Source organism: Dendrobates tinctorius, unplaced genomic scaffold (assembly GCF_039654945.1).
Source record: "Dendrobates tinctorius isolate UK_male_01 unplaced genomic scaffold, ASM3965494v1 ptg000070l, whole genome shotgun sequence".
In the NCBI taxonomy this organism is placed as follows: Eukaryota; Metazoa; Chordata; class Amphibia; order Anura; family Dendrobatidae; genus Dendrobates; species Dendrobates tinctorius.
Window position 1 is genome coordinate 19,854,713 of NW_027361738.1, and position 72,089 is coordinate 19,926,801.

Genomic DNA, 72,089 nt, shown 5'->3' on the forward strand with positions numbered 1-72,089 from the left:
TCCCATTGTCGAAGTGTCCCGCAGCCCCTCCAGCAGTATTTCCACCCCACACTACACAGATTTATGATGTGTTTTGTAATAAAAATGCCCAGTTGGTTTCAAACCTTTATTAAAAAGTTTTTTTAACTTTAAAAAACAGTTTACAAAAAAAATATTTTAAATAAAAGTTAAATTATTGTTTACACTGGTTTTGTCATTTCTTTCTGCGGCAAAATATGTTTAAAAAAAAAGGTTAAATACAGGGTATTTAAAAGGTAAAAAGGTATTCAAAACCAGGTATATAACTGTGGGTAAATTTTAGCTTTTTGCCACAGTTGTGTTCCTGGTTGTGTTTGAAGCAAAGTATTTCACCTAAAAAGTTGTGTTTATTGTTGGTGATTTCCTAACAATGTACACAACTTTTGTTAAAAGGTGAAATACTTTGCATAAAACACAACCAGGTACACACCTGTGGCCTAAAGCTAAAAATAGAGACCATGACAAGATAGCCAACTTTGGTTGGCAAAGGTATATACTGTTGGTACAGAAGGTACACAAGTTTGGTTAGGGCACAAATCTTTCACACTCTGTCATCCTGCCAGTGTACTCTGCCTTGAGGTGACATAAAGTATAGTGCAAAATTGTCCCTCATTACTGAAACCGTCACAGAACTTCTAGTGGTAATGTCATGGTAATCTTGCAAGGTGGTTTCTTCAGAGGTGTCCTCAATGGAAATGGGTTCCTTGCAGATAACAAAATTGTGGAGTACCACGCAAGCTTTGATCACCTCGTCAACAGTTTCTGTCTTGAGGTTGATCGCAGTCAATAGGACCCGCCATTTGGCTGTCAGAATACCAAAGGTACATTCAACCATTCTTCTTGCTCTTGTGAGGCGGTAATTAAAAATGCGTTTTGGTCTTGTCAATCCTCTGCTAGAGTACGGTTTCAAAAGGTGTTCTGACAGCTGGAAGGCTTCATCCCCTACACAGACAAATGGCATAGGTGGACCAGATGTTTGCGGCAGCGGTCTAGGTGGTGGGAACTGGAAGGTGTTTCCATACAGTTTACGCCCCATGGCAGACAGTTTGAAAACTTGAGAGTCATTGGAGCGGCCATAGGCCCCAATATCAACAGCAATAAATTTGTATTCCGCGTCAGCGATGGCCATGAGGACAATTGAAAAATATTTCTTGTAATTGAAATATTCCGATCCGGCTGGCTTTACAATGCGGATATGTTTCCCGTCCACAGCGCCCAAGCAGTTGGGAAACTGACATATCTGTTGAAACTTGTCAGCAATTTCAATCCACCTCTCTGTTGTGGGCTCTGGTAAAAACTCTTCAGCTAAGGAGTCCCACAGTGCACGGCATGTGTACTTCACTATTCCTGATATGGTGGAAATCCCGAGTCTGTACTGGAAATGCAGTGACGAAAGGGATTCTCCAGTTGCAAGAAATCTGTGGGGAATTAAAAAACAATCAATTAGTTTAAAATCACAGCATTACATACCAAAACTCAGCTATAACACTTGGAGATACAAACTACCACCAACAAGATTGCAGTGAAAGTGTGCTCTGATGCGATCACATCCAATAAATGTGGCTTACCTTAAAGTCACCATCAGACGCTCTGCGGGTGAAACAGAGAAGCGGCAATAGGTGTCCGCTTTTCTTATGAGGTGTGCAATGCGCTCCACCAAGTAATCAAAATTCTCCATTTTCATCCGCACATATCCAAAAAATTTATCCGGGTTTCGTCGAAGGTCCATGCAGAGTGTAGAATAGACCCCACGTGTCATTCTCTTGGCTGTGATGGGGTGGATCCACAAACGTCGTCTACGATGCCTGATGCGCTGCTGTCTCGCTCTCTCCTTCTCCAGAACAATCACCCTCAAACGATTCGCCTCCGCTATAAAATCCGCCAAATTCTTCAAAATATTTCCAATCACAACATCCATCTTCGCCAGTAACTTGCTCTTCTCTCCAACCTGCACTTTCTCCTCGACAACCTGTCAAAGAAGTGCTGTAGGAACACTCTATATATAGTTTTCCAGTAGCCAATCCCGTTCGGAAGGCCACAAGGGTCAATTTTAAAAACCGGATCCGGCGTAATCCGTCGAAAAACGGATAGAAAAACGGATGAACCGGATGAGACGGATCCGGTTTTGTCTGTCAAGAACAAGACGGATCCGGCAGAAAACCGGATCCGGAACATCAGGTTTTACAAAACATTTGCCGGATCCGGCGTTCCGGCACGACGCCGGATCGCGCCTGACGCCGAAAACCTGATGTGTGAAAGTAGCCTTAGGAGAATCTTTTTTTCGTCACTATATTCTTAGATGCAACTTTTTTAATTTTTTGTAGAAAGGTGTTTTAGGGCATCAATTTTTTTTGCATTGACGTATCAAGTTATATAAATTTATTTACCTTTTACTACGTTTGCAGCAGAAAATATATTTTACCAACAAATCTTGTATTGGAGGGGGTCATCATATTGTGAGAACTATAACCTTATCTTTGCTTTTTGTAAAGTGATAAAGTGCTGTATAAGGCTTTTTTGTGTCATGTCTTGTACATCTCACTGTTACAGTTTTGGAATGCATGCAACTTTTTGATCACTATTTTTTTTTTTTTGCAAGGTGATATATACATAAAAAGAACATAAAAAGCAATTGTGACTTTTTTTATTTTTGCTTTTGTTATATGAAAAAAGCTATGAAAGTAATTAATAGCGTATAGGAATAAAACATCCAGCAAAGGGAGGAGAGCCATAAAAACTTATAGATTATTGAAAAGTCCACAAATTCATAAAAACCTGTATAAGGTAATGAACCGCAATTAATAGTGAGGGCTGCAGTGATACAAAATACGTGTAGGTTTTTTAAGCGTCTGCTTTTTTCCAAAATAAACCTTTTTTTATTAACAGTATGTGCACACGTTGTCATTTAGATGGCGTTGCACTTGTTGGGTTTCTCGAGGAGAAAGGGCTGGCCGTCATTTTCCAGAAGTGGCTTCAGTTTTGCTATCGTTCTTGTGGTAGCTCTGCCGCATGTGTGTTTTAATCTGTACCTTGATGTATAGGCCAGAAAGCGACAGGTCGCTTCTTCTGAACTCTAAGCCCCTTCACACAAAGCGAGATCGCTAGCGATATCGCTAAAGCGTCACCGATTTTGTGACGCAACAGCGATATCGCTACATGTGACACGTACCTGCAACCCGGCCCCCCGCTGGATATCGCTGATTGCGCGAGAACGTCCAGGCCCATTTTCTTCTCGCTGGCTTCCCGCTGGCATCCCACTGGCGCCGACGAGCGTCGCATGGACGCAGGCGGAAGACGTAATCATCGCTCCGTCAGACAGGTTTGTAACGACCGCCGATGGGCTGCTGCTTCGCTGGTGAGATCTGCCTGTTTGGCAGCTCACTAGCGACCATTTAGCGATGCACCAGCGATAATGACCGGGTCGTATCGTTGTCGGGATCACTGGTGCATCGCTAAATGTAACGGGACCTTTTAGCAGTTAAAGTGAACCTGTCATGTCCAATAGTGCTATTAACTTTCAGTTATAGGGTTAATCTACAGGTTAATAGCCTTATGAAAATGCCTGGTCGCAGGACTGAAAGTGTGCCACCTGTGAGAAAATTAACTTTATTTCTCACGAGAGCCACCGGAAGGCGTTCTGGCACAGAGATATTGCAGTCACCGCTTAGGCCTCTTTCACACTTCCGTTTTTTACAATCAGTCACAATCCGCCAGGTTTTGAAAAAAAACGGATCCTCAAAATTTTTTTGAGGATCCGTTTTTTTCCCATTGACTTGCATTAATGGCGGATTGTGACGGATTGCTGGCCGTTGCATCCGTTTTTTGTGAGGATCCGCCAAAAGTTGCTGTCCGTCACCATCCTCAAAAATTTCAAAACGGAGCTTGTAACGTTTTTTTCTCTGGCGGATCCTGCAAACACTGATTTAACCCGAATTTCTTTCTGGGTGCCGGACAAAAAAAAAAACCTCTCTCTCTCTCTCTCTCTCTCTCTCTCTCTCTCTCTCTCTCTCTCTCTCTCCTCTTCCCGGCCAGCGATTCCTTTAAATTTCTTCATTTTCAGGATCCGTCTAAAAACGGATCCTGTGCCATCCGTTCACATCAGTTGAGAACGGATCCGCTTGTCCGCCTTTTTGGCGGATTATAACTGATGCAAAAAACTGAAGTGTGAAAGAGGCCTTATAGCACTGAAAGCGCTGGCTGTAAGCATGCCCTGGCACTGATTGACGACCAGCTTTGCAGTGCATCAGTGCTGAGCCAGCTGTCAGCCAGTGCCAAGTCTAAGAGTTTCCAGAGGTGCTGAGCACTTGTTGGCTGCATTGCATTTGGTCTGTGATCCAACTCATTCCAAACCATCTCAATTGCATTGTGGTCCAGTGATTGTGCAGGCCATGTGTGAGCTGGAAGTCACTTTTACAATGTAAATCTAGAGCATCAGAATATTGATGTAGGCTTGATCAAATCCTTCTCGTTGATGTTGTAATCATGGCCCTGTGGGGGCCATATCATCACTTCCAGGACTCCTTGTTCTTCTTTGCGTTGCAGATAGTTGTTATGACATTGGCTGTATGTTTGGAGTCGTCCTGCTGCAGAACAAATTTGGAGCTAATCAGACACCTCCCTGAAGGTATTCCATGATGGTTAAGTATCTCCCTGTAATTTCAGCATTGAAGACATCATTAATCCTGACCAAATCCCTATCTCCATTTGCAGGAATGCACCCCCAAACTTATTAGGCTGCATTTAAAAAATGTTATGGCTACCTCCAGATGCAATATTTTAAAGTAGATAGTGACACTTTTAATAAATACCTGATTAATTATAAGTACAAGATAAAAGCAAAAACACATTAGAAATTAGATTCTTATTTTACTGATTGTTTATTTGAACTTCCTTTCTTATGTAATCTATATTATATATAATATGCTAATTCACTTTTCTAGTAATGTAGAAAACCAGTGAACTTGTTAGCCGAGACATTTCCTTGGTTTGGGAAAAAAAAGTGGCTTTCCTAATCTTCTTCTTATGGCATAGAAAAACATTAACTTCTAAAAGGAGAGTTCATTAATATTCTAGAGTTTATAGTACTATTAGAGTAACCTTGGCAGATCTCTCACTACTAAGGCCAGGTGCAGTGGCCAAAAGCCAGGGCCACCCTTCAAGCAAACAGTTTTACACTACACAAGCTACTCTCGTGCATATTTTACTGCTTCATCATGCTGTTTGTCACTCTTTTACTGCTTTATCATCCAGCAACTTTATTTATGCAATCAATTGAATTTACATAATTGGTATTATAACAGAAACTGGAATACCACTTATGTTATATGATACTTCAAGCCTTTAGTAATAGATTAATTTTACTTGACCATAGCAAATATTTTGATAAGGAAATTAAGAGACATTCTGTGATATAGAATAGTTTCAGGCATTCCCTCAAAACACATTTGTTCAGAGCGGCCTATCACATTCACAAATCAAAGTTATTCCATGTGTAAGTGGGCGTGTGTAGCCCATTCACTATCTCCATCCATCCCTCAAAACGGCTGGACCATCATTGTAAATACACTATTGTAAAAACACACCTGTACTTTGTATCTTCCCCACCTCATTGTAGATTGTAAGCTCTCATTAGCAGGGTCGCCTTATTTTGCTTTAATTATTGTATTGTTAACATTGTTGCTTATGACTTGCGTTTTGAAACTGTTAAACTGTCAAGCGCTACAGAATATTTTGGCGCTACATAAATAAAGATCAGTATTATTATTACCACCAGTCAGAGCTCTACAGTTCTCATGCTGTCATACAGCTGACAGTGTGTGAGTCAGAAGCTCTGTCTGGTGGTAAAAAGGTTACCACGGGTCACAGGCGTCGACTGATGAAAGTACTACTCTATTCATCATACACACGATTATAGCAGCGAGATCAGGCACATCTTTTTCACAGTATTCATGATCCAAAGCCTGTGAAATAAATTAATACATTTTTTTTAAAATGGCTTGGGGTCCCTTCTATTTTTGCTAACCAGAGCAGGTAAAACCGACAGCTACGGGCTAAAGCCCTCAGCTGTCGGCGTTATCTTGGCTCGTTATCAAAAATATAAGGGTTCTTACACAATTTTTTAAGTTATTTAAATAAATAATTCTAAAAAATGGTGTAGGGTACCCTCAATTTATGACCACCAGCCAAGCTAAAGCAGACAGCTGAGGGCTGTTGTTAGCAGACTGGTAAAGGGCCATGGATATTGGCCACCCCCAACCTAAGAATAGCAGCCTGCAGCCGCCCCAGAAAAGGCACAATTCTGGTGCCTTGCCTGGCTCTTCCCACTTGTCCTGGTGTGGTAGCAAGTGGGGTAATATTTGTGGGGTTAGTGTCAGTTTGGTAATGTCAATTGACATCAAGCATGCAAGTTAGTAATGAAGAGGCGTCTATAAGATGCCCATATTACTAAACCCATAGTCATATTGTAATAAAGAGGACAGTCCTTTATTTAAAATAAAACACCATTTTTAACCCATTTACTCGTGTGTGGCAAGAACTTCACTATTGTTTGGATGTGTGTAGGGCAACAAATGGAGCCCACATCAAACTGTACTGAATAGGTATGAAATTGGGAGAGTTTTTCTTTTATTTGGAGCAGATTTCACATTTCTATCATCTTTTGTTTCTTTCCAGTGACGGGTCAAAAGTGCACCATGACTTTACGGACACACTGTATTTTAAAAAATAAAAAAAACATATTCCTCACCTGTCTGATGATAATCCATATGCCCCATGATGCGCTCCAACTCCACTACATCTGGATTTCAAGGCTGAGCTGAGCCTAGGTATTCAGCTGCAGCACAGAGCAGTGACGTCAATAACATGAGCGGAGTTCATAATCGATGACCTCAGTGGCATCAGCACTGGCAGAGAGAGAACTTTCTCAAGAGTGCTGACATCAGTGAGGTCACCCCCAGCTGTCTGCTTTACTTTGGTTGATTATCAAAAATGAGTCCATCCATCCCTCTCTCCCTCATCCATCCATCCATCCATGCACATCTATCCCTCCCTCATCTAGCCATCCTTCATCAATTTCACATTTTTTAAAGCAAATTACTTAAAATAACAGAGAAAAAATGAAATAAACAAAAAGGAAAAAATAGAATCATGACGCAGAGCATGAACGTTGTGACAGACTCAGCTCCTGCTGAGCCCATTTTTTGAGTGGACCCTCTGGGTCGTGGCACCCACCCACCGAGGGCGAGCTGACCTTGTGAGAATCCACCCCCTATACAGGGAGTGTCAGGGGCAAGACCAAGGGGGTGAGCCACCACGACTGCTGGGACCAGACGGCCGGCTCAGGGGACACTAGACGAGTGTCTGACGACAAGGACGAGTAGGAAGCAAGATGAGACTAGACGTAGGTGCAAGGTATCTTCATTAGAATAACACAAGATCACATACAGAGAAAACAAGCAAAACGTGCAAGGTGCGCGCGTGGGCACGCCAAGGTCCATAACATGGTACGTGCCAGATGGCACGCCTAGGCACAGGTAATGGCATGATGGCATCGGACTCCGGACTGCTGGCAAACCGACAGGGTCCAGGGATCAGGCTGCGGACGTCAGCTCCGGACATCAGGCCGTAGTCATCTGGTTCCGGACCTCTGGCAACGGTCGGCAGGTTCCGGGCATCCGGCAGGCAAAGAGGCACGACAGATATCCAAGCAGGGTGCATGTGTAGGGGACACGCCAGGGTCCAAGGCTAGGTGCGTGTGTAGGGGACACGCCAAAGGTCCAAGGCTAGGTGCGTGTGTAGGGGACACGCCAAGGTTCGCAAACGAGACAGGGTGCGTGTGTAGCCACGCCAAAGCATAGAATAAGACAGAGTGCATGTAGAGACACGCCAAGCCACAAGACAGAGTGCGTGTAGAGACACGCCAAGGCACAAGACAGAGTGCGTGTAGAGACACGCCAAGGCACAAGACAGAGTGCGTGTAGAGACACGCCAAGGCACAAGACAGAGTGCGTGTAGAGACACGCCAAGGCACAAGACAGAGTGCGTGTAGAGACACGCCAAGGCACAAGACAGAGTGCGTGTAGAGACACGCCAAGGCACAAGACAGAGTGCGTGTAGAGACACGCCAAGGCACAAGACAGAGTGCGTGTAGAGACACGCCAAGGCACAAGACAGAGTGCGTGTAATACGAGCACGGAGCGTGTGCAGAGACGCACTACAGAGCAAAGTGCAAGGGCACAGAATAGAGGGAGCAACCCCACAGACCCAGAGCCTTGCAGGGAAGCAACACAATAATCAGGCCCTGAGCATAGGAAGAGGCGGCCTGATATAGGGCATAGCACCTCCTCCTCCAGGTCAGGACCAGGGGAGAACTTCCGGATTCTAGACATGACGAGATGATAGCAGAACCAGACAGTGCAGGATCTTAGGAAATGTCACATGATCAGGGTTTCAGACATGACGAGATGATCACCGAACCAACCAGTGCAGGATCCTAGGAAGAACACATGATCCGGGATTCTAGACATGACGAGATGATTGCAGAACCAGACAGTGCAGGATCTTAAGAAACATCACATGATCAAGGACTCCAGACATGACGAGAAGATCACAGAAGGCAGAGCAGAAACGCAGGGATCCTGCAGCTCAGACATGAGGTGAGTCTGCACACAGCTCTAGCGAACATGCAGGACAGCAAACAAAACATGCGTATGCACATCGCTCCAGGAGTTCTTGAGACAAACAGACATGGCAGACATGGCGGACGTGACAGTACCCCCCTCTTTAAGCCCCCTCTCACCGGGGCTGGAAAGAAGAAAAAAAAAAATTTTCTTCGGCAGAAACCAGAGTTTAGTACAAACCACTCCAACAATGTTGATCCGACATCTGAAACGGACACCTGCACCGGTCAAGACACAGGAGCCGCTAACGAGACATGAAGATCCAGTGGGGAGGACTGCGGTTAGACAAGCAAGTCTTCTTACTCTGGCTGCCATCATTTCCAAATGAGTCCAGAGGTCAAGGGCCAGGTCTGATTTACATCAGAAGAGTGGCCGGGGTACCGCCATATTCAGGAGAGTCCAGGAGACAGAGCAGATCAGATTCTATAACAGATGGGTCATCAGACGGGTAGCCGAGGTACCAGCGGAGTCCATAGCCTGATTAACTGTGACGGACTCAGCTCCTGCTGAGCCCATTTTTTGAGTGGACCCTCTGGGTCGTGGCACCCACCCACCGAGGGCGAGCTGACCTTGTGAGAATCCACCCCCTATACAGGGAGTGTCAGGGGCAAGACCAAGGGGGTGAGCCACCACGACTGCTGGGACCAGACGGCCGGCTCAGGGGACACTAGACGAGTGTCTGACGACAAGGACGAGTAGGAAGCAAGACGAGACTAGACGTAGGTGCAAGGTATCTTCATTAGAATAACACAAGATCACATACAGAGAAAACAAGCAAAACGTGCAAGGTGCGCGCGTGGGCACGCCAAGGTCCATAACATGGTACGTGCCAGATGGCACGCCTAGGCACAGGTAATGGCATGATGGCATCGGACTCCGGACTGCTGGCAAACCGACAGGGTCCAGGGATCAGGCTGCGGACGTCAGCTCCGGACATCAGGCCGTAGTCATCTGGTTCCGGACCTCTGGCAACGGTCGGCAGGTTCCGGGCATCCGGCAGGCAAAGAGGCACGACAGATATCCAAGCAGGGTGCGTGTGTAGGGGACACGCCAGGGTCCAAGGCTAGGTGCGTGTGTAGGGGACACGCCAAGGGTCCAAGGCTAGGTGCGTGTGTAGGGGACACGCCAAGGTTCGCAAACGAGACAGGGTGCGTGTGTAGCCAAGCCAAAGCATAGAATAAGACAGAGTGCGTGTAGAGACACGCCAAGGCACAAGACAGAGTGCGTGTAGAGACACGCCAAGGCACAAGACAGAGTGCGTGTAGAGACACGCCAAGGCACAAGACAGAGTGCGTGTAGAGACACGCCAAGGCACAAGACAGAGTGCGTGTAGAGACACGCCAAGGCACAAGACAGAGTGCGTGTAGAGACACGCCAAGGCACAAGACAGAGTGCGTGTAGAGACACGCCAAGGCACAAGACAGAGTGCGTGTAATACGAGCACGGAGCGTGTGCAGAGACGCACTACAGAGCAAAGTGCAAGGGCACAGAATAGAGGGAGCAACCCCACAGACCCAGAGCCTTGCAGGGAAGCAACACAATAATCAGGCCCTGAGCATAGGAAGAGGCGGCCTGATATAGGGCATAGCACCTCCTCCTCCAGGTCAGGACCAGGGGAGAACTTCCGGATTCTAGACATGACGAGATGATAGCAGAACCAGACAGTGCAGGATCTTAGGAAATGTCACATGATCAGGGTTTCAGACATGACGAGATGATCACCGAACCAACCAGTGCAGGATCCTAGGAAGAACACATGATCCGGGATTCTAGACATGACGAGATGATTGCAGAACCAGACAGTGCAGGATCTTAAGAAACATCACATGATCAAGGACTCCAGACATGACGAGAAGATCACAGAAGGCAGAGCAGAAACGCAGGGATCCTGCAGCTCAGACATGAGGTGAGTCTGCACACAGCTCTAGCGAACATGCAGGACAGCAGACAAAACATGCGCATGCACATCGCTCCAGGAGTTCTTGAGACAAACAGACATGGCAGACATGGCGGACGTGACAAACGTGGTGTACATGGAGGAACGGGGAGGGGGCCTACACTTTTTTTTATTTAGCCCCTTTCTGACGTTGGGTGTAATAGAACACCCATATCGGACTCCCCCTGTTTGGTGCACTGAGCCCACGCTTTTCCTGGCACATGACAGCTGATCTGTACAGCTAACATGTGCCCGCAACAGCTGCCAATGGAATCGCAATCCACCAGCGGCTGTTAAATCAATCTCTGACAGCGGTATGTACCTCACGTTTACCGGAAGCGTGTCGCTAATCTCGACCGTCACTGACACCGTCACTTGATTGCGGATCACTGATGGGTCAGCATGACAACCAGAGGTCTGCAGCAGACCTCTATGATTGTCCTTGCTAGATTGCTATAAGCGTTGCCCCGCAGACCTCACACATAGCAAGTGAGCTTTTCTGTAACCCACAGGCAATTTGATCATCACCTGTGTGTTGCACAGGCGATCAAAGTATTGCAGCTTCTAGTCTCCCATGGAGACTATTGAGGTTTGCAAAAAGTAAAAAAAATGTTTTTAAAAGTATTAAAAAAAATTTAAAAAAATATAAAAGTTCAAATCACCATCAGTTTCAACCCATTCAAAATAAAATAATACAAAAATCAAATATACACATATTCGGTATCACCACATTCAGAATCAGCCGATCTATCAATATAAAAAAAGAATGAACCCGATCGCTAAACAGCGTAGCAAGAAAAAAAATTCAAAATGCCAGAATTACGTTTATTTGATCGCCGCTACATTACAATAAAATGCAACAATGGGCGATCAAAAGATCATATCTACACCAAAATGGTATAAATGAAAATAGCTTGGCATGTAAAAATTTAGCCTTCACTCAGCCCAAGATCACGAAACATGGAGATACTACAGGTCTCGGAAAATTGCGTCTTTTTTTTAAACCATCTTGGATTTTTTCTCACTACTTAAAAAAAAAAACCTATACATGTTTGCTGTCTGTGAACTTGTAAAGACCTGGAGAATCATATTGGCAGGTCAGTTTTAGCATTTAGTAAACATGGTAAAAAAAAAAACAACTGTGAAATTGCACTTTTTTGCGATTTTACTACCCTTGGAATTTTTTTTCCCATTTTCCAGTACATGATATGTTAAAACCAATGATGTCTTTCAAAAGTACAAGTTGTCCTGCGAAAAACAAGCCCTCATATGGCCATATTGATAAAAAAATAAAAAAGTTATTGCTCTGGGAAGAAGGGGAGCAAAAAACAGAAATGCAAAAACTGAAATACCCCTCGTCGTTAAAAATATAATAATTTAGCAAATGACTTTAAATAACGTAGCCAACAAAAAAATTAACAAAAATAAAACAAATAGATCCATGACACAGAGATCCAAGTGGAGAAGGGGGTGAAGATGGATGTGGTGGTGTTTGTGGAAAAAGGGGAGGAGGCCAACACTTTTTTTTTCTTAAAAAAATTACTTAAAATAACAGAACAAAATAAACTAAAAAAATCACAAAAAATAGAACTATGAGGCAAAGGTTCAAATGGAGAAGGGTAAGGAGGTGGACGTGGAGGTGTAAATGGTGGTGTACAAGGAGGGCCAACATTTTTTTTTCTTGTTTAAATTTTGGGATGCAAAAAATAAAACAAATGCAAAATATAGTGTAACCATGGCTGGGTGCTGCTGGTATAATTGTCTAGTCAGCCAAAGGTACAGTCATGATCTTTGTGATCCACGTCTGTTTCATTTTTAGGAATGCTATGTTCCTATGTTGCCTGAGGACAGGTGGATGCATCTGTCTGTGATGACACCACCTGCGGTGCTAAAGACACGCTCTGACATGACACTTGCTGCAGGGTAGGCCAGCACCTCCAAGGCATACAAGGCAAACTGTGGCCATGTATCCAATTTTGACACCCAATAGTTAAATGGGGCAGACCCATCAGTTAGTACATGGATATGTGTGGACAGATACTTTTCCACCATCTTTTGGAAACGATGCCTCCTGCTAATACGGGCAATGTCACTTGATGGTGCTTTATGTTGAGACGTGCTCATGAAATGTTGACACATTGCAGCCATGCTATCCCTGCCTTTCGAGGTGGTGGCAGTGACAGAGCTGTGTGGGTGACTTTCTTCTCCCCTCTGCCTTGTTCCACGGAGCCACCACTGGTGGAAAGCCAGCTTTAGTGACTGTACCAGTGACTGCTTGTTTTGAGGCAGTTTTAGATCCAATGATGGAAGCAATGATAGTAAGTTGCCTTGTAGTGGGGATCCAATAGGGTGGCCACACAGTAGTCTGCACTGGTGACAATACAGGCATACAGGCAACTCAGCTGTCACTGTGCAGGCACTGCAGCATATATTGGCTAATGTATGCCTGGCTGCCCAGAGGCAACGACAGGCTATCCTTGGTGGGAGGTGTATTATGTGTGGGTACATTACACTATTATGATGACTATGGGGCAATATGGAGAGATGTGGGGGAAGTATGGAGAGACATGAGACAGAATGGGAGGACATGTGGGGTCCAGAATGTAGGATATTATTACTGTAAGGGATAATGAATGGATTTTATTTTTGAGGATACTGTTTACAGTGTGAGGAAGGAGAGGTCCTGTATCTGTGCAGGGCGGCACGGTCACTTTTTGCTTCATCTGGTGTAGTGTAGAGGTTGGAGAAAAATTGGGGAATGTGCTCTAGATAACTCTGTTATTGTCACGATCCATTTTTGGATGTGTGTCAGTTTGGACTGCTCTGATATAAACTTTTTTCCATTCAGGCCATTGGGTGTTAATATCAGTTTTTGCCCCCTTTGGCTACTGGTGTTACTACATGTTTTGTGAGTCTGTTATTGCTGCTGGTGACCACACCCTCCTTCCTATATAAAGTCACCCTGTTATTGCTGCTGGTGACCACACCCTCCTTCCTATATAAAGTCACCTGGTACACCAGTTGACTGTTGGTAATAGTAGGTCCTTTGCAAACCAACCTTTGAGAAGAGAGGAGCTATCTGGAGCAGTGGTTTTTGCAGCCTATCTGGAGCAGTGGTGTTTCTGCTGAAAGCTGAGTTCGGGTGCCTTACTCTGCTGCCTCAGAGCATTGGCAGCAGAGAAAGCTAAATTGTTTGTTTTTTCCTTTCCATTATTTTCTCTTGTGTTGTATTAATGCAGCGGTGGGACCATTGTCCGCACTTACCAATTCCCTACTGAGGAATAGGTGCAGGGTGAGTGAGGGCTGAGGTATCCTGATCGGCGATGGTTTGAAAGAAGCCATATAGGGACATCAGGCTAGTTCAGGGACACAGCCTCAGGAGAGTGCAGGAGGTGTCCCTTTCCCCATTCCCTATTGGAGGGCCCATCGTTGTAATCATGTCCCCCGTGTCCCCTTGTCTGTCTTGGTTGTTTTTGTGACTGACCAATCTTCGGGTCGCGTCACACAGGGCCAAGTCACATTGTGACAGTTATTTTCTGAAGAGAGGAATCCTGGCTGGAAGAAGTGATGTCAGTGTGCGCTGGATGAAGGTGAAAAGCGAAGATGAAGGACTTCAACTAGATGTCACCGGTGAGACAGTGTGTTACCTGTACACTGCCAGTATACACTGTACATTATGTACAGAGCTCCTGTGAATGTCACTGGTTATCCTGTATATTACCTGTACACTGACACTATATACAGAGCTCTTGTGTATAATGTCACCAGAAATCACTGTATTACCTGTACACTGTACACTATATACAGAGCTCCTATATATGTAACTGGTGATCACTGTATTACCTGTACATGGACACTATATACAGAGTTCCAGTGTATGTCACCGGTGATCACTGTATTATGTGTACACTGACATTAAGCACTGTGTACTATATACAAAGCTTCGTGGTTGTAATATGTGGTCCAGCCATGGTGTGGCCATATTTGTCCCTTGCATGTAGTATTATAGGTCACTACATGGTGGTAATATGGGGTCCGGCCACGGTATGGCTGTATTTATGCCTTGCATGTGGTATTATTCGGTCATTATATGGTGGTAATGGTAATATATGGTCTAGTCATGGCGTGACAGTATTTGTCCTGTGTATGTGGTATTATTGTTCATTTTGAAAATTGTTTGTGACACATTCCCTTAGAGAAACATAAATAAAAAATATACCTAAAAAGAGTATTGGATAATATGCTCAATAGGTTAAAGTAGAGTAGGGTCCAGCCAAAAGAGTCTACCTAGTCGTGGTGGCAGCTTGAAAGAAATCTTTTAGCCAAAACAAAAGCTGATGGATATGTATGTGATCTGGTGTTAGATGGGCACTGATAATGTGTGATTGAGGAGGGCGTGGTTCAGATGTGGAGTTTTTATGAGTGGGCGGTGGGACTGTGGAGGGTGGTAGGTGGAGCTGGGATGGAGCCTGGGCAGAGTCTCAAGGGGCCCAAAAATGTTGCTAGTATGGGGTCCCAAAATTACTGGTGGCAACCCTGCATGTCGATATTGAGGAGAAGATGAGATCTAAAAGAGGGAGCACGTGTTGTATATCCATCTAGCACCATCTATTGAGCTGTGTGTCCTAGGGAGACGAAGTTCACCCCAAATAACAGAGGATATCGTCCCTTTCCAGTTCCACCCGCAGGGCAGAAGTTTGCAGGGATGATGTCGACAGTAGCAAGCAGAGCCTATCATGGGAACTGGTATCAGTGATGCAAAAGGAGGGCCCTGCAGAAATCTAGGAGTGGTACCATGCACCGGTTGGAGACTCGCTATCCTCAGCTCATGCAGATGCGGGCCGGGCAGAAGCAACTTTGCAGTGTTACAGTGACCAAGCCCAGATCAGTAAGTCCTGAGCTCAGGCCCACTGCAGGGATCATGGTGCTTGCGTGCATGCGCACACAGTTAGTTTGGCGCTGAACTCAGACAGAACAGGCAGATAATAGCATCAGAGTCCAGCAAGGTGCAGTGCAAAACTAAATCGATAACTGTATTGTGCCTAAGAGGATCCCACTCATCCATGCGTGCCTGCTCCGGTTGAGGAGTGCTTAGGTACCCATGTGGTTGGGAGAACTGAGCTTAGAGTTATTTTGTTAAGTTTGTGAGCTGCTGTGCTGCACCACCAATAGGCCATCCCTGACTTTTTTTTTAATTGTTCCAGAACTCTAGGCAAACATGCAGCGACCATACTAGGCGGTGCCCGATTAGGTAAATTACAGCACCATAATTTGGACTTCCTGGCTACAGAGTTGTGCAGCACAGTGGTCCTATTCAGTCTTAGCTAGGTGTGTGAGTTAACTTTGTTCACTTCTTATCTTTTGCTGGAAAACTAATCGAACCAAATTTGTCAATAAAAGTTCATCTGGCAAGTTTGGTGTTAGTTGCTTTGCTTGTTCATGGCTTCACTGTATACTGGGGAGCCCACCCCAGTACACTCTCTACAGTAGCATTGGCTTTATCTCCTTTTCTCTTTGTATTGTTTTTATTTTTTACATTTTAAAATGTCCCCAGACAGTTCAGTGCTAATATATGAACCCTAACTGCAATCCAGTCTGGTGACATGGATGTAGAGGACACCTACAAATCTATAATAATGTTGTAAATTTAAAGGGGTCTTTCCTTTTCAATTATAATTCATCCCTCTCTGCATTTTGTTTTAAAAAACAGATGCACTCACCTTCCCCAAGTCCATAGGCAAGCATCAGCCTCTGATCCCAGAGTTTGGCCTTGGTTACAATGCTGAGGTCATCTTGACAGTGCAGCAGCCAATCAGTGAGCCCAGCGTCTGTAACCAATAGATTCCAGTGTAAAAGGAATGTGTCACTCAGAGCCGCTGATCTCACTGAATAGCTGCCATTCTGTTGACATGACATCAGCACTGCAGCCATTTCCAGACAGTGGAGAAGAACTGTCGGCAGGCCGAGGGACAGTGAGTACAGTTTGTTTTTTAATAACAAAAATGCAGCAAGGGGTGAATTATATTTAAAAAGGAACGACACCTTTAAAGCCTAAGACCAAGGTTCATATATTTACAGGCTGATATTTCCATATCTTCCAGGCACATCAATGGAGGATGATTGAAAACCAGTAGGGTTTCTGCATTGTCTTGGTAAGACTTATTGACTGATGATACTTTTATGAGATTTCTACTCGACATGTTATAAAGGTTTAATAGTGGGAAAATCTTTTTTTCTTCAGTTGTACTTTTCCAAAAATAAATGATTTTTAACATCAAGGTTTTGAAGTAATAGCTCATCATATAAACAATATTATACTTGTTTACTCGGCAATTAAACAATCAACCCATGTGCGTTCGGCATTGGAGTAAAAGTCAGTAAAGCATTTTCTATGTATATAAAATCATTTCAGCACAGTTCATGGATTTTGAAACATAGCCTTTCACTGTTAGTTTGAAGACTACGACAGGGAAAGGAATTGTGTTACTCAAAGCCCCCCAGGGTCCCAAGTCCTTAGGAATGCATTATTCATCAGGTGTCAAAGTGACAGACTATACAAACAATGCTTTGATTGGAGCTCACCCATATTACTCAACAAAAGTATTGTAGGATACATATGATCACTCCACAGGGATGAAATAAGTCATGAAAAACATGTCTCTCCATGGTCTTTATTTCATCAAATCAAGACTGATTTATTTTACATATAAAATAAAAGCAGAGTGAGGCTGAAGGACAGTCAGATAACTTCCTTGAAATGAAGACGAGATAAATCTGGTTGAAAGTTAAAATCTATTTCTGCCACCTTGTCTATGTGTATGCAGTTGGGTGATGTTCTTTTCCTTAGATCCTCATTGTTAATTGAATTGGATCCTGCCCTGACCCATTCAATACTAGTCTAACATTGTATAAAAGACACTCATTCCCTGGTGTTATACTGCAGAACTCTTAGCATTTCAATAGCTCTCTTGGATTTTCTGGAAATTTGGGAAAAAGCTACCAAAACTGAAGGATACCAAGTCTCTGCAACATTACTCCATTAAGATCAACTGAGAATCCAAGCAATCGCCTCCTTACTGACTGGTATTCATTAGGATATAAGCTGAAATGAAAGATAATTGAACCTTTGAAATTTGAAATTGCCCAGCTGTGCAAATTTTTCCCAAAAATTCTATTTATGTTAAATCTCAAGTTTTCCAATTGCTTTGGAATGATGTATAGAACATTTTGCCATCCCTCAAAAATGGATGATAGTGAGAGAAATATGAAATGTGTGTACTTAAAATAAATGAATCAAAATTGATGTTTGCTCCTATCTCTCTCCCCCTATTAATACAACTAATTAAATATTCTTCAGCACTGGTGCCGATATCTGTTCCTATGTGTAATGAGCTGCGCCCTCCGACCTGTATCCCAATGCTGTAAAAGCATAAGATGCCCCTGCTTAGGCCTGTTTCACACTTTCGTTTTTGACCATCAGTCAAAATCCGCCGTTTTTGAAAAAAAACGGATCCGTTTTTTTCCCCATTGACTTGCATTAGCTGCGGATCTTGACGGATGGCCATCCGTTGGATCCGTTTTTTTGCGGATCCGTCAATTTTTTGTGCGTCTGCCGAGATGCCTGGACGGACCATGTAACATTTTTGTACTGCAGGATCTGCATTTTTATACAGCGCATGCCCGGAGAAATAAAGTCAGGAGGAAATTTAACCCTGAAATCATTTCTGGCGGACAGAAAAATTCTCTCTCTCTCTCCTTCCCGGGCAGCGGTTCCTTTAAAATTCTTCATTCGGCGGATCCGTCAAAAAAACGGTCCGGTGGCATCCGTTCACATCAGTTAACAACGGATCCGCTTTCCGCCATTTTGATGGATTTTAACTGACACAAAACAACGGAAGTGTGAAACAGGCCTTAGCCAGCCCCCTACTGTTAAACTGACTGTAAAGTTCCCCATGACTGGCTGCTCTAGACCATGTGATGTTGTAGTTGCAGGGCATTATGGAGAAGCCCATCTGGTCACACTTATCATTAGCCTGTTCTGTGACACTTCAGCATTGTGTGAAATTGTGCTTATTTTTTTTAATCAACCCACGTAAATCGCATTGCAAATGTGAGAGGACCTATGAGTTTTGGGAAATTTAGCTCGAATTTGATTCGCCGTGGATTGATCTGATCATCTCTAGTTGAAATTGCTCTTTAGTTAGTATAGACTAAATATGAAGACATATGCAAGGGTACATTTAATAGAAGGTCTTGGAAGGGGGAGGAGGCAATCCTGGTTGGCCGCATCTCTTTTTCTTCTAGATGGCGATAACCTATGTCTGTCTCCCTTATGGAGAGGAACTGTATTGCTCCCAAGCAAGGGTGTGGGAAATTAGCCCAAGGATCATGTAAAGGGTACAAGAATCATGCAATAATTTTCTCTCTCAGCCAATGCAACATATTGATGATTTTTTTAATATCAATCAAAACAAAAAAGAGTAATTTAGTTACTGAAAATATTGATGACATTATTTGTATGTGTGTAGAATGTACTGAAATGAAATTTCAACTGGTATTAGCACTGTTCAAAAAAAGGATCTTCTCTATGGATTGCTGTTCAACAAGCTGCTACTAAACAAAGAATAATTGGTTAGAAAGGGTAGATAAATCATCTCTGTCAACCACTCTATCCATCCTCTCTGTTCCATTACTGAATTTGTTCCATTCTCTGTTGTAGCCTCCCACTCTCATCTCGAGGACTGTCGTGCTGCACCATTTTTCTGGAATGCACTACCCTTCCAATAATTCACAATATCCATTATTCTCAATATCCAATTTTGGTTTCAAGAGTGCCCTAGGAGCACATTTCTTTAGATTAGCTTATCATCTCACCTCACTAATCTAACTATTTCCTGTTCTCATTTCTATGCACACAATAGCACTTTGTACCTGTACTTGTACCAATACTGGCTGGTTACTGTTGTTGGCGCTATAGAAACAAAAATTATTATAAATGCATATTTCATTGCCATCAAATCTCAAAGATAATTTTACTATTTTGACACTTATGGCAATTAACTCATTGGGGCCTGCAGTAAAAAGGAACTAATGTGTATTAGAGTAATCAAAGTGGACATGCTATGAAATATATATGTAGCAATTAAGTTTCTAAAATCAGATTATGAAGAATTTGACATGACTTTTATATATACTGGAAGAGTGATGCATGGATGAGAAATGCTTATATACAATCTATGTATACATTCCTTTTCCATAGATACAATGTGAGGAAATAAATACACATCAATAAACCATATTTTCTAGTCTTGGAGAAACCCTTTAACCACTTATGTAATGTTCTGCAGCTTTATAAATTACAGGGCCAGACTGTTATCTACAGTGGGTACGGAAAGTATTCAGACCCCTTTAAATTTTTCACTGTTTCATTGCAGCCATTTGGTACATTTAAAAAAAGTTCCTTTTTTTCTCATTAATGTACATTCTGCACCCCATCTTGACTGACAAAAACAGAAATGTAGAAATTTTTGCAAATTTTTAAAAAAATAAAAACTGAAATATCACGTGGTTATAAGTATTCAGACTCTTAGCTCAGACACTCATATTTAAGTCAAATGCTGTCCATTTCCTTGTGATCCGCCTTGAGATGGTAATTTAACTGATAGGACTTGATTTGTAAAGGCACACACCTGTCTATGTAAGACCTCACAGCTCACAGTGAATGTCAGACCGAATGAGAATGAGAATCTTGAGGTCAAAGGAATTGGCCAAGGAGCTCAGAGACAGAATTGTGGCAAGTCACAGATCTGGCCAAGGTTACAAAAGAATTTCTGCAGTACTCAAGGTTCCTTAGAGCACAGCGGCCTCCATAATCCTTAAATGGAAGAAGTTTGGGACCACCAGAAATCTTCCTAGACCTGGCTGTCAAGCCAAACTGAGCAATCATGGGAGAAGAGCCTTGGTGAGAGAGGTAAAGAAGAACCCCAAGATCACTGTGCCTGAGCTCCATAGATGTAGTAGGGAGATGGGAGAAAGTTCCACAAAGTTAACTATCACTGCAGCTCTCCACCAGTCGAGCCTTTATGGCAGAGTGGTCCAATGGAAGCCTTTCCTCAGTGCAAGACATATGAAAACCCGCATAGAGTTTGCTGAAAAACACATGAAGGAATTCCAAAGTATGAAAAATAAGATTCTCTGGTCTTCTTAGGCAAAGATAGAACTTTTTGGTGATAATTCTAAGTGGTATGTGTGGAGAAAACCAGGCATTGCTTATCACCTACCCAATACAATCCCAACAGTGAAACATGGTGGTGGCAGCATCATGCTATGGGGGTTCTTTTCAGCTGCAGGGACAGGACAACTGATTGCCATTGAAGGAAACATGAATGCGGCCAAGTACAGAGATATCCTGGCTGAAAACCTCTTCCAGAGTGCACAGGACCTCAGACTTGGCCGAAGGTTCACCTTCCAACAAGACAATGACCCTAAGCACACAGCTAAAATAACAAAGGAGTGGCTTCAGAACAACTCTGTGACCATTCTTGACTGGCCCAGCCAGAGCCCTGACCTAAACCCAATTGAGCATCTCTGAAGAGACCTGAAAATGGCTGTCCACCAACCTGACGGAACTGGAGAGGATCTGCAAGGAAGAATGGCAGAGGATCCCCAAGTCCAGGTGTGAGAAACTTGTTGCATCATTCAAAAAAGAAGACTCATGGCTGTACTAGCTCAAAAGGGTGCTTCTACGCAATACTGAGCAAAGGGTCTGAATACTTATGACCATGTGATATTTCAGTTTCTCTTTTATTAATACATTTGCAAAAATTTCTACATTTCTGTTTTTTTCAGTCAAGATGGGGTGCAGAGTGTACATTAATGAGAAAAAAAATAACTTTTTTGAATTTACCAAATGGCTGCAATGAAACAAACAATGAAAAATTTTAAGGGGTCTGAATACTTTCCGTACCCATTCTATGAGCTGCTGCATGCAACAGAGCAGTTTTAACTTTCTGGTAGACCCCAACCATTTAAGTTTGAAAAAGTGATGATGTAAAATAAATTAATCCACAAAAATTGAATGATTTTATAAAAATGTTTAAAGAATACACATAAATGGTATCACCACAATCGTAATTATAATAAAGCTAACACTAACATATTCCTTATCTGGCATGGTGAACAACAGCAAAAAAGTTTCTTCTCCCCCCAACAAAAAAAAAGTTGATCACTAAATTATATGTTCCTCCAAATTCTACAAATTCATGCCCCAAAAAACAAGTCCTCATACAACTGCAGTGGATATAAAAAGTCTGCCTATAAACCCAGGTTTTTATTATGTAAAAAATTCATACTAAGCAGAATAATTACAGAATTTTTTCCAACGATAATGACACCTATAATCTGTGCAAGTCCTCTGAGAAACAAACTGTAATCATTTTAAGGGGGGGAAAATAGCAAAACTAAAACAATGTATTTTCATATGTGTGAAATAGTAGTCAGTACCCAGCTGCCATCATTTACAGCAATTCTGATTAACGCTGTATGAAGTTTAGCTGTTTTATTAGGATTTTTCTGATATTCTCTTAGTTGCATCTTACAGTAAACAGCTTACAACACAGCAAAGGGATCTTATTGATTAAAGTTATCAGTCAGAAGGGTACAAAAAATGGCCAAGACATTACATACACCATGCAACACGGAGAAGAGGGTCATTAAAAAGTGGCTTATCCGTGGCAAAACAGTGACATTACCAAGAACTGGAAAACCCTCAAAATTGATGAAAAGACAAGAATAAGGTTGGAATGGGAGGCTGTCAAGGGTCCTACAGCAACCTTAAAGGAGCGTCAGAAATTTGTGGCAAGTTCTGGTTGTGTACTACAAGTGACAACAATCTGCAGTATTCTTGATATGTCTAACCTGTGAAGTAGGTTGGCAACACAGAAGCCTTTTCTTACAAATAAAAACATCCAAGATCGGCTATGTTTTGCCAAAACCAAGTTCACATCTGCCAAAAAGGGTTATGGGAAAATGTGTTATAGTCTGATGAGACCAAGGTTGAACTTTTTGGCTATATTCCAAAAGGTATATTTGGCACAATGCCAAAAAATATAATACCCACAGTGAAGTATAGTGGAGTCAGCATTAGGCTTTTACACAGTTTTTTTAGCAGCTAGAATTAGAGATTTAGCCAAGGTGCAAGGAATTATGAATAGTTCAAAATATCAGTCAACTTTACAACTAAACCTCCAGGCCTTTGCTAAAAAGCGGAAGATGAAGAGGAATTTCACCTTTCAGCATGACAACGACACCAAGCATACCACCAAATGAAAAAGAGAATGGCTCTGCCAGAAAAAGATCAAAGTTTTGGAATGCCCAAGTCAAAGCCCAGATCTGAATAAAACTGAATATCTGTGGGTAAACCTAAAGAAGGCGCTGTACACAGGAAATACCTTCAAAATCAGACAGATTTGCAGCAATACTGGAAGGAAGAGTGGGCAACTGGGCAAAGACGGCCAACTCCAGATGTGCCATGCTAATAGACGTCTATTCGTAAAGATTTAATGCTGTCATAGACTCAAAGGATACTTAAACAAAGTATTATTTAAAAGGTGTATATATTTATTCAACTACATTATTTAAGATCTTTTTTTCTTTTTTTGCTCGAAATGATTTCAAATTATTTTCCAATTGAATAGTACAGATTATGGGGGAAATTAAAGGTTGACAAAGTTATGAAATAATTCTTCTAGGTAGGATTTTTTTCACAGGACAAAAACCTGACATTTTAACAGGATTTTTATATCCACTGTATAGCAATTGAAAAATAAAAAAGGTATGACTCTCTGAATACAGCATGTCAAAAATGAAAAAAAATGACCAAATCGGTCATAATGGAGATGTTTAAAGTATAGATTTAAAGCAAACCAAACAGCTGACTCATGTTGCCAGACCCAGGGGTAGCATGTATCAGGCAATGGCTCTGTCATTTAAGCCAAATGCATTTAACAAACATACATTAAACAACCAGCCGGGGACCAGGCCACTAATGCAATAGGAAGGTCGCCAGTGACTCCTACCTGGCCTGCTATTCTTGAGTGACAGGTCTTTCCCTAGACACACAAGTAACGAGAGACCTGTCATTCAAGGGAAGTGGGCACCAGAGCAGTGAGGTCCTTGAAATATATATTTTTTCTGAAATGCAACAGTGTTTCCGAATAAAACCATACTGACCAAACTAACAGAGCCAGACTTTGATTCAGACCTTCTCCCACATTTCTCCTTAAAGTATAAGGATTCATCTACACAATTTTTTTGCAGTTGCTCTAGTATGTTTTCTTTATTTTCATTGGCTTATTAATATATATATATAATATGTGTAATGTGTGTTTATATAATAGATATGGAAGACCAGCAACCCGATGGCTTGACACTGTCAAGATAGCGGTGGAGAAGACCCTGATGGACCTATCTATCTATCTTCCTACAGATCATTCATCCATCAAGTCGCCATGACTCAAGATCAAACAGAAGGCCATTAAATAATACTACTAACATTTATATAATTTTTTTAAATTTTTCCTGTAGATAGTCTATGAGAAACAGCGTAAAATGCTACACCTAAAGCATGTTGTATACGGGAGAAAAGAGCTAAGGAACAAAAAAAAACCACAATCGCGAAAGGCACAAAAATTGCAGTTTGTGGTATGTTTTATATTTTTTTTTCCTTTTGCTGCAAAAAAATTCCAATAACAAATGTTGCAAACGATGCAGCACTTTTGAAAACAATGCAATGTGCGAAACCACACTAAAAGTGACGTAGGCAGCGATGGTAGATGTAAAAAAACCTGCTGATTGTTGTAGTTTCACAGCACATAAACAGCCATTAAAGGCGCAAACTCACTGTAGACGTTGTATAATATTTTTTCTTGATTGCATTGTCAATTAAAACAGTTTTGTTAGTTCCTGTCATTATATTAGAAGGATTTTGTTTATTTCCATCAACCGGCTCTAGCACTTTGTCTTGCTATGTGCTAATTGTAATGTTTTTGGCATACTTCCTTTTCAAGGGTTGCTCTGTTTTTGTGCTGCATCTGTGTTTACATTACCAATGTGATCAGTCAGAAGACTGATCTGGGCTCTTTCAGCTCCTTTCAAGACTAGTCCTTGAGGAGATCAACCTTACCAAACGTATCTAAGATCAGTTGCTCCCAGGAGTCCACCCTGGTCAGTTTCTGCATTTCGCTGACATTCTGACATGGAGAGACAGGCTCTGTAGTCTGCAGATATGAAGTCTGAAAAAAGTGTGAATTCAAAAGGTTGTTGATAAATTGTTCTGTAAGGCCTTCACTATTAATTTCTGTCAGTAGATAGTAAAATGGCAAAGGCTGTTCCAAAAACAACAGTTCCTGTAAATGGGTAGGCCACAATTCTCTGACAGACTGGATTTAATCTCACTCAGTTCAGTATTAAGTGTTATATAAAATAGACCAGCTGGTGATGAACAGAAGTATTGTTCCCACTCCATTTTACAGAACACTAATCAGGATCCTCACAATGTGTGCCGCTTCTATGGAGAAAGCTGGCTGATTTACCAGCTAACATGTAATAATGATGTGTAGAAGAATGCTCGGCCTGAACATGAACATGAGTAACTCTACCATATAAAACATATTGCTTAAGTAATAAGCAGTCATCTAGAATTATATCATGAGCCATCACCTTGTGCACTTTGGAGAAATAACAAAATAATCATTGTGCAAAAAAAATAATTTTTTTTTCCATTGGTGACTCTGAACATTAAAACCACAAAGAAATAACACCCAGAAATTCAGCTCAAAGGGAGGTTTCTGTTTCCAAAGATGTAGATGTTTGCACTGCAGATCCTTGCAGCTCTCACAAACACTTGAAACCTTTTTAAAGGGTTGAAATTGTTGACTCCATAAGTTTCAACTCTATAAAAGTAATAGACAGAGATATACTCATATACTCACCTTCCCCTGGTCCAGCGCCATCTCTCTGCCGCTGCTCCAATTTTTGTTAAATGGCTGTAACAGTGATGTCACAAATATTGAGCATGACTGCTGCAGCCAATAACTCAGCTCAGTGCCATGTACGCTGTGTTTGTGACATCACATTTGCAACCGGTCAACAAAGATTGGAGTAGCAGCAGAAAGCAAGGGAAGGCGAGTATAACACTGCTGATTGCTATGTCACCACCCCTGAGCCTAATGATTGACTGCAGTGGTCAAATGTGCTGTAAATTGGATGTTACTTCTGTAGTCTGTCAACAAAGACTGGAGCAGCAGATGAGAGCTGGTGCCGGAGCACAGGAAGTTGAGTAAACCTCAGTTTTGAAATTTACAGAGTAAAAAAAAATTCTTGGAAAATCCCTTTGTGACAATGTGGCAGCCTGCAGGGACATAGTCATGGCTGAAAACATTTGCTCATTCACGCCCTGTCCTCCCACCACATGAATATAATGTCCCTTCTGAGGTGTATCTGTCTTCATGCTGTCCATGCCGTCAGGCTCCTCCCTGACCTGCCAAAGTCTCACGCTGGGCGAATTCACACAGACAGAGACAGAATACAATTCCAACTTTAAACAAACAAGTTTGCTTGAATCCATTCGCAACACGTCCAGTTCAGTTACAGCTTCAACATAGGGTTCAACACAGTATACATCCTTCTCTCACCCTGTACTCACCCACATGTCTTCTAGAATGTTCCCAGGTCGTATCGGCTCATCCAGCACTGCACCATTCCCTCTGTCCAGTTTCACTACCTTTAGGAGTTCCCTATCCATTTCACCCCAGACATAAGGGCTTCAGCCCAAGTAGTAAGCGGTCACATCTTAGAGCTGCCCTGTATTCTGTTATGCTGAGACTTCTGGCCCACAAAAGTGTACAATCAACAGCAAACAGGAATAAAACATTATTTACAAGGTAAAACATTAACCATTAGTTTACAGGGACAAATGTGGGAAATAACCAATCCTTGTGACCCTTTACAACGACTCAGCATTTAATCCCCTCCTCCGCCCACCACTGACCCCCTCGAACCTCCCTCATCTCTGCCGAGGACTTTGCCACACACTTCAAAAACAAGATTGACCAAACAAGGCAAGTATTCATCACTCAACCACCACAACCCCTTTATATACCAGACCAATGCCCAAACCCCATAACCTCACTCTCCAACATCACTGAAGGGGAACTTAATCGCCTCTTCTCCAAATCGCACCTCACAACCTGTGCACTTGACCCCATCCCATCCCGCCTCCTCCCCAACCTCACCACCACACTTATCCCATCCCTAACCCACCTCTTCAACCTATCACTAACATCCGGTACCTTCCCTTCTGCTTTCAAGCATGCCACAATCACGCCTATCCTTAAAAAGCCAACCCTCGACCCAACTGCTATGTCCAGCTATCGCCCAATATCGTTGCTCCCATTCGCTTCCAAACTCCTGGAACAGCATGTCCACGCTGAACTTTCCTCCCGCCTATCATCTAACTCGCTCTTTAACAATCTACAATCTGGTTTCCGCCCCCATCACTCCACTGAGACAGCCCTGACCAAAATTACTAACGACCTACTTACAGCCAAATCAAATGGACAATACTCTATACTCCTGCTTCTAGACCTGTCCGCTGCATTTGACACAGTTGACCACTGCCTCCTACTACAGATCCTCTCCTCCTTCGGCATCAAAGGCTTTGCCCTATCCTGGATCTCCTCATACCTTTCCAACCGCACATTCAGCGTCTCCCACTCCCACACCACCTCCTCATCCCACCCTCTCTCTGTTGGAGTCCCCCAAGGCTCTGTTTTAGGACCCCTACTCTTCTCAATCTATATATTTGGTCTGGGGCAACTCATAAAGTCCCACGGATTCCACTACCACCTTTATGCTGATGACACTCAGATCTACCTCTCTCGCCCAGACGTCACCTCTCTGCTGTCCAGAATCCCAGAGTGTCTATCAGCCATATCCTCCTTCTTCTCCTCTCGCTTCCTCAAACTCAATGTAGACAAATCTGAACTCATCATCTTTCCTCCATCTCACAGATCTTCTTTACCCGACCTAGCTATAACAATTAATGACATCACACTTTCCCCAGTACCAGAAGTCCGCTGCCTCAGAGTAACCTTTGACTCTGTCCTGTCCTTCAAACTGCACATCCAAGCTCTTTCTACCTCCTGTCGCCTCCAGCTCAAAAATATTTCCAGAATCCGTCCTTTATTCAACCCTCAATCTACTAAAATGCTTGTGCATGCCCTCATCATCTCCCGCCTCGACTACTGCAACATCCTTTTCTGTGGTCTCCCTGCTAACACCCTCGCACCTCTCCAGTCCATCCTTAACTCTGCCACCCGACTAATTCATCTCTCTCCTCGCTACTCCTCCGCTTCTCCCCTCTGCAAATCTCTTCACTGGCTCCCATTCCCTCAGCGTATCCAGTTCAAATTACTAATTCTGACCTACAAGGCCATCTATAACCTGTCTCCCCCATATGTCTCTGTACTAATCTCCCGATACCTTCCCTCACGTAATCTCCGGTCCTCCCAAGACCTCCTTCTCTCCTCCACACTTATTCGCTCCTCACCCAATCGCCTCCAAGACTTCTCCCGAATAGTCCCTATTCTCTGGAATTGTTTGCCCCAACAAGTCCGACTATCAACCACATTTGGATCCTTCAGACGGAACCTCTAAACCCACCTCTTCAAGAAAGCCTACAGCCTGCAATGACCCCGCTACCTCCTTCTCTCTCACCACTACCGGTGATATCACATCAACCAGCACCGGAACTGCTGCAACCCACCAACCTACTGTCTCCTTCCCCACCATCCTGTAGCATGTAAGCCCGAAAAAGCAGGGTCCTCTCTCCACTCTGTATCAGTCTGTCATTGTTAGTTTGTTTACTGTAAGTGATATCTGTAATTTCTATGTAACCCCTTCTCATGTACAGCACCATGGAATCAATGGTGCTATATAAATAAATAATAATAATAATAATAAAATAATAATCCCAATTATCTAGATGTAAATTTAGTAATCTAGGAATCTAGTAATATAGTCAAGCAATATGAGTTAATCTCAGCACATCTTCATATTGACCTCTGGATGATAGCTTGAAGGACAGCAGTTGTGAACTATATAAAGCCTATATGCATCTGTATCAAGAGATCCCGAGAGCCAGAGACTCTGCAAAACCACAGCCAGGTACACTCTACAGGTTAGCTGCCAGATCAAGGATCCATCATGAGGGACACAGATTTGACAAGTAGTCCTAGGTCAAATGCCAGGAATGTACGTCATTGATAAGAGGATAATAAAAATGGATAGTCAGAGGCACAGTCTGGGGTCAGGAAGCCAAGGTCAGAGTACATCAAGGCCAAAGGGGTAATACAAATGAGCAGTTAAAAGGAAAAACCAAGGTCCGGCAGCAAAGATCAGGATACAAAGCAAACACAGCACTGAGCTAAAAGTTACAATTGGCAAGATGTGATAATAGTCAACAAGCTAAATAGTCAAGTAATCATCCAGAATGGTTGACACCTGGAAGATCCTGCAGGTCCTGCCAGATTAGGCAGCTGGACTGTCAATCACAATATCGACAGCCCAGCATGTCCCTGACTCATATTGGATGATTGCGCTGTCACTCACAATACTGACAGTTCAGCACACCCCTATCCTATAAAGCAGCCAAGCTGTAACTCATGGGGTGGAATCTTGACACATCTGTGTGTAGCGCAAAATGAGCATATTTTGAGTACTGACTACAGATATATGGTTAGCAACCTGGAATACACGTGCAACTTATTGCAAAACAAGGAGATATATGATTCACCAGTTTCTCAAAATCCAATGTAATATTATGATTAACATAGGGGAGAAAATGTGGTAACTTAAGTTATAATGGTCAAAGTTACATACAATGGGCTTTCCTGGGCCATCTTACGGTAACTTGTAACCAAATTCTATATACAATGCTTCAGACACTTTGTGCTCAAAAGAATAATTTTGGTGCACGCAGGGATTGACATAAAAATCATGGGGACCCAGGGTTGGTACAAGGGATAGGCAGGGTAGGCACCCCTCTAGGGAACTTCCTCTTGCCTACTTTGGGGACACACACACTAGAATGGATTTCTGAATACCTGCAGCCACCAATACCTTCCTACGATCGCAGGCATTCAGGACACTGACACCCGAGGCGTAAGTATGGAGGGGTGAGCGCTGTCAGTCACTGACACTGCTCACCTATCTCTCTGCCTGCACTCCAGCCATTGCTCCCTCCCTGCACCCAGTTGTATTAGCATCAGAAGCAGATAGGACAGGAGATGGTGAACTAGATAGAAGAGAGTATGGGCAGCAGGGTGGCTCAGCGGATAGCACTGAAGCCTTGCAGCGCTGGGGTCCTGGGTTCAAATCCCACCAAAGGACAACATCTGCAAAGACTTTGTATGTTCTCTTGGAGTGTTTGCGTGGGTTTCCTCCCACACTCCAAAGACACACTGATAGAGGAATTTAGATTGTGAGCCCCATCGTGGACAGTGATGATAATGTGTGTAATATGTTAGCGCTATATTAAGATTAATATTATTAAGAGACGGTGGACAGGGAGCCTGGATTCGGCAAGTTTAAGTTTTTTTTTATTACATTCTTGTAAAATTTGGCCATGAAATAATGAAATGAGCAGCTGAGCAGGAGACCATGAAATGGAGTGCTACGGGGGGGGGGGGGGGGGACCATGAAAATGAAGGGCTGAATGGTTGGACCATGAAATGAGGGGTTGAGTGGGGAGGTGATGAAATGAAGGGCTGTGGAGGTAGAGCCATGAGATGAGAGGCTATGCGGGGGTCCATGATAGGAGGGGCTGTGTGGGGGGCCCATGAGATGAGGGACTGTGTGCAGGCCATGAAATGAAGGTTTGTGTAAGGGGACAGCAAATGAGGGGCTGTGCAGGGGATAGCAAAGTATTTGAAGGGCTGCGGTGACCATACTATATATGGTGCTATAGAGGACTTTTTACTGGGAGCTGTGTGAACCATACTAGATAGGGGGATGTGGTGAATATCAAACTGTGTGAGGTGCTGTGACCATAACACTGTATGGGGTGCTGTCGAGGGTCATCATACTATACATGGGGGGCTGTGGTAGACATCATATTATATGTGGGGGGCTGCAGTGACCATACTATATATTGAGGGGTTGTTGTGATACAAAACAGAAAGCAGCACATCAAATTGTTTTTCTTCCAGACTGCTGTACAGGATGAAATATGTTTGGACAAATTAAGAAGAAAAACAACTTATGCCGTTTTGCTGTTTTATATGGACTACAGTCATTTGGTGGGAGCAACTGCTATGTGGCTATTATAGGTATGTGACTAGTATTAAATAAAGCACTTTTTCAATCTTGGGAGTTGTTGTTAATATCATGCCGTATGGGCTGATTTGGTGACCATCATACTGTGTAGGTGACAGTGTGCAAGAATGGTTACAGTTTCATGAGGGTAACGTGGTGTACAGTATGAGCGCATAGTGTGAAATGGGGGCAAAGTATGGAGAGAGATTAGCATGGCGAGGGGGCAGGGTGGAGATATAGAAAGTGCATTGGAAAATTAGAGAGGAGACAGCCATGGTATAGACCGTGGTTTATAAGTGGATAGTGGGATGTTTATACCTGATAATGGTAGACAGTGTGGAGGTAATAGCGCATTAAGGCAGACAGTGCAGAGGCAATATACGTTAGTAAGCATAATCAGGGTACAGTATGGACAGATATTTTTATATAGAGGACCTTTTAATAACACTGTTATTTTTAAGGGCACTGTTTGGGGATATGTTGCAGAAGATTGGAGAAGACCAGTAGTGGAAGTGAACATTCATCATGGCATTTAGACAAAAGGGCGATGAAAAGAAAGAGACGACTCTAGAGAAGATACCTGGATGTAAATATTTATTAGTGATAATGACTGCATCTCATCAGTACTGTGGTTCTTGTATGGTCAGCAGTCTGATGATGGTTGGTAACAACAATTCCCAGTATCTCCTTACCATTGTTAAGTGTATACTGGGAGCTTTGGGGTTGAAGGTTCATGCAATACAAATGTTTATTGGCTGAATTGACTTTACAACTGATAAATGTACTAAGATTGCTTCTTGTATTCAAGTATTTATCCACAGCACAGTATAATGCATCCCATAGCCCCCCAACACAGTATAATATCCCCCACTGCATGATGCCTCTAATATGTCCTCAAACTGTATTATGTCCTCATAATTACTCAATACATAGTATCATGGCCCCTATAGCCTCCCACACACCTTATTAAGGCATGCACAGCCCCCCACAGTATGATAGCCCATACAGTTGCCAACTCACAGTATCATGACCCTCAAAGCCTCACATACATAGTATGCTATCCCACATAATCCCATCACAAACATTATAACAGCCCCACTCACTAGGATGCCCTTACTGCCCCCACATAATATGATTGCCCTCTCAGTATCCTGACCCTCATTAAGTATGATGCCACCACAGCCCCCACTCAATGTGATTTCCCCCTACACAATAGAATAGATCCCACAGTACCTCATTCAGTATGATGTTCCTGCAGCCACCTACACAGTATGATGGCTCCCCACTAACTTTGATTGCCCTCCACAATTTGTTAAACACCACACATTATGATGTCCCCAACGCACAGCATCAGGGTCCCATCATTACTTGTATTAAAAAGAGAAATATTACTCACCTCGCCTCATTCCTCCATGTGCTTCTCCAATCCTTGCTGAGTGTTGACTAACATGCGCGATCTAGTGACATCATCGCGTATGTTGTGCTGAGACTCAGATACTCTGGCTAAATAATGCAGCATGGAGCTGGAGACTCTCTGTTCTGCATTTCTATTCAATGGTGTCTACATTCTGGAAACGCAGAAATCATTGAAATTTTGGCAACAGGTGGACGAAAAGGACAATGCCACTTGGCACCAAGATTCCAGACCCACAGTGCCTGTAGCTGTCTCATGGTCTGCCACAATGACCTTTATGCCCCTGCACATCAAATCTCAGCTCTTTCCTCTATAAGTCACACTCCCATCATCTCTAAGTCTTACCCTACTTTTCCAACACTCACAAAAAGTGTCTGAAATACATAATATATTGGTCTAAGACTACATGAAAAAATGTGTGCCATAATATTGTGCATTTACTGCCAAAGTCTATGCATACTTTCAGTAATAAATCTGCTCCAAATATTTTTTTCTCAAGAAATATGTAACAGTTACACTAGTTGTACAAATATAATAGTAGTATGGTCAATCTGCCTGAAGCCTTCTCTACTGCAAAATATCAACTTCTCATACTTAACAATTAGGCCATAGAATATACTGGAGGGACTGAAGCCGTTACCCATGGATGCAGTCATAAACTATGTGACTAAGCATATTTGCTTGGTATTTACTTACACAGATGTGAATTTGTGACCTATATTTTATATATGATATGTGCACAGCTGTATTTTCTAATGGAATGAAAGCTTGTAAATATGTATGGCTTCTTACAATGAGCAGAATTTATAATAGTGTTAAAAGGAATCTTTATGCATAAGGAATGTGTGAGATACAGGTGCTTCTCACAAATACAGCACTCTGTGAACGGCCAGCTTCTTTAGCAATGAACTTTTGTGGCTTACCCTCCTTGTGGAGTCTGTCAATGACTGCCTTCTGAACATCTGTCAAGTCAGCAGTCTTCCCCATGATTGTGGTGCCTGCTGAACCAGACTAAGGGACTTAATGCTTAGGAAGCCTTTGCAGGTGTTTTTTGGTAATTATTCTAATTTACCGAGATTATGACCTTTGGGTTTTCATTGGCTGTAAGTAGTGATGAGCGAGTATATTCGTTACTCGGGTTCCCCCGAGCATGCTCGGGTGTCCTCCAAGTATTTTGGCGTGCTTGGAGATTTAGTTTTTGTCAACGTAGCTGCATGATTTGTGGCTGCTGTACAGGCTGAATACATGTGAGGAATGCCTGTTTGTTAGGAATTCCACACATGTATTCAGGCTGTCTAGCAGCCGTAAATCATGCAGCTGTGTCGACAAACACTAAATCTCTGAGCTCACTAAAATACTTGGAGGACACCCGAGCAACGAGTATACTCGCTCATCACTATCTGTAAGCCATAATCATCAACATTAACAGAAATAAACACTTGAAATAGATCACTCTGTTTGTAATGACTCTAGATAATATACGAGTTTCACTTTTTATATTGAAGAACTGAAATAAATTAACTTTTTGATGATAATCTAATTTTGTGATAAGCACCTGTATTTACCTGTATAAGCAGCCAATACGTTTATAGGTCAAAAATTCAATGCTTTTTAATATGATGTAAAAAAATGAGGAAATTCAATTTTTCTAATTAACCGCTTACTTATCGCTGACGTAATAATAATAATAATAATTTTTATTTATATAGCGCCAACATATTCCGCAGCACTTTACAATTAAGCGGGGACATGTACAGACAATAAATTCAATACAAGTTAAGACAATTCAAACAGTGACATTAGGAGTGAGGTCCCTGCTCGCAAGCTTACAATCTACAAGGAAATGGGGGGACACAGTAGGTGAGAAATGCTTGTTAATTCAGGTCTGGCAATTATAATAGGGATTTTCATATAAAGCTGCATGATCCGGTCATCAGCCCGTGTGTTTAAGTGCAATAGACAAGTATCAAGTGCAGTTATCATGTGCATGAAGGGTGTGGAGACAGATGAATAGTAGGGTGCAGATTCAGAATAATATTTGGAAGGAGGGAACAGGGCAAAGTTAGCTTGCTGAGTAGTTGATGTGGTAGGCTTGTTTGAAGAGATGGGTTTTCAAAGCGCGCTTGAATAGGTCAGGGCTAGGTATCAGTCTGATCGTCTGGGGAAGTGCATTCCAGAGAGCTGGAGCAGCACGAGAGAAGTCTTGGAGACGGAGGTGCGAGGACGTACAATTGCATCCTCGGTAAGTATCCCCTGCTTTGAGGTGGGCTCCGGTGGTGAACCCACCTCAAGGCCTTGACATGTCAGCTGTTATAAACAGCTGACATGTACCCGCAATAGGCGCGAGAGGAATTGCGATATGCCCGCACATATTAACTAGTTAAATCCCGCTGTCAAACGCTGACAGCAGGCATTTAACTAGCACTTCCGGCGCCCGGCCGGAAATGAGCGCATCGCGACGCATTGCCCTGACAACCAGAGGTCTCATGGAGACCTCTATGGTTGTTGCTGGCAGATTGCTATGAGCGCCACCCTGTGGTCGGCACTCATAGCAATGCAATAAATCTGCTACATATAGGTGATCAAGTAAGGCATGCTTCTAGCCTCCTATGGAGGCTATTGAAGCATGTCAAAAGTAAAAATAAAGTGTTTAAAAATTAAAAAAGATAAAAAAAACATAAAAGTTTAAATCACCCCCCTTTCGCCCCAATCAAAATAAAACAATAAAAAAAAAATCAAACCTACACATATTTGGTATCACCGCATTCAGAATCACCTGACCTATCAATATAAAAAAAGGATTAACCTGATTATTAAACGGCGTAGCGAGAAAAAAAATCAAAATGCCAGAATTACGTTTTTTTTGGTCGCCGCAACATTGCATTAAAATGCAATAACGGGCGATCAAAAGAAGGTATCTGCAAAAAAAGTGGCATCATTAAAAATGTCAGTTCGGCACAAGAAAAATAAGCCCTCTAATTTGACCCAAGATCACGAAAAATGGAGATGCTACGGGTCAATTTTTGCTTTTTTTAAGCAAACTTTGGAATTTTTTTTCACCACTTAGATAAAAGAGAACCTAGACCTGTTTGGTCTCTATGAACTCATAATGACCTTGAGAATCATAATGGCTGGTCAGTTTTAGCATTTAGTGAACCTAGCAAAAAAGCCAAACAAAAAACAAGTGTGGGATTGCACTTTTTTTGCAATTTCACGGCACTTGGAATTTTTTTCCCGTTTTCGAGTACACTACATGCCAAAATCAATGGTGTTGTTCAAAAGTACAACTTGTCCCGCAAAACATAAGCCCTCATATGGCCATATTAATGGAAAAACAAAGATAGGAATGACACACGGTTTACATACAGTAAACCATGTCATTTCATTCAGTTTTTTCTATGTCTTTGACTAATAATTAGATCAGGGTATGTGTGTAAAATTTGAGACATGTAGGTGTTAATTTTTTTTAATGAATTAACCCCTTAATTTGTGTGGGCTACCGTGGTAATTTCTCTGCCAGAGAGGGAAAGCCAGTTAATGAGGGCAGATATTAATAGCCTAGAGAGGGACCATTGTTTTTGGCCCCCCGGCAAAAAAAATCTGCTCCCAAAAATCTGCCCCCAGCCACCCCAGAAAAGGCGCATCTAATCCAAAAAAACCCCCTTGTTCTGTAAAAAAAATAAAGTAAAAAACCAACAATATATATACCTCTCCGTTGTTTAGTCAGGTCCCCGCTGCAATCCATCACAAGGGGTTAACTAGTTTACAACGGGAATCGGTGCTAATGCGACCGGCCCCGCTGTAAACCACTGCAGAATGAATGAATTCATCTCTGCGCAGCCTCCCCGGCTGACCGGAGATGAACTGATAAGCATGGGAAAGTTTCTGAACTTTTTCCCACGCTCATCAGTTCACCTCAGGTCAGACGGGGACTCCGCGCAGCCTCACTGTCTATTCTGCTATGTAGAACTCTATGAAATATGAATATATACATATATATATGTGTGTCTCAATGCCATGTATATATATATATATATATATATATGAATTCTATGTGTTTATATCTATTCTTTTCTATTCTTTATTAAACATGTCAGAGTGATTTTTCTGTATTGCAAAATGAATTGCCAGCCTTTGTTAAAGGACACCGGTGCGTATTTCTTGCAAGTCACACTTGTGGCCCGTGTGTAATCTGATTTTTTCTCACACCCATAGACTTGCATTGGCGAGTCTTGGCCGAGAATCAGTGACAAACGCAGAATGCTGCGATTTTCTCAGCCCGTTTAAAACGGGCGAGAAAAAAATCGGATGATGGGAGCTGCCCCATAGATTAACATTGGGACAAGTGCAATGCGATCTTTTATCGCTTAGCACTTGTCCATTTTTCTCGCTAGTGTGACTCCGGTGTTATAAATGGGTCACCGTGGAGGATAGCAGGACCAGGCTAAGCCACAGAAAACCAGAGAGGTTGGTAACTAAGCGGATTGCAGACCCCTGATCCTATCCACACAAGTAGCAGTAGCCGTGGAGCGTACCTACGATGCCCTAGATGCCTCGGCATGGCCGGAGAGCTAACTCAGCCTAAAGCAAGAAAGATGAAATCTAAACTGCTCCGGAGCAGACCCCAAAGGAATAGATAGCCCCCAAACATATATTGTCTGTGAGACAAGATGAAAGCACAAACGCAGGTAGAAAAATAGACTGAGCAAATGATGGGGCCCAAACTGACTAGACAGGACAGGAAAGGAAAGACACTGTCCGCATTCATGCAAAAAACCCTGAGAAAACCAACACGTCTGATGCACAAAAAAACACTGAAGTCACACGACTTCGCCCCCACTATATCAGCACTCTGGTATATACTGAAAGCAAAGCAAAAGAGACCAATATAACAGGGGACAGAACAAACTGACACAAGCAGTAACATATGGGCGGTGATCCAGCACAGCCCCAGCAGGAGCAAGCTGACCCGCACAAAGCAGAGATAGACAAAACCAGATCAAAGGCAAAAAGATTAGCAAATGAACACTTAGCTGAACCATGCAGGAACAGAGCAGGAGACATCAGACCTCAGAAGGCATAGGAAGAAAATCACCAGCAGTGATTGAAGGAAGTCAGCTGTCTTAAATACTCCAGTCAGAAACCCCAGATCTCCAATCGTCGTCATCATTATTAGGTGGCAAGCTTCTGTCAATCTGACCAGCTCCACTACCTCCAGTAACCACTGGGGGAGCCCAGAAAGAGAACTCGCAACACCTCTGCCAATCTGACCAGCTACACTACCTTCAGTAACCACCAGAGGGAGTCCAGAAAGAGAATTCACAACACTCCGGCCTTATTAGTCCTCTCATTTTGACATTGATCACATTACTTTCCATTTTCTATTGTGATTTCTTTGGTGGTTGTCTCTTTATTCATATCATTATTAAACTTTATACTGTATTGTGGATAGAGAATATTTTTGGCCTAATCACGATTCCTTTGGGCTGTGTGGGCACCACCACATTCCATTGGTTAAATATGGCTCATGTATATTTTTTGACTATAATCGTGTGATACTGATGTTAATGAGAGCACTTTTTTATTTATGTGCTATTCACATTTCATTGCTGGGAAGATTTCTGCCTTAGGCCAGGTTCATGCTGCATTAAAGCAGTCCGCTCAATGCATAGCATTGACGGGCTGCGTTACGCTATAGCATAACTCGATCGCGTTATGCTATACCGCTAGAGCAGATGCTTCATCTGCGCTAGCAGTGATGGACCCCCGGATGCTGCAGCCCACATCTGAGGGTCCGTCATAGAATGACGGCACATCGCTAGCGCATGCCGATTATTGCATGCATTGGCGATGCCCCCGATAATGGAGGTTAATGGCAACGTTAACGGATTGCGTTACACCGCGTCAGGACGCAGTGTAACGCAATCCGTTAAAAGGACTTCCTTAACGCAGTGTGACCCCAGCCTTATTATTCCTCTCATTTTGACATTGATCACATTACTTGCCATTTTCTGTTGTGATTCCTTTGGTGGTGGTCTCTTTATTCATATCATTTTTAAATTTTATACTGTATTGTGGATAGAGAATATTTTTTGCCTGCTCATCATTCTTTTGAATGTTTTCATACTGTTGTTTTTAATTGTTTTTAAGTGTCTTTTCTCCTTGGCAATTTGTTGTCTTAACCTCTTCCCGACCGCCCACAGTAGATAAACGTTGGCGCTTGCTGGGCTTTGTGCAGCGCCGACGTTTATCTACTGTCGGCGGTTTTGTGCCCCCCGGGACCCCCACGTACCTTATAATGCAGGGATCCCGGCGCACAATGCATGCTGGGACCCCTGACCTCATCGAGACCTGATTGGTTCAGGTCCTGATGACGTCAGATCACAGCAGCCAATGAGAGAGCTCGCTGGGAAAAGTTTGTTGTAGCAACAAACTTTCCCAGCGATCTGCCTTATAAAAATGCTGTTTCTCCTCAGAGCTCCTGTCAGTGAGAGATTTGAGGAGAAACAGCGTTACAAGTGCTGCTGGCAACAGCTGTGCCAGGCAGCAATTGTGCTATAAAGTGAAAAAAACAATAAAAAACCCAGATAAGGCAGGTTAGGGCTAGTAACAGTTAGGGTTACTGTTAGGTTAAAGTTAGGGTTACGTCAGTCAGTCACGTCACGTCAGTCACGTCACGACAGTCACGACACGTCAGTCACGTCACGTCAGTCAGTCACGTCACGTCACGTCAGTCACGTCACGTCACGTCAGTCACGTCAGTCACGTCACGTCACGTCAGTCACGTCACGTCAGTCATGTCACGTCAGTCACGACACGTCAGTCAAGACACTTCAGTCACGACACTTCAGTCACGTCACGTCAGTCAGTCACGTCACGTCAGTCACGACACGTCAGTCACGTCAGTCACGTCACGTCAGTCACGTCACGTCAGTCACGTCACGTCAGTCATTCACGTCACATCAGTCAGTCACGTCACCTCAGAGTTTTCTATTTCTGGAAAAAAAATAAAAACTAATAAAATGGCCCGTCCGTATTATAGTACAGAGGAAGCTTATGCACTGTTATGTTCTGACAGTGAAGAAAGCGCAGTGTCAGATGGCGATGTGGATTTCGAGGGCTTTAGTAGCAGCGACAGTGATAGCTCAGAAATGAGCAGTGATTCTGGTCCATCTTCACACACAAGGACCAGTACAACAAGAAGGACAAATAGCGCTTCTGGAGAAACGTCTCCAACTCAGGGAACAATGCCCAGTACTAGCGCTGTCCCTAGTGCTCGTGAATTGGCGCATGTCAGTGTCCAAGGGGCTTTGCCTCTTGATGTAGCATTTCCCAGATGGGAGGCTTCGGATTCGGCTACTCCATTCATCCCTAATTGTAATGCCATTCCTGGTATAAATGTGGAGGTGGAAAATTTTGGACCAATTAATTTTTTTAATTTGTTTATGACAGATAGCTTGCTAGAGCATATTGTCCTACAAACAAATTTATATGCGTCCCAATTCATCAGCCAGAATCCACGATCCTATTATGCTAGGTCAAATTTATGGACACCAACTAATGTCTTAGAAATGAAAAAATTTTTAGGACTTACATTCGCTATGGGGCTTGTAAAAAAAACGAGCATTCGGTCCTATTGGTCCAACCACCCTGTTCAAGCCACCCCTATGTTTTCTGCAGTTCTTCCTAGGACCCGTTATGAAATGCTCATGAGGTTTTGGCATTTTAACGACAATAGTCAATCCCTGCCCAGACATGCCTCAGAACATGACAGACTATTCAAAATCAGACCCATCATCAAAGACTTAACAGAAAAGTTCTTGAGGCTCTACACCCCAACAGAAAACATTTCCATTGATGAGTCCCTTGTAAAATTCAAAGGAAGACTGCACCTCAAGCAATTTATTCCTTCTAAGAGAGCAAGGTTCGGAATAAAGCTCTATAAAATGTGCGAGAGTTCAACCGGATACACAGCTGCTTTTCGCATTTATGAGGGGAAAGATAGCCAACTAAACCCACCAGGATGCCCTACTTATCTGGGGACATCTGGAAAAATTGTTTGGGAGCTGATAACTCCATTTTTACAAAAAGGCTATAATCTGTATGTTGACAACTACTACACCAGCATACCCCTATTTAAAAGTCTGGTTGACCATAACATAGGGGCTTGTGGGACCATTCGCAAAAACCGTCAGGGGTTTCCACAATCGTTGGTCAACGAAAAGTTCCGAAAGGGGCAGTCAGGGGCTTTACGCAATGGAGAGCTGCTTGCCCTTAAGTATAAGGATAAAAAAGATATTTTTATCCTGAGCTCGATCCACACAGATGCCACAAAGGCCATTGCAGACCATCAGGGATCCACTACTCCAAAACCTGTGTCTGTCATTGACTACAACAAATATATGGGGGGTGTGGACCTTGCAGATCAGGTTCTACAGCCATACCAGGTATCAAGAAAATCATATACCTGGTATAAGAAGTTAGTCATTTATTTGTTTCAGGTGGCCACATATAATTCCTTTGTGTTGTACAGAAAAGCCGGAAATACAGATACTTTCCTTGATTATCAGGAAAAGGTCATTGAACATCTTGTTTTTGAAAATTTTGTCCCCGCCAATCCTTTAGAATCTGAAGATGTTAGAAGACTCACTGAGCGACATTTTATTGCACTCATTCCAGCAACTGAAACAAGAAAGAACCCCCAGAGAAGATGTCGTGTATGTTCCAAGAGAGGAATGAGGCATGATACCCGCTATTATTGCCCACAATGCCCATCATTGCCAGCCTTATGCCTCCATGACTGCTTTAAAATCTTCCATACAAAACCACGTTTTTAAACTTTTTTGACATTCAATGCAGTCACTTTTGGGGGCTTATGCTGTTCTGGCACCTCAGGGGCTCTGACAATGTGACATGACATCCTCAAAACATTCCAGCAAAATCTGAACTCCAATATGGCGCTCCTTCCCTTCCAAGCTCTGACATGCGCCCAAACAGTGGTTTATCCCCACATATGGGGTGTCATCATACTCATGACAAATTGCACAACAACTGTTGGGGTCTAATTTCTCTGGTTACCCTTTGGAAAAAAAATTGAGGGCGAAAAGGTAATTTTTTGTGGAAAAAATATGATTTTTTTTATTTTCACGGCTCTTCATTATTAACTTCTGTGTAGCACTTGGGCGTTCAAAGTGCCCACTACGCATCTAGATAAGTTCCATGGGGGGGTCTAGGTTCCAAAATGGGGTCACTTATTGGGGGTTTCCACTGTTTAGGCACGTCAAGGGCTCTGACAATGTGACAGGTCACCCACAAACAATTCCAGCAAAATCTGCTCTCCAATATGGCACTCCTCCCCTTCCAATCTCTGCCGTGCGCCCAAACAGTAGTATTCTCCCACATATGGGGTATCGGCATGCTCAGGAGAAATTGCTCAACAAATTGTATGGAGCAATTTCTCATGTTACCCTTATGAAAATGCAAAATATGAAGCTAAAACAATTTATTTGTGAAAAATGTTGCTTTTTTTTATTTCCACGGCTCTATGTTATAAACTTCTGTGAAGCACCTGTGGGTTTAAGGTGCTCAATACACATCTAGATAAGTTCCCTAAGGGGTCTAGTTTCCAAAATGGGGTCACTTATTGGGGGTTTCCACTGTTTACGCACGTCAAGGGCTCTGACAATGTGACAGGTCACCCACAAACAATTCCAGCAAAATCTGCTCTCCAATATGGCACTCCTCCCCTTCCAAGCTCTGCCATGCGCCCAAACAGTAGTATTCTCCCACATATGGGGTATCGGCATGCTCAGGAGAAATTGCTCAACAAATTGTATGGAGCAATTTCTCCTGTTACCCTTATAAAAATGCAAAATATGAAGCTAAAACAATTTATATGTGAAAAATGTTGCTTTTTTTTATTTCCACGGCTCTATGTTATAAACTTCTGTGAAGCACCTGTGGGTTCAAGGTGCTCAATACACATCTAGATAAGTTCCATAAGGGGTCTAGTTTCCAAAATGGGGTCACTTGTTGGGGGTTTCCACTATTTAGGCATGTCAGGGGCTCTCCAAACGCAACATGGTGTCCGCTATCGATTCCAGGTAATTTTGCATTCCAAAAGTCAAGTGGTGCTCCTTCCCTTTCAAGCCCTGCCATGCGCCCAAACAGTATTATTCTCCCACATATCGGGTATTGGCGTGCTCAGGAGAAATTGCTAAACAAATTGTATGGAGCAATTTCTCCTGTTACCCTTATGAAAATGCAAAATATGAAGCTAAAACAATTTATTTGTGAAAAATGTTGCTTTTTTTATTTCCACGGCTCTATGTTATAAACTTCTGTGAAGCACCTGTGGGTTCAAGGTGCTCAATACACATCTAGATAAGTTCCCTAAGGGGTCTAGTTTCCAAAATGGGGTCACTTATTGGGGGTTTCCACTGTTTAGGCATGTCAGGGGCTCTCCAAATGCAACATGGTGTCCGCTATCGATTCCAGCCAATTTTGCATTCCAAAAGTCAAGTGGTGCTCCTTCCCTTTTAATCTCTGCTGTGCGCCCAAACAGTATTATTCTCTCACATATGGGGTATCGGCATGCTCAGGAGAAATTGAAAAGCAAAATGTATAGACCATTTTCTTCTGTTACCCTTGCGAAAGTAAAGAAAAAAAAGTCTAAAGGAAAATTTTTGTGAAAGAAAAGGAAATGTTTATTTTTCCCTCCACATTCTATTCATTCCTGTGAAGCACCTGAAGGGTTAATAAACTTCTTGAATGTGGTTTTGAGTACCTTGAGGGGTGCAGTTTTTAGAATGGTGTCACTTTTGGGTATTTTCGGTCATATTGACCCCCCAAACTCACTTCAAGTGTGAGGTGGTCCCTAAAAAAAATGGTTTTGCAAATTTTGTTGTAAAAATGAGAAATCGCTGGTCAACTTTTAACTCTTATAACTTCCTAACGAAAAAAAATTTTGATTCCAAAATTGTGCAGATGTAAAGTAGACATGTGGGAAATATTATGTATTAACTATTTTGTGCGATATAACTCTCTGATCTAAGGGCATAAAAATTAAAAATTTGAAAATTGCAAAATTTTCAAAATTTTCACCAAATTTGCATATTTTTAACAAATAAACGCAAGTCATAGCAAAGAAATTTTACCACTGTCATGAAGTACAATATATCATGAGAAAACAATGTCAGAATCAGCAGGATCCGTTGAAGCGTTCTAGAGTTATGACCTCATAAAGTGACACTGGTCAGAATTGAAAAAATTGGCCCGTCACGAAGGCAAAAACAGGCTCGGGTGCGAAGGGGTTAATAAAGCCTCTACTATTGATTAAACATGCTGTGTGTGCACTGTTCTTGTGCTCTTTTTTTTCTCTTTGCTTGTGCTCACATTGCCTCAGCACATTGGTTGCACCAAGCTATATGAATGGTTTGATATCCTGTGGTGCTCACCATCCTCCTCATTTTGAAGTTGTGATGTTATCATTTATATATATTTACAGTAGGGAAAATAAGTATTTGATGTTGTGCTGATTTTGCAAGTTTTCCCACCTACAAAGAATGGAGAGATCTGTGATTTTTATCGTAGGTACACTTCATCTGTCAGAGACAGAATCTAAAAATAAAAAACAGAAAATCACATTGTATGATTTTTAAATAATTAAATAGCATTTATTTTATTGCATGAAATAAGTATATACAGTGGGGAAAAAAAGTATTTAGTCAGTCAGCAATAGTGCATGTTCCACCACTTAAAAAGATGAGAGGGGTCTGTAATTTACATCATAGGTAGACCTCAACTATGGGAGACAAACTGAGAAAAAAAAATCCAGAAAATCACATTGTCTGTTTTTTTTTCATTTTATTTGCATATTATGGTGGAAAATAAGTATTTGGTCAGAAACAAGCAATCAAGATTTCTGGCTCTCACAGACCTGTAACTTCTTCTTTAAGAGTCTCCTCTTTCCTCCACTCATTACCTGTAGTAATGGCACCTGTTTAAACTTGTTATCAGTATAAAAAGACACCTGTGCACACCCTCAAACAGTCTGACTCCAAACTCCACTATGGTGAAGACCAAAGAGCTGTCAAAGGACACCATAAACAAAATTGTAGCCCTGCACCAGGCTGGGAAGACTGAATCTGCAATAGCCAACCAGCTTGGAGTGAAGAAATCAACTGTGGGAGCAATAATTAGAAAATGGAAGACATACAAGACCACTGATAATCTCCCTCGATCTGGTGCTCCACGCAAAATCCCACCCCGTGGGGTCAGAATGATCACAAGAACGGTGAGCAAAAATCCCAGAACCACGCGGGGGGACCTAGTGAATGAACTGCAGAGAGCTGGGACCAATGTAACAAGGCCTACCATAAGTAACACACTACACCACCATGGACTCAGATCCTGCAGTGCCAGACGTGTCCCACTGCTCAAGCCTGTACATGTCCGGGCCCGTCTGAAGTTTGCTAGAGAGCATTTGGATGATCCAGAGGAGTTTTGGGAGAATGTCCTATGGTCTGATGAAACCAAACTGGAACTGTTTGGTGGAAACACAACTTGTCGTGTTTGGAGGAAAAAGAATACTGAGTTGCATCCATCAAACACCATACCTACTGTAAAGCATGGTGGTGGAAACATCATGCTTTGGGGCTGTTTCTCTGCAAAGGGGCCAGGACGACTGATCCGGGTACATGAAAGAATGAATGGGGCCATGTATCGTGAGATTTTGAGTGCAAACCTCCTTCCATCAGCAAGGGCATTGAAGATGAAACGTGGCTGGGTCTTTCAACATGACAATGATCCAAAGCACACCGCCAGGGCAACGAAGGAGTGGCTTCGTAAGAAGCATTTCAAGGTCCTGGAGTGGCCTAGCCAGTCTCCAGATCTCAACCCTATAGAAAACCTTTGGAGGGAGTTGAAAGTCCGTGTTGCCAAGCGAAAAGCCAAAAACATCACTGCTCTAGAGGAGATCTGCATGGAGGAATGGGCCAACATACCAACAACAGTGTGTGGCAACCTTGTGAGGACTTACAGAAAACGTTTGACCTCTGTCATTGCCAACAAAGGATATATCACAAAGTATTGAGATGAAATTTTGTTTCTGACCAAATACTTATTTTCCACCATAATATGCAAATAAAATGAAAAAAAAAACAGACAATGTGATTTTCTGGATTTTTTTTTCTCAGTTTGTCTCCCATAGTTGAGGTCTACCTATGATGTAAATTACAGACGCCTCTCATCTTTTTAAGTGGTGGAACTTGCACTATTGCTGACTGACTAAATACTTTTTTTCCCCACTGTAAGTATTTGATCACCTACTAACCAGAAAAAATTCTGGCTATCACAGACCTGTTAGATTTTCTTTATGAAGCCCTACTACTCTGCACTCATTACCTGTATTAATTGCACCTGTTTGAACTCGTTACCTGTATAAAAGACTCCTGTCCACGCAATCACTTTGCAAACTCTCCACCATGACCAAGACCAGCGAGCTGTCTAAGGACACCAGGTGCAAAATTGTAGACCTGTAGAAGGCTAGGATGCGCTACAGGACAATAGGCAAGCAGCTTGGTGAGAAGGCAACAACTGTTTGCACAATTCTTAGAAAATGGAAGAAAAACAAGATGACTGTCAATCTTCCTCGGTCTGGGACTCCATGCAGGATCTCACCTTGTGGGGTAAGGATCATTTTGAACAAGGTCAGGAATAAGTCCAGAACTACATGGGAGGACCTGGTCAATGATTTGGAGAGAGCTGCTACCATAGCTTCAAATGTTACATCGAGTAACACATTACTCTGTCATGTATTAAAATCCTGCAGTGCACGCAAGGTCCCATTGCTCATGCCAGCACATGTCCAGACCATTTGATTTCCACCAATGACCATCTGGATTATCCAGAGGAGGCATAGGAAAAAGTCATGTGGTCAGATGAGACCAAAATGGAACCTTATGGTATCAACTCCACTCGCCATGTTTGAAGGAAGAAGAAGGATGAGTACAGCTCCAAGAACACTGTCCCAACTGTGAAGCATGGTGGGGGAAACATCTTACTTTGGAGGTGCTTTTCTGCAAGCAAAAGGGACTCAGATAGCTGTTGCCAAGGAAAAAAAAAGATGGGATGAATTAAAATAGGCATAGATGCTTATGACAAGAACATAGTTTTGCCTCACAAAAGTCACTAGTATCTAACTGATCTGCAATTTGACTTCTTACACCAAAATGAACAGTCATATGCATGAGACCTAAGAAACACTAAATATTCTTCCATATAAACCATAGATGTGAGGTTACACAAAGTTCTGTTGTAAAAGACAAGTTAATCAGCTGTCATTCTGCCAACCTTAATAAATAAATGAGATCAGTCTGAGCATTCCAGCCTCAAAATAAAGGTTAAAACAAAAATGTGTACGATGTCCAAGCTACAAATTATACAAATATTGCTAGCTATATTTACAAGAAAGAGTCACTCATGGCTATTACTTCCAAGATGAATCGAAAGAGCATAAACTTTGATTACATGTTATAATGTAACATGTCACGTATAATTAATGGACGGAAAGGAAAAATAAGGACATTATAGAAAGAATTTAGTTTGTATATTAAAATAGCAATGGATAATATCTAAGTCTCTCTCATTATGGCTGATTTTTGTTTAAAGGTATGATGTGTATGTTAGTATATGGTGCACAATGAGATGATATACTGTAGCGCATGAAGCGCCTATAGCTGTAAAATATGGATTCATAGTCTTTTTATCTCTATAATGCCTCTTTATGGTACCATATTACAGGGGCATTCCTCTCTTGGAGCTATGAAGGTAATTTATCTATTCTGGCCTCTCTTCCAGTGCATCATATTGTAGGAGAAAAATAACATCAAGTTACCATATTTTATGGATTATAAGATGCACTTTCCCCCCCCAAATTTGGGGGGAAAATGGGGGTGCGTCTTATAATGCATATATACCATTGCTGCAGGCCTCAGTCTGGGATGAGGGGGTGTCCGGCGGTGCTGTGAGTGCCCGGCGGTGCTACGGGGGTGTCCGGTGCTGCGGGGGTGTCAGGCGGTGCTGCTCGGTGCTGCTGCGGGTGTCTCTGGCGCTGCCGGGGCTCTGCTGACATTTTATGAAAGTCCAGAGCCCCGTTACTTCTATAGTTTCGTGTGTGGAAGACTCTGGGAAAATGGCCGCCGGGGGCAGCACATGTGCAGATGATGATCTCGGCACCAAGATCTCGAGAGATGAGATTTCAGTGGCGAGAATCCTGTGTAATTATCTGCTGACCGATATGAAGGAAAAGCCCGAAGCACAAGATTAGCGAAATTCCCCAGGATATTTTATTTTACCACGCCCTTGCCCCCTTGTTTGCAGGGTAATTGACCCTAAATGATGCACAAGTACGTGAGAGGGACAGACTGGTAGGATGGCTATAGGTACTAGGAAAGGGAATCCCATAGCACCATACTACTATGGGTACAGAAGATTTTGTTTTCTATTTGGTGCCGAGATCGTTATCTGAGCATGCGCCACCCCTGGCGGCCATTTTCCCGGAGTCCACTGCACAGGAAACTATGGAGCTGCCGGGGCTCTGGCCTTTCACAAAATGTCAGCAGAGCCCCGGCAGAGCCAGGCACCCCCGTAGCACTGCTGGGCACCAGCAGCACTGGGCAGCATGCCAGGTACCCGCAGCACCAGAGACATCCACAGCAGCATTGGGCAGCAGCGCCGGGCATCTGCAGCAGCACCAGACACCCGCAGTGGCGCAACGCACATCAGAACACCCCCTCACCCGAGCCTGAGGCCAGCAGCATCACCCTACTCCTGCCTCCTCCAGCAGCGACCCTGGGACCCCGCTTCACCGCAGACACTATTCTGGTAAGCAATAAGATGCATGGATTATAAGAAATACTACCATTTTATTAAAAAAAATGTTTTTTCCTATTTTTCAAAATTTGGGGTGCGTCTGATAATCTGGAGCGTCTTAAAATCCAAAAAATACTATAAACATGGCAAGAAAATTAACGAGAAGTTCTTAAATTCACTGTACATGAAATATATACAGTGGGGCAAAAAAGTATTTAGTCAGTCAGCAATAGTGCAAGTTCCACCACTTAAAAAGATGAGAGGCGTCTGTAATGCCCCTAACCCCCAAGCACGCCCAACGGGGTGGATGGACTCACTGCTAACGTCGGAGGGGATGTGCAGGCAGCACAAAGCTGTTCCTGCACCACCTGGGCCCTGTGGACTGCAGTGGCTTTCCGCAGCAGGCCCAATAATGCAACCAGATCTGCCATCCTTCCGTGTCCTATGAGTCCTGCTGTAGCTGAATCCAGGAAGCAAGAGACAGTAAGATTCCTCCCTTTCCCATTAAATATCTCCCCATAACCCTGCCCCAATTCCTACCCCCCAACAATGAGACTCCCTGCTTGAACACCACAATGATGCACCCCTTTCTTATTTTCAAATAAGGTCACCCCTTCACTCCCACTCTCTAAATTGTCATGAGGCTTTTGGAGTGTAGGAAAAGACCAGTGTACCTGGAAGACACTCATGCCAGCATGGGGAGAACATGCAAACTCTATGTATAGTCATATATACAGTGGGGAAAAAAAGTATTTAGTCAGTCAGCAATAGTGCAAGTTCCACCACTTAAAAAGATGAGAGGCGTCTGTAATTTACATCATAGGTAGACCTCAACTATGGGAGACAAACTGAGAAAAAAAAATCCAGAAAATCACATTGTCTGTTTTTTTTTTCATTTTAATTGCATATTATGGTGGAAAATAAGTATTTGGTCAGAAACAAAATTTCATCTCAATACTTTGTGATATATCCTTTGTTGGCAATGACAGAGGTCAAATGTTTTCTGTAAGTCCTCACAAGGTTGCCACACACTGTTGTTGGTATGTTGGCCCATTCCTCCATGCAGATCTCCTCTAGAGCAGTGATGTTTTTGGCTTTTCGCTTGGCAACACGGACTTTCAACTCCCTCCAAAGGTTTTCTATAGGGTTGAGATCTGGAGACTGGCTAGGCCACTCCAGGACCTTGAAATGCTTCTTACGAAGCCACTCCTTCATTGCCCTGGCGGTGTGCTTTGGATCATTGTCATGTTGAAAGACCCAGCCACGTTTCATCTTCAATGCCCTTGCTGATGGAAGGAGGTTTGCACTCAAAATCTCACGATACATGGCCCCATTCATTCTTTCATGTACCCGGATCAGTCGTCCTGGCCCCTTTGCAGAGAAACAGCCCCAAAGCATGATGTTTCCACCACCATGCTTTACAGTAGGTATGGTGTTTGATGGATGCAACTCAGTATTCTTTTTCCTCCAAACACGACAAGTTGTGTTTCTACCAAACAGTTCCAGTTTGGTTTCATCAGACCATAGGACATTCTCCCAAAACTCCTCTGGATCATCCAAATGCTCTCTAGCAAACTTCAGACGGGCCCGGACATGTACAGGCTTAAGCCGTGGGACACGTCTGGCACTGCAGGATCTGAGTCCATGGTGGCGTAGTGTGTTACTTATGGTAGGCCTTGTTACATGGGTCCCAACTCTCTGCAGTTCATTCACTAGGTCCCCCCGCGTGGTTCTGGGATTTTTGCTCACCGTTCTTGTGATCATTCTGACCCCACGGGGTGGGATTTTGCGTGGAGCACCAGATCGAGGGAGATTATCAGTGGTCTTGTATGTCTTCCATTTTCTAATTATTGCTCCCACAGTTGATTTCTTCACTCCAAGCTGGTTGGCTATTGCAGATTCAGTCTTCCCAGCCTGGTGCAGGGCTACAATTTTGTTTCTGGTGTCCTTTGACAGCTCTTTGGTCTTCACCATAGTGGAGTTTGGAGTCAGACTGTTTGAGGGTGTGCACAGGTGTCTTTTTATACTGATAACAAGTTTAAACAGGTGCCATTACTACAGGTAATGAGTGGAGGAAAGAGGAGACTCTTAAAGAAGAAGTTACAGGTCTGTGAGAGCCAGAAATCTTGATTGCTTGTTTCTGACCAAATACTTATTTTCCACCATAATATGCAAATAAAATGAAAAAAAAACAGACAATGTGATTTTCTGGATTTTTTTTTCTCAGTTTGTCTCCCATAGTTGAGGTCTACCTATGATGTAAATTACAGACGCCTCTCATCTTTTTAAGTGGTGGAACTTGCACTATTGCTGACTGACTAAATACTTTTTTTCCCCACTGTAGGTTAATTGTAGGCTCATATGGGTGCTTCATTATGGTTCCATAATTGGATGGCGCTTTATTATGACCATATGTACGAGACGTAATAACTAAGATCACTACTACATGCATGTGTAGTGATTCAGCAGTGTTATTGGGCTATAGCATCCATGAGTCAAAGTGAGAACCTTGCCTCATGCGACATATGATAGAAGTGGTGAATAACTTTAGTAGATATACAGTTAATTCAGGCTCAGAATGGCCCACAGGGGAACAGGTAAATGCGCCCAGTAGGCCCTTATGTAGAACTGGACCCCCAGCTCCCTACATTAGGATTCTTGGCACAGTACACAGCACATACACACAAGGGCAGCAGCTAATTTATTTAACAAACTACCCAGTTTGTTATTATATAGAAGTACATTCAGGTGAGTGTCAGGTCATCATTTAGTGGCACAGTGGCCATCAGAATGAATGCCACTGGTCTGCCCTCGGCAGCTCAGAATGACAGTGAGATAATAAATTAACTTTACCTCCTAAATTTTGGAAAGAGGGGCAATATTTTACTTTGCCTTAGGCTTTATAAAGATTAGAAGCACAATAGACCAGTACCACTTCCACCATAGTGACCTGATTAATGGAGTATGGATTAGTCCTTTCAAATATTTTCTTAATTTAAGTATTCAGAAAATAGTCAAGGGGTGGTAGTTTTAAAAGTTCTTAGAAATGTTTGAAGATAAGAAAAAATTGATAGATATAATAAATAGATATTTTACAAGCAAAAGATAAAAATATTCACAGTTTTCCGTTCAAAGAGGCCAAATTCTAAAAGTGAAATTCTAGCAGCTGCATAAACACAAGACTCTTTGCGATTCTTACTAATACTAGAATGCAAAGCAATGATATCTAAGCAGCTTCATTAAAAATAAAAAAAAATTCTAAAATTAGAAAGCAAAAATCTAAATTGGTCCTATGACAAGGATCCGGAAACCCAAGTGTCTATATATAGTTTACAAAAAGTAATAATTCAAATCTGGCTAAAAAAAAATTCCCTTTGAAATTTTTAAAAGTTTCCTGAACTTGAATCTTTCAAATATTTTTTTACTTTGCTCTTTCTATTTCCCAGGCAGCGATAGACAAACAGGTATAAAATAAAAGGGGGGAAAAAAAAGGATTTACTCAAAGAAACAGCAGGAAAGCGAGGAAGGAAAATAAACAGCGCTTGCATTTTGAGCTTTTTTAACCTGCTAGTTGAACAGTTTCCTTACAGTTTCTGTCTGTGCATTCATAAACTGGAGGAATAGTAAAGGGAGGTAAAGGAACTATGGGCTTGTGGGATTCCTGGGACTCACACAGCCACAAGCACAGCTGTACAAACACATGCTCGCTTTGTTAGGGTAGGGTGGGCAATAGGCTGAAACTGCTGAGCCTATCTGACCTATAAATCCACAGCAAAAGCTTTCCCTGAAGGAATGCCAAAAGTTATGTGAAAAACGGTCTACACGGCCAATAATTATTGCTTTTTTGTTCTTACTAATGTCTTTCTTGGCCAGATAATTTCACTTTACGTGGGTGCTATGACAGAAAAATATTTTATCTTTTTTTTTCTTTTTCTTTTTTTTTTTTTTTACACAAGAGAGATGTTCATTAATGAGGGTAAAAATAATTCAATAAGATGAGGACATTTTTCTAAATTATGATTTTATGGTTACAATTTGCAAAATGATATGTTTACTTGTTTCACTACATGAAGTCATTAATCCCCATTCGTTGCTGATAAAGTTGAACTGCTGAAAGGGTAATGTTCTGTTTAGCGGTGATTTTTATGAATGAACGTTTTAGTGATTAGTCTGCAGATTGGATTTTTGCAGGATATTTAATTGACTTTCCTTTGCAATTTTCATTAAAACAAGTGGTGTGGGATTTAAATCATAGGCAGCAGACCTAATCGCTAGTTAAAGGGGTTAAAATAGTTTTTTGGGCTCTAGTAAGCCACAGGAAATTATAGGAGCGTACATGGGATGTGCCCAGGCTTTATGGTTTTTAGGAAGCAAAAAGGGGGAAATGTGGTCAAATATATTAATTACCCCGTCTTCACCCATGGGCTGTGCTTACTCCAATATAAAAGAGATGTGCTTCATGGGTACTGTTATATACACTGCTCAAAAAAATAAAGGGGACACTTAAACAACAGAATATAACTCCAAGTAAATCCAACTTCTGTGATATCAAACTGCCCACTTAGGAAGCAACACTGATTGACAATCAATTTCACATGCTGTTGTGCAAATGGAATAGACAACAGATGGAAATTATTGGCAATTATCAAGACACCCTCAATAAAGGAGTGGTTCTGCAGGTAGGGACCACAGACCACATCTCAGTACCAATGCTTTCTGGCTGATGTTTTGGTCACTTTTGAATGTTGCTTGTGCTTTCACATTCGTGGTAGCATGAGACGGACTCTACAACCCACACAAGTGGCTTAGGTAGTGCAGCTCATCCAGGATGGCACATCAATGCGAGCTGTGGCAAGAAGGTTTGCTTTGCAATGTCTGTCAGTGTAGTGTCCAGAGGCTGGAGGCGCTACCAGGAGACAGGCCAGTACACCAGGAGACATGGAGCAGTGTATATATAAGTGATAGGTGCCTCAATTCTCCATAAAAAAATAATAGAATAAAGTGTATAATGCAGCCATACTGTACATATCATTAATGACACAATACAGTACACATAATTATTCTTCAAAATACAGTACTTCACATGCCTACATAATGATAAACAGTGTGCCTCCAAAAATTCAACATGAATGACTTCAATTTTGTAAATTCAATATTATCCAACTGAGATTATTAACTTCTTCGCACAATCTCCCGTACAAATAAGTCACGGTGAGGGTGCGCATGTGTGAAGTGGGCACAGGAGCTCTGCCCCATCCATACAGGACATATGCTAGAAGGAATACATAGTGTTGATAGCTGTTTCATTGGGCAGATGCCACTACAATCACTCCTGTTTAACTATTTAAATGCCGTTGCTAATCTCTGATAGCGCCATTTAAATAGTATGATTGCTGGTGGGTGTACTTATGGCAGCCAAGGACCTGCAACAGGCCTAATTTGCCACAATCTTGGTACTTCTCTAAAGCTCAATTGTGGACTGAGCTTCAAAGGAGGTTGCAATTTATACTGCAAAACTGAGGTATTCTTATCTACTGTATAATGTAACCTGAGATTTGTCCTTCTGTCTGAAGCCTCTGGCGCGTGTAGGAGTCAGCGCATGTCATATAACAGCGTCATTATCTCCAGGACGTCGGTTGTAGCAGGAAAGAGCGGCTAATAAAAATGTTCTCACCACCCGGGCGTAGAACAGGTTCAATAGCTATACTATACTATAAGCAAGGTTGCCAACCTTATTTTTAATTTTTTCCTGGACAGCTTTTTAATTAATCACGGACAGCCAACTTTTTTTTACGGACACATTAGCTTACTATAATAAATCATTAAGATTATAAGTGACCCATGTCTACAGACCATAAATCCTATATGATCAAACATGATCACAGTGTACCAGGGGATTAGGGAAGCATCGGGCAGGGAGGGGGCTCCCTGCATGCTTCCCTGAGACCCCCAGAGCAGCGCGATGTGCTGTGCAACTCCGAGGGTCTCCTTCCCTGCGGCTTCCACATTGCCTGCAGAGAGCAGGTGCTGAAAAATCCTGCTTCACTGCCTGTCAGATTGCTGATCTGGCTCAGCGCTGTTCTAAGTGTCAGATCAGCGATCTGACACTAGACAGTGATGTCCCCCCTTGGGACAAAGTAATAAAGTAAAAAAAAACGTGTAAACATAATTACTAAAAAAATTCCTAAATAAATTTTAAAAAATCCCCAATAAAATATTTTTTGTGAATAAAAAACAACAAAAGTAAACATATTTAGTATCGCTGTGTCCGTAATGACCCACCCTATAAAACTGCCCCACTAGTTAACCCCTTTAGGGAACCCCTTAAAAAAAAAACAAAGCAAAAAACAATGCTTTTTCATCATACCGCCGAACAAAAAGTGCAATAACGCGCAATCAAAAAGATGTATATAAATAACCATGGTACCGCTGAAAACGTCATCTTGTCCCACAAAAAATGAGCTGCCATACAGCATCATCAGCAAAAAAATAAAAAAGTTATAGCTTGCAGAATAAAGCAATGCAAAAATAATTATTTTTTATATAAAATTGTTTTTATTGTATAAAAGCACCAAAACATAAAAAAATAAATGAGGTACCGCTGTAATCGTAAAAACTGCTTTATCAATTTTACCGCACGTAGAATGGTGTAAACGCACCCCCCCAAAAGAAATTCATGAAATGCTGGTTTTTGCTCATTCTGCGTCCCAAAAATCGGAATAAAAAGCGATCAAAAAATGTCATGTGCCCGAAAATGGTACCAATAACAACGTCAACTCGTCCTGCAAAAAATAAGACCTCAAATGACTCTGTCGGTCAAAATACGGAAAAATTATAGCTCTCAAAATGTGGGGATGCAAAAACTATTTTTACAATAAAAAGCATATTTTAGCGTATGACAGCTGCCAAACATAAAAACCCACTATAAATAGTAAATCAAACCCCCCCTTTATCACCCCCTTAGTTAGGGAAAAAGAATAAAATTAAAAAATGTATTTATTTCCATTTTCCCATTAGGGTTGGGGTTAGAGTTAGGGCTAGGGTTAGGGCTAGGGTTAGGGCAAGGGCTAGGATTAGGGCTGAGGTTAGGGTTAGGGGTGTGTTGGGGTTAGGGTTGGAGTTTCAAATGGGGGTTCCACTGTTTAGGCACATCAGGGGCTCTCCAAATGCAACATGGCATCTGATCTCAATTCCAGCCAAACTGCGTTGAAAAAGTAAAACGGTGCTCCTTACCTTCCAAGCTCTGCCATGCGCCCAAACAGTGGTTTACCCCCACATATGGGGTATCGGCATACTCAGGACATATTGCACAACAATTTTGGGGGTCCAGTTTCCCCTGTTACCCTTGAGAAAATAAAAAATTGGGAGCAAAAATATCATTTTTGTGGAAAAAAATATAATTTTTTTAATTTTATGGCTCTACGTTATAAACTTCTGTGAAGCACTTGGGGGTTCAAAGTGCTCACCATACATCTAGATAAGTTCTTTGGGGGTCTAGCTTCCAAAATGGGGTCACTTGTGGGGGGTTTCCACAGTTTAGGCACATCAGTGGCTTTCCTAATGTGACGTGACACTCGCAGACCATTCCATCAAAGTCTGCATTCCAAAGCGTCACTACTTCCATTCCGAGCCCCGACGTGTGCCCATGCAGTAGCTTTCTCCCACATATGGGGTATCAGCGTACTCAGGACAAATTGGACAACAGCTTTTGGGGTCCACTTTCCCTCTTACCCTTGGGAAAATAAAAAAATTGGGGACTAAAATATCATGTTTGTGGAAAAAATATGATTTTTTTATTTTCACGCCCGGGCGTTATAAACTTCTGTGAAGCACTTTGGGGTTCAAAGTGCTCACCACACATCTAGATAAGTTCCTTGGGGGGGTCTAGTTTCCAAAATGGTGTCATTTGTGGGGGGTTTCCACTGTTTAAGCACATCAGGGGCTCTCAAACGCGACATGGCGTCCAATCTCAATTCCAGCCAAAAAAGTCAAATGGCACTGCTTCACTTCCGAGCTCTGCCATGCACCCCAATAGTGGTTTACCCCCATATATGGGGTATCAGCTTACTCAGGACAAATTGCGCAACTTTTGGGGTCCTGTTACCCTTGGGAAAATAAAAATTGGGGGTGATAAGATCATTTTTGTGGAAAAAATATGATTTTTTAATTTTACTGCTGTACTGTCAGGAACACCGCACTGAACTTGCTCACTGAGCCAGTGGACATGTCATGAGTAATGCAAACTGTGCTCAGAGACACCTGTGGAGCAGGCAGCAGCAGAGAATGTGGATACTTTAGAACAGCAGGACCTGAAGCACGTGGCTGCTGGGGGCGTAGCCTAAACCTCAGAGAGCTAGGAGCTGCAGGAAAACTCCTAGCAGGGTAACTGCGGGACAAAGTTACCAAGAGGCTTAGACAGGGAGGATAGTCAGGATGTAGCCAATGAGTCATACACGGAGATAGCTGCAAAGTACAAGAGAGGCGAGCAGAGAGTGGTCAGATCACAGGCAATGAGTCATACACAGAGAGGGTAGCGCAGTACAGAATCAACAGGCAAACTCACAACGGGGAACAGAACTGGGTCAGAACCATATAAGCAAGCTATAAGACAACGAACAGGCACAGGCACACAGGGGTCAACACACTCGGCCAAAGACAAATGTATAACTGACGAGGATTGGAGTTTCTCAGGGGTTTAAGAAGCTCACCCTGAACCAAAACGAGGCCACAATAATTAACCCCAGGCGTGCAGGTCATAGCCTGCACTGGGCTCCAGACATTAACCCCTCACGTGCAGGTTAAAACCTGCACTGGGATCATGACAGTACCCCCCTCTCAACGGGGGCCCTCTGGAACCCCAGGCTTCCCCGGGTATTTGGCATGGAAAGCCCGAAACAGGCGATCTGCATGTAGAGAGTGAGCAGGGACCCATGAGCGATCCTCTGGTCCATATCCCTTCCAGTGGACCAGGTACTGCTATGAGCAGCGCACCCACCGAGAGTCCACAATATGTCCGACCTCATACTCCAATTGACCCTCCACCAACACTGGAGGAACAACAGACTCGGAGTCCTCCTTGACAGACCCCACGGGATTCAACAGAGATTTATGGAACACATTGGATATTTTTAAGGAGGCGGGGAGACGCAACCTATATGCCACTGGGTTGACTATCTCCATAATCTTGTGCGGACCAATGAACTTTGGTCCCAATTTAGCTGATGGTACCTTTAAGTTGATGTTACTTGTGGAAAGCCAAACCTTCTCTCCCACCTGAAACATGTCTCCCGAGGCTCTCTTTTTGTCAGCAAAATATTTGTACCTCTCCTGGGCCCGAGAGATATTATGCTGGACTTCAGCCCAGAGGTTTTTTAACCGTTGAACGGACCCTTCTACCCCTGGAAACCGGAATACACCCGTGAAAACTCCCCAAAATGCGGATTAAACCCATAATTAATCTGAAATGGGGACATGTTGGTGGACTGACTCACCCGGTTGTTAAAAGTGAATTCGGCCAACGGTAAAGCATCTCACCAATCCTCCTGTCTGGCGGAGGTCAGACACGTGAGAATTTGTTCCAGGGATTGATTGGTGCGTTCTGTCTGACTATTACTCTCCGGGTGATATGCCGACGAGAAGAAGAGTGAGATGCCCAATTTCATACAGAATGCCCTTCAAAATCTGGCCACAAACTGCACACCTCTGTCTGACACAACATTCAGGGGTACCCCATGCAATCGGACCACATGCTGCACAAACAACCTTGACAATGTTTCTGCTGAGGGTAACGCTGCCAAGGGAATGAAATGGGCCTGTTTTGAAAACCTATCCATCACCACCCAGATCACGGTATTGCCCCTGGAAGGTGGAAGGCCGGTAATAAAGTTCATGGAGAGATGAGTCCATGGCCTATCAGGAACTGGTAAAGATATGAGTTCCCCAGTCGGCCGGTTATGCGAGCTTTGGGAACGGGCACACACACCACAAGCAGAAATAAATTTCTTGACATCAGACCTCAGTGAAGGCCACCAAAAACCCCTGGATACTGCCTCTCTAGTGGCCGCGATACCAGGATGAGCACTCAGCCTAGACTCATGAAACTCCTGCAGAAGTCTAGGCCGCAGTAAATCTGGAACAAACAATTTATCCCCTGGCCTGGTTGCCGGAGCTAGGGCCTGAGCCCTTAAAATTTCTTGCTCCAACTCAGATGAAACCCCCGCCACTACCACCCCTGGGGGAAGAATGGAGGACGGCGGCTAGGGGGAAGACACCGGGTCAAAACTTCTGGACAGGGCATCCACTTCGCTTTAACATTTTTGGACCCCGGTCAAAAAGTAATAGAGAATTGAAATCGTGAGAAAAAAAGGGACTAACGGGCTTGTCTAGGAGTAAGCTTCTTAGCAGATTCAAGGTATGCCAAATTTTTGTGATCCGTGATAACAGTGATAGGGTGAGTCGCCCCTTCCAAAAAGTGCCTCCATTCCTCAAATGCCAGCTTGACCACAAGAAGTTCTCTATTGCCTACATCATAGCTTCTCTCGGCTGAAGAGGACTTCTTGGAGAAGAAGGCTGTCACGCCTTTCTGTTTGTATTTGGTTGTCGGTGCGACAATGCATGTTTTTTGCTTTAACCCCTTACTCCTTTCCCCCTAATTGAGCTGGGATACTGCTGGCTTTTACCTGCATGGAGCTAGCACCGCATGGTAGTCAGAGCACTGCATAGTAGATGCTCAGCAGGAACACCGGTTACAAGAGTCTCAGAGTCAATGGGTGCAGGGCTCCAAACACAGAGGGATTCCATGTCTGAACTGTCTGTTATGTTGTGTTCCTGGAATCCCTCTGTGTTTGGAGCCCTGCACCCATTGACTCTGAGACTCTTCTAACCGGTGTTCCTGCTGAGCATCTACTATGCAGTGCTCTGACTACCATGCGGTGCTAGCTCCATGCAGGTCCAGCAATCCTGCGGTGTTAGTACCATCACGCTTGAGCTCCTTCCTAGGTCCGATGCCCGGAGCCTGACGACCGCAGTCTGGAACCTGATGACCGAGGCGCCTGCTGGGCCGCGTCTGCGGCTGCAGTCGTGACAGAAGCTATGGCCCGGGACTCAGCTGAGTATGTATGGATGGTAGGACTTTTTCTGAGCCCCGCTTGGCCAGCGGATGAGATGGCTCGGATCTCAGCTGGTAGTGGGACTAGGTTGCTCAACCCTATGCTTGGTAAGCAGTTTGGATTTTTGGAGCAATGAACTCTGCTGCTTGTGAACTGGGACTTACCGCCCATCCCAAGAAAAGGTTCTGTTTTTTTTTTTTTTTTGGGGGGGACTACAGAAGAGGGGGCTTTAGGAGGGGATAATGTCACGCCTTTCTGTTTGTATTTGGTTGTCGGAGCGACAATGCATGTTTTTTGCTTTAACCCCTTACTCCTTTCCCCCTAATTGAGCTGGGATACTGCTGGCTTTTACCTGCTTGGAGCCTGCTCTGTTCCCTGCTCTGCTGCGTAGCTGCACATGTGGTGTTAGGGCTTTGCTCTGCTGCTTGACCATTCACATGTGCGGTCCCTGGTCGCCGCTGTGGAAGCTGTCCACGGGTTGTGAGGTCATTTGCAGCTGGTGCATGAATTTCCACGTGCGTCTTGGCTGGCAGCCGTGGCCAGGTGCTCTAAGCTGCAGTTCCTGCACTGATTGTGCTGCAATGGTTTCTGTGTGAGCTTAGGGCGTGCGCAGCCACACCTTCCCTGCTCTTACCAGGGTTAGTGTGTGTACTTGAAATGCTGTCCCCAGCCAATTGCTGAGGGGCAGCTCCTTTATAAGCTGACCCTGCTCTTTGGGTGGGGCCAGAGCTACTCACAACTCACAAAGCTCCTGGACTTTGCCATGTGTGTCTCGTGTATGTGGACCTCGTCTGTCTCAGTTATGGTACCAAATTACCTGCCTTGATTCCTGCTATGTCCTGATGACCTCATGTGTCCTGATGTCCTGATGACCTCGTGTGTCCTGATGTCCTGATGACCTTGTGTGTCCTGGTTTTGTCTGTACTGTGATTTTACTTTAAGTAAACTTTACTTTATTTATACATGAAGTTGTGCAATGTCATCAAGTCCTATGTGTCCTTGTCCACATTCTCAGCTGCCACAGTATCTCAGTCACTGCCCTTCCCTAGTTCGGGTAGGCCCCGGTCCCCCTCTGTGGTATGGAGGGTCCATATTGTGTCCCCGGGGGACACCCGCCCCCTCGCCGTCGGTGTGGAGGCGCCTGCTGGGCCGCGTCTGCGGCTGCAGTCGTGACAAAGGCACAGGGTTTGAGATTAGTAAGGGTGGCCGGACCCTGGGACAGCACAGCCCCCACCCGCACTTCAGAAGCATCCACCTCCACAATGAATGGTTTGGACGGGTCTGGTTGTACCAACACCAGGGCGGACATGAAACATTTCTTAATAGCTGAGAAGGACTCCTTAGTGAGTACAGACCATTTTTTTACATCAGCCCCCTTCTGGGTAAGATCCGTGAGTGGTTTAACCACTTGTGAGATATCTTTAATGAATCTCCGGTAATAGTTCGCAAATCCTAAGAAGCACTGGAACCCCTTGAGATCTCGAAGCTGAACCCAGTCAGCGATCACCAGCACCTTCTTAGGATCCATACGAAACCCCTCACAGGACACAATCAGCCCCAAAAAAGACAGTTCCTGTATGAAAAATGAACATTCTTCCAATTTAGCAAACAATTGGTTCTCCCTGAGTCTCTGGAGAACTGTCTGTAGATGTTGCAAGTGAGACTGACTGTCCGGGGAATACACCAAAATGTCTTCCAGATAAATGATAACAAAATGATCTATGAGGTCAGAAAACACAACATTGATGAAATTCTGGAAAATAGCGGGTGCATTAGTTAACCCAAATGGCATTACCAGGTTTTCAAAGAGTCCTTCTGATGTGAGGAACGCAGTTTTCCACTCGTCCCCTTCCCGAACCCTTATCAGATTGTATGCCCCCCAGAGATCTAACTTGGAGTACCGTTGGGCCCCAGCTAACTGGTTACATAAGTCTGGGATGAGGGGAAGCGGGTAAGTGTTCCTAACCGTTATCTTGTTAAGTTCCTGAAAGTCGAGGCACGGCCGCAAACCACCCTCTTTCTTCTTCACAAAGAAGAATCCTGCTGCCACAGGTGACACAGAAGGCCTGATATTCCCTTTGCGGAGACTCTCTGCTATGTACTCCTTCATGGCTTGGCACTCAGGCCCGGACAAATTGAACAATCGAGCCTTAGGTAACTTGGCTCCATGTACTAACTCAATGGCACAATCGTAGGGTCTATGTGGTGGCAGCGCCTCAGCCTCGCTTTCGGAAAAAACGTCTTCGAAATCCTTCAGGTACTCCGGAATACCGTCCAGACCGACAGACGACACAGATAAGGATTTAACAGAGTTAACAAGATGTCCCAGGTTACAACATTTATCCTTGCATCCCCATTGAGTGATCTCCCCTGTAACCCAATCAATGGTAGGATTATGGCGTTGAAGCCAAGGCATTCCCAGTACCAGCCGTGCAGGCAAGTTATCTAACACAAGACAGCTTAATTTTTCCACATGAGTGGGACCCACTTTTAGAGAAAAAGTTCAGACCTGAAACAGATATTGTCCTGGGTAAGAGGGGACAAGTCAATTGCCAAAAATTTAACAGGATCCTGAAGCCTGACTGTCCCTATCTTATTAAGAGTCATAATTTGGGTATCAATCAGGTTCACAGCAGAACCACAGTCAACAAAAGCAGTAGTCTGAACCGGACCATTACCAAGTTCCATTTCCACCTGCAGCACCATTTTTGCACGTGAGGAAAATTGTACCTGAAGGTCTGGGTAGCCTTCTCGACTACTACCCAGACCTAGTCATTTCCCGCCATCTTGGAGGATGACGGACAGGAGGGGCAGTCTTTCTTCCAATGTCCAGATTCCCACAATAGAAGCACAACTGCTTTTCCCGGTGGCGTCTTCTTTCCTTCTCCTCACAGGTGACAGCGCTCACCTCCATAGTCACAGGAAGAGTCCGGGTCTCACGTCCACTGGAGAATAATGGTGCTTCAAGTTGCATAACGCCTCTTGCCCGCAGTCTGCGATCCATGCAAACCGCTTGGGTCATGGCATCCTCCAGGGAGTCAGGTGGAGGATGGAGTGCCAGGGCATCCTTCAGATGTTCACACAGGCCTCTACGGAACAGCCCCCGAAGGGTGGCATCACTCCAAGAGATCTCGGCTGCCCAACGTCTGAATTCAGAACAGAGCCACTCGGCCGAGTGATTCCCCTGACAGACACTCATCACCTTGTCCTCAACCAAACGCACTCTATCAAGCTCATCGTAAATAAGCCCTAAGGCCTCAAAAAACGCATCCACAGACATTCTCTCAGGGGAAGAAGAGGAAAGCGAAAATGCCCTGGCTTGTGGGGACCCCCTAAGCAGGGACATAACCACCCCCACCCTCTGTTTCTCATCCCCAGAGGAGCAGGGTCTCAAGGAGAAAAAGAGCTTACAGCCCTCCTTAAATGCTCTAAATTCATTTTTGTTACCAGCAAACGTATCTGGCAATTTAACCGGGGATTCGGGTTGGACTAAAATGACATCTCTATTCCCCACCTGCTGAAAGCCTGTGGAAAGCACCCCCTGAACCGAGTCCGCAACCTGCCATTGAGACTGGGACAGAGCTTGGTGCTCCAAACTTAGCTTCTGCAGTGACTGAGTCAAGCATTTCACCTGCTCAGATAAAGCACACATTGGGTCCATGCTGCAGAAGTGAGGTGAGAAAAAAAAATTCACGGTCAGTTATAATGTCAGGAACACCGCACTGAACTTGCTCACTGAGCCAGTGTGCATGTCCTGAGTAAAGCAAACTGTGCTCAGAGATACCTGTAGAGCAGGCAGCAGCAGAGAAGGTGCGTACTTCAGAACAGCAGGACCTAAAGCACGTGAATGCTGAAGGCGTGGCCTAAACCTCAAAGAGCTAGGAGCTGCAGGAAAACTCCTAGCAGGGTAACTGCGGGACAAAGTTACCAAGGGGCATAGACAGGGAGGATAGTCAGGACGTAGCCAATGAGTCATACACGGAGATAGCTGCAAAGTACAAGAGGGGCGAGCAGAGAGTGGTCAGATCACAGGCAATGAGTCATACACAGAGAGGGTAGCGCTGTACAGAATCAACAGGCAAACTCACAACAGGGAACAGAACTGGGTCAGAACCATATAAGCAAGCTATAAGACAACGAACAGGCACAGGCACACAGGCATCAACACACTCAGCCAAAGGCAAAAGTATAACTGATGGGGATTGGAGTTTCTCAGGGGTTTAAGAAGCTCTCCCTGAATCAAAACGAGGCCACAATAATTAACCCCAGGCATGCAGGTCAAAGCCTGCACTGGGCTCCAGACATTAACCCCTGACGTGCAGGTCAAAACTTGCACTGGGATCATGACATATACATTATAAACTTCTGTGAAGCCCAGGGGGGTTCAAAGTTCTCACCACACATCTAGATAAGTTCCTTGGGGGTCTAATTTCCAAAATGGTGTCATTTATGGGGGGTTTCCACTGTTTAGGCACATCAGGGGCTCTCCAAACGCTACATGGCGTCCAATCTCAATTCCAGCCAAAAAAGTCAAATGGCGCTGCTTCCCTTCCAAGCTCTGCCATGCGCCCATATAGTGGTTTACCCCCACATATTGGGTATCAGCGTACTCAGAACAAATTGCACAATAACTTTTGGGGTCCTGTTACCCTTGGGAAAATAAAAATTGGGGGTGAAAAGATCATTTTTGTGGAAAAAATATGAATTTTTAATTGTACAGCTGTACGTTATGAACTTCTGTGAAGCCCTTGGGGGTTCAAAGTTCTCACCACATATCTAAATAAGTTTCTTGGGGGGGGTCTAGTTTCCAAAATGGGGTCACTTGTGGGGGTTTCCACTGTTTAGGCACATCAGGAACTCTCCAAACGTGACATGGCTTCAGATCTGAATTCCAGCCAATTTTGCGTTGAAAAAGTCAAACGGCTCTCATTCCCTTCCGAGCTCTGCCATTCACCGAAAGAGTGGCTCCCCCACATAGCAGGTATCAGCGTACTCAGGACAAATTGCACAATAACTTTTGCAGTCCAATTTCTCTTGTTACCCTTGGTAAAATAAAAAAAATTGGACCTGAATTAATTATTTTGTGAAGCAAATGTTCATTTTTTTAAAAACATTCAAAAAATTCCTGTGAAGCACCTGAAGGGTTAATAAACTTCTTGAATATGGTTTTTATCACCTTGAGGGGTGCAGTTTTTAGAATGGTGCCACTTTTGGGTATTTTCTATCATATAGACCCCTCAAAGTGACTTCAAATATGGTGTGGTCCCTAAAAAAAATGGTGTTGTAAAAATGAGAAATCGTTGGTCAAGTTTTAACCCTTATAACTTCCTAAAAAAAAATTTTTGTTCCAAAATTGTGCTGATGCAAAGTAAACATGTGGGAAATGTTGCTTATTAAGTTTTTTGTGCCATATTTCTGTGATTTAAGGGCATGAAAATTCAAAGTTGGAAAATTGTGAAAATTTTCAAAATGCCAAATTTCCATTTTTTTCACAAATAAATGCAAGTTATATGAATGAAATTTTACCACTAACATGAAGTACAATATGTCATGAGAAAGACAATGTCAGAATCACGAGGATCCATGGAAGCGTTCCATAGTTATTACCTCATATAGGGACAGTGGTCAGAATTGTAAAAATTGGCCCGGTCATTAACGTGCAAGCCACCCTTGGGGATAAAGGGGTTAAAATTAAAACATTTTGGTCAACCAGTTAAAGGTGCTTTTTCTATCTGGTGTAATGCTACTGCAAAGAGAGCTTTTATCTTTCCTAATGCACAGCTGGCTTCTTTAGACCTTGGCCACTAGTGCCTGCTCAGTCCCTGGTCGAGAGTATGCAGTACTTATATTCCAACCCATTAATCTCTATGCAGCAGTTAGTTATTCACCTTCCTCCTTCACACTCTCAGCCTATGACAAGCTGCTGTGATTAATCTCGCAAAATTACCTGCCCGAAGCATCGGATTCTTCTAAAGCAGGTCTCTTAATCACAGCTCTCACTGTCCTGAGCCATGTGCTTGTTCAAATGCGCTGTAAAATCTATGTGTAAATACATTGCTGGCAGTGTACACTGCAGAACAAACCACTGAGAACCCAATGTGTTATAATAGAACTTGTGCTAAGCTTTGTAGTTCAACTATACTACAGAAGAAATCCAAAATACTGGGCCTAGATTAATGGCACTTCCCAATAAACATATCATCCAAAAAGATTGAGGAAGCATATGGCCATAAAATTACATAGCTTTATTATAGTCAATACCAAAAGACATAAACAATGGTTAAAAAGAGATACATATCCAATATGATACTACAAAGTGCATATGTTGTTCAATTAATCCAAACAGTAGCATGCTTAGTGCTGCAATATTATGAAAAAAGGGCCTTTACCACAAATCAAAAAAATAACATGCTTAATGCTGCAGTATAAGAGACACTACCACAAATTTTGCACTATGGTGTGCAGAAGCAGTCATGTTAGGCACCAATGACACACTTGTAGCATAATTCCACTATTCCTATAGGGTACAGGTGTATATATTTGTTAACTAAATTACACATATGTAAAATCAGTACCTATAAGAGAGCACATGGGTCCTATAGTATAATAGCAAATGCCAACCCTAGGCTTTTAAATAGTGGCAAAGAAATAAAGCTAAATGCTGGCCTGTAAGACATAACGGTACTACTATTTTATTAGACAGGTAGAGTCTGCAATGTGGTAATAGTTAAACATACACACCGTGGAGTGGTCAGCATACTCTAAACTGGCATAAGTGCCTGTATAAATTTTCCATAGGACCCGTACAATGTACCGCTTCCACTCCCCATGCGTATATAAACAGCCGCAAATGCAAACATAAAAAGAAACACACGACCTTGCAGTATCCCGGTCCCCGATGCGCATTTCGTGTTAGCTTTGTCTCAGGGGGTCACATATGCACTTTGTAGTATCATATCGGATATTATCTCTTTTTAACCATTGTCTATGTCTTTTGGTATTGACTATAATAAAGCTATGTAATTTTATGGCCAAATGCTTTCTCAATCTTTTTGGATGATATAACTATATTACAGTTCTGCTACTCACCTGAACTGTCACACAGGGAGGAGAGCCTACCTTGTTAGGAACCAGGAAGTAAGGAAACTCAGGAGACAGCATTGCACTCAGCGGCTTAAGGGACAACTTGATACCCCTTTAATATAGTGGGGTACCAGCTAGGAACTATCTTAGATAAATATGCATCAGAGCATACAGTTGTGGCCAAAAGTATTGACACCCCTGCAGTTCTGCTAGATAATACTCAGTTTCTTCCTGAAAATTATTGCAAACACAAATTCTTTGGTATTATTATCTTCATTTAATTTGTCTTAAATGAAAAAACACAAAAAGAATTGTCCTAAAGCCAAATTGGATATAATTCCACACCAAACATAAAAAAGAGGGTGGACAAAAGTATTGGCACTGTTTGAAAAATCATGTGATGCTTCTCTAATTTGTGTAATTAACAGCACCTGTAACTTACCTGTGGCACCTAATAGATGTTGGCAATAACTAAATCACACTTGCAGCCAGTTGACATGGATTAAAGTTGACTCAACCTCTGTCCTGTGTCCTTGTGTGTACCACATTGAGCATGGAGAAAAGAAAGAAGACCAAAGAACTGTCTGAGGACTTGAGAAACCAAATTGTGAGGAAGCATGAGCAATCTCAAGGCTACAAGTCCATCTCCAAAGACCTGAATGTTCCTGTGTAGAGTTGAGCGACTTTTGGTTTTTTAGGGTCGCATTTCGTTTCGTGAAACCCGACTTTTCCAAAAGTCGGGTCGAGCAAGATCGTCCGATTATAGGGAAAAGTCGGGGTCGTCCCGAAACACGAAACCCAATGTAAGTCAATGGGGAATAAAAGTCGGCAGTGAGAGGAGGACAGGAAACACACCTACAGTGCCCATTTGAATGCCAAAAGCATCAATTCTTCTTACTTAAGCTTGTCAACCTTAATTAACTTCATAATATAAGTTACGCACTGAAAAATGGGGGTTATTTGGCTAAAGTTGTGGGGGGGGGAGGGCTGGCTGCAGGTTTTCATGTGCCCTGGGCGAAAGAGCGCCCCTTTAACACATACCACAACTCATCATGCTCCGATACGGCAGATAAATAGCGGTATAGTACAATGAAAAATACCTCACTTTTTACATCTCATGACGAGGCCCATCTATTTCTCCATACAGAATCATTGGTCCCATATAATGTTTGAAACAGTATATGATGAGCTCCACATAATGCTACAGTATATGTTGGTCCCCATGGATGAAGCTCCACTGTCTTATGGGCCCAAATAATGCTCCAAACATAATGGGCCCCATTTCTAATGCTCTAGTGTATAATGGGCCCTGTAAATGCTGCTCCAGTGTCTGATGTCCACCTTTGGAATGTTCCAGTGTATGGTGGGCCCCATCTATCATTCTCCAGAGTATAGTGCTCCCCAAAAATTGCTGTCCCAACATTGAAAACAATCAAATAAGTCTCCTCGCTAGGGAATCCCTGTACTTGTCTGGACAGGTGCTGTAGCTTGCTTAACAGCTCGCCAGCCGTTCTCACGCCCAGTATGGATTGCACGTGATTGCACAAAGGTTAGAAAGGGTACCGTATCCCTGGATAACATGTATGGATAGCGTACACATTCAAAATATATGTCTCAGGAGGCAGGCTCAGACGGTGTCAGGCCCAGTATGGATTGCACGTGATTGCACAAAGGTTAGAAAGGGTACCGTATCCCTGGATAACATGTATGGATAGCGTACACATTCAAAATATATGTCTCAGGAGGCAGGCTCAGACGGTGTCAGGCACAGTATGGATTGCACGTGATTGCACAAAGGTTAGAAAGGGTACCGTATCCCCGGATAACATGTATGGATAGCGTACACATTCAAAATATATGTCTCAGGAGGCAGGCTCAGACGGTGTTAGGCCCAGTATGGATTGCACGTGATTGCACAAAGGTTAGAAAGGGTACCGTATCCCCGGATAACATGTATGGATAGCGTACACATTCAAAATATATGTCTCAGGAGGCAGGCTCAGACGGTGTTAGGCCCAGTATGGATTGCACGTGATTGCACAAAGGTTAGAAAGGGTACCGTATCCCCAGATAACATGTATGGATAGCGTACACATTCAAAATATATGTCTCAGGAGGCAGGCTCAGACGGTGTTAGGCCCAGTATGGATTGCACGTGATTGCACAAAGGTTAGAAAGGGTACCGTATCCCCGGATAACATGTATGGATAGCGTACACATTCAAAATATATGTCTCAGGAGGCAGGCTCAGACGGTGTCAGGCACAGTATGGATTTGACGGCCCAGATTACACAGCGGAGGAGCAGGGAGAGGTAAAGATTGCAAATGCTGGGGCCCTGCCCAAGCAAGGGGGGCCCACTCGTGGGCGTCGGTACTGGCACTGGGCCCCTCATAGTACAGCGGTGTGTCTGACGGCGGGTGTGCACCACCACCGTCAGAGACACTTGATTGCACTATGAGGGACCCTGTGCCAGTGCCCGCGCCCAAGAGTCGGCCTACCCACCTGTCCAGTGTCGGTCAGGTGACGGTGTCGTACGCTAGGTGGTGACCCCGGCCATGGGGGGGAGGCAGCACAGTTAGGGAGTTTTAGAAAGTGGCATATGTTGATGTTGGACATTCAGCTGATGCAAAAGGCGAAATAGGTGAAGTACCAGGAAGAGGTGGACCAAAGCAAGCCATTTTTCTGTCACCCTATGTGTCATCAGGGGAAGGTGGGACAAAATCCTTGGAAACCCATGCGTGGTTCATTTTAATGAAGGTTAGATCATCCACATTTTGGGTTGACAGACGGGTCCTTTTTTCTGTCAGGATTGATCCAGCTGCACTGAAGACTCTTTCCGATAGCACACTTGCAGCTGGGCAAGCGAGCTCCTGTAAGGCATATTGGGCCAATTCAGGCCAGGTGTCCAGTTTAGCGGCCCAATAGTCAAAGGGGAATGACCTGTGTGGGAGAACATCGATATGGGAGGAAAAGTAGATTGTAACCATAGTTGACAACTGCTGTCTCCTGTCACTTTCCATCGATGCAGTATTACCAGTTGTGTGAGCGGTATTTGAAAAATCAGTCCACAACATTGTCATGAAACCCCTGTCTCCAACGCCACTTCTGCTGTGTGCACCACGAACACCTCTGCCAAGCTTCCCCCGGCCCGTACGGCTCGTGTGAGAACCATCACCGCTGCTGTGTGCTGGGAATGCCTCAAGCAACCGATTTACCAGAGTTGCTTGTTTATTAGCCAATATTAGGTCAAGGTTCTCCTGTGGCATGATGTTTTGTAATTTGCCTTTATAGCGTGGATCCAGGATGCTGGCCAACCAGTAGTCGTCATCGTTCATCATTTTGGCAATGCGGGGGTCCCTTTTTAGGATCCGCAAGGCATAATCTGACATGTGGGCCAATGTTCCCGGTGTCAATGATGCACTGTGAGTGCTGGGTGGAGGAGCACTTTCTGGCAAATCCACATCCCTCCAGTCACGCACAAACCCTGTACCAGACTTGCCACGCCAACATTTTCACTTGCCCTACGAGATGCATCCTCCTCCCCTAAGTAATCATCCCCATCATCCTCCTCCTCCTCCTCTTCTTCCTCCACCTCATCCAGGAGAGGTCCCTGAGCAGACAATGGCTGAATGTCATCAAGGATTCCCTCCTCCTCTTCCTCCTCATCAACATTGGCTGCAGACGCCTGCTCCTTAAGGTGCGTCAAAGTTTGCATGAGCAGACGCATAAGTGGGATGCTCATGCTTAGTATGGCGTCGTCTGCGCTTACCAGCCGTGTGCATTCCTCAAAACACTGAAGGACTTTACAAAGGTCTTTCAGCTTCGACCACTGCACGCCTGTCAACTCCATGTCTGCTCTCAAAGTGCCTGGCCGTGTATCCTCCCACAAATGCATTATGGCCTGCCTCTGCTCGCACAGCCGCTCCACCATGTGCAGAGTGGAGTTCCACCTTGTTGCAATGTCGATAATGAGGCGGTGGTTGGGAAGGTGGAGCAATCGCTGCAGCTTCTGCATACGAACGGAGTGTACAGGCGACCGGCGGATGTGCGCGCACAGTCTTCGCACCTTCTGGAGCAGGGCTGTTAACTCCGGATAATTTTTGAGGAAGCACTGCACCACCAGGTTCAAGGTGTGAGCCAAGCAAGGTATGTGGCTGAGTTTTGAAAGGACTATGGCTGCCACAAAATTACGCCCGTTATCACTAACTACCTTGCCTGCCTCAAGATGTACACTGCCCAGCCATGACTCAGTTTGTCGCTTCAAGTACTCGGCCAGCACCTCGGCGGTGTGTCTGTCGCCAAAACACATCATCTGCAACACAGCCTGCTGACACTTTCCACTAGCTGCTCGATAGGGGGACACATCGTGTGCAACAGTGGCAGCTGCAGATGGAGTGCTCGTACGACTGCGCTCTGTGGACGAGCTTTCGCTTCTGGAGGAGGAGGAGGAGGGTCGAACGCCTACAGCCAACTGTTTCCTATACCGTGGGCTAGGCAGCACTGTCCCACCACCGCTGTCCCCTGTGGACCCTGCATCCACCACATTAACCCAGTGCGCAGTGATGGACACGTAATGGCCCTGGCCATGCCGACTGGACCATGCATCAGTTGTGAGGTGCACCTTTCCGCTCACTGACTGCTTGAGTGCATGGACAATGCGGTCTTTCACATGATGGTGGAGGGCTGGGATGGCTTTGCGAGAGAAGAAGTGGCGACTGGGTAGGTCATAGCGTGGTACTGCATAGGCCATGAGTTCGCGGAAAGCTGTGCTTTCCACCAACCGAAAGGGCATCATCTCAAACGAGATTAGTTTGGCAATGTGGGCGTTCAAACCCAGTGTACGCGGATGAGAGACTGAGTACTTTCTTGACCTACTCATAGTGTCTGGGAGGGTGAGCTGGACTTGAGAGCTGCATATGGTGGAAGTAGCGGTGGACAGGGCGGACTGAGAGAGGGTTGATGATGGTGATGGAGTTGGTGTTCTTTCTGATGGCCTAGAATCAGTCTTTCGTTGATATAACAGTGGGATTCCCTGACTGCTGTGGCCTTGCAATGACACCTCAACATTTGCTGCTGTGCTAACCGGTGGGCTTACAGTGGGGGAAACAATGTAGCGTTGCTGACTACCTTCGTTGTGATCAGTTGCACATGTGGCACTTGAGGTTTGGTGTTGTGTCCACGCTTGCAAGTGCATGCTGGTTAAATGTCTAAGCATGCAACTGGTATTCAAATTTTTCAGATTTTTCCCTCGGCTAAAGGTCTTTGCGCACTTCTTACAGATAACCTTGGCCTGATCATGAGGATTTTGTTCAAAAAACTGCCACACTGCACTCTTCCTACTTTGGCAGACATTTTGCGGCCTAGCACGCTGTGATCTTTTGACCCACTGGACAAGCTGTCCAGCAACTCTTTTGATGTTTGGAACCTGTCTTTGGAGTGCTCCGGGCCTGCCAGATAACAGCTGTTGCGATGTCGATGTCTGCTGTGGATGCTCCTCATCTGAGTTATTGGAAGCAGCACCCTCTTCCCCCAATGGATGCCAATCTGGGTCAACAACTGGGTCATCCATCACCTCCTCTTCTATGTCATGTGCACCTTTCTCTGT